This window comes from Podarcis muralis, chromosome 1 (assembly GCF_964188315.1).
Source record: "Podarcis muralis chromosome 1, rPodMur119.hap1.1, whole genome shotgun sequence".
Classification (NCBI taxonomy): Eukaryota; Metazoa; Chordata; class Lepidosauria; order Squamata; family Lacertidae; genus Podarcis; species Podarcis muralis.
In genome coordinates this window covers 126,476,036-126,540,219 of record NC_135655.1, presented here as the reverse complement: position 1 = coordinate 126,540,219, position 64,184 = coordinate 126,476,036, and the positions used below count along the sequence as shown (strand labels likewise).

Sequence of the window (64,184 nt, the reverse complement as noted above, 5' to 3'; positions counted from 1 at the left end):
GCAAACCTGAGGCCTGCTTAACTGAACTAGACTGTGTGCACACATGCATTGAAGTTTCATATGGGTGTCCTTTTTTAATATATAATTGGGCTACCTGCACTTTTAAGATTCAGTTTTGTACAGTCAAAATCTCAAGGACGTGGTAGGCCTGATAAACAGCACCTGAAGAACTTTGGAACCTTTTTAGGACTGTCATGGCAACCTTTCTTCTTTCTATGTATGAAAGTATATTTGTTTTGGCAACAGTACTTTCCCCCTGAAGTTGTATTAGTTCCCACCCTGTGTTTCTCCATAGGAAAGTGAACTCAACAAGATAGAAGACTCTGCTCCCTGTTAGCAACCACATAAATCACATCCTCCAACATTTCGCTGATGACAACAGGGATGTCAGATTGTCATTACTTTATTTACTATTTATCCCCCACCCATCTGACTGGGGGCTTTCAACATATATAAAAACATAATAAAACATCAAGCATTTTTTTTAAAAAACCTTCCCCGTACAAGGCTGCCTTCAGATGTCTTTTAAAGGCTAGTTACTTTTCTCCTTGGCTCAGTGGTCGCATAACTCCATACCCTCCAACATTTCTCTGATGAAAATAGGGATGTCCTAAGGCAGGGGTGCCCAATTTTTTTCCAAAGAGGGCCAGATTTGATGAAGTGAAGATGCATGAGGGCGACCGAGGTTGTTGAGCTTTTATTGGATTGAAGTTGCTGAGCTTTTTTTAGGATTTTACCCCTGGACATATACTGCCACAGGGGCCGAACTACCGTATTTTTCGCGCTATAAGACGCACCGGACCATAAGACTAGTTTTAGAGGAGGAGAACAAGGAAAAAAATATTCTCTCCCTCTTTGCGCAGTGCCTCTCCAGCAAAGCAGGAGGAGAAACAGAAGGGGCTCCATTTCTCCTCCCACTTTGCTGCAGGGGCGCTGTGCAGAGAGGGAAAGCTGTGCAGCGCCTCTCCAGCCAAAGTCAGAACAGCAAGAGGGATCGCTGCGCAGCGAAAGCAGCGATCCCTCTTGCTGTTCTGGCTTCTGGGATAGCCATGCCAAGCCTCTTCAGGGGAGGTGAAACATTCCTCCCATTGCCCTGAAGAGCAATGAAGAGCAATGAAGAGTACACTGATCCCTCTTGCTCTCCTGGCTTCAGTGATAGCTGCGCAGCCTGCATTCGCTCCATAAGACACACACACATTTCCCCTTTTTAGGAGGGGAAAAGTGCATCTTATAGAGCGAAAAATACGGTAAATGTTGGGGGCTCCCCCATCACGGGGGCGGACCGGATTAGACCCCTGAAACGGACTTTGGACATGCCTGTCCTAAGGAAAAGTGGGACATTCTGGGATCAAATCAGGAACCAGGATGGCTTCTGTAAATCTGCCACTGTCCCTGGAAAATAGGGATACTTGGAGGATCTGCATATATATAAGATTAGCAGTCCCATACTGGAATGCACATATATGATCTGGGTTTGGAAAGCAGACTTTTCATCTTTCTGGAATCCCCCAAACAGGATGCTGGGTGACCTTGAGCATGCGAGACAGATCTAGATGCTGGCAGAGTGCCTTCTTCCCCAGACTGGGTTGTGTCAGTTGGATTACTTAGACACACAACTGTGACGTGGAGTGGAGCTGAGGATCTAAGCTCTGCTGCAGCATCTTTCCTGGGAGGAGGTGAGGAGTCAGATTAGAAAGGTGAGAAAAGCACAGAGGAGTCATTTAAGCTGGGTGGAGGCAGCGCACATGCATGAACCACAGGCTCTCTTACGCAGAAGGGCGCACATGCGTTCCACTTCTCCGTGATACAGGAGTGCGAGAGGATAAGCTTGGGTGAGTTTTATGCATGCTGGTTTTAGGGCTCAACTTTGGAACTGCTATGCCTAGTCCTCTGAAGTTCTGCATGCCAAGGAAATTTGAGTTCTGAGTCCTAAAACTGCATTCCTCTTTATGTAATTAGTATCTTTCATTGTTTAGTTGATTGCTGATTTCTCCCCAAGCCATAAAGAACTCTTACCAAAGGCTATGAATTTTCAAGGGATGTTCTCTGGAATCACTATATTGGATGAGCAGCATTAAAAATGTGTAAGCAGATTATATTATATACAGATGGCTAGGTGTTTGAAATGCATTGAACATTATTTTACCGTTGAAAACAAAACAAGAAACCCCCTGTTTGGTTTGTCAAATACTGAATGATCTAAACCTAGTTCTTTTCTGCATGGTTCCATTTCTACCTGTCATAGGAGCCAACTCCTAGGGGCCGAGGTCCCTCTGTCCCCCCAATAAAATATTTTAAGGGACTGCCCCCCCATATTTATGGGCATTACCATTCAAATTGTGTGTGTGTGCCAGGTCTTGTGATTGATTATGTGGAGCAGGGCTTATCTGCCCCCTCCTATATTTTATTCAAGTTGTCACCTCTGTTACCTGTATAGCTATGGAAAGTATAGTATTCGTTTGTTTCTATCCCTGCCTAATCAAATGATAACCCAGCACAGACCAGTTAGTTTTGTCAGGCAGGATAGAAATTCAGAAATTAGGTATAGCTCTGGAGTGTCCGTAATCTAAAAATTAGACAACCCAAGGTTGAGAAAGGCTGCATTTATTAAAAACAACAAGGGCTTTCCTCCTATTCCGAATGATTTATTCATTGCAATTTTTATCCAGCTTTCTTGACTCTGGATGTCCCATATGCTTTGTTATTTTTAGGGAATGGATGGTTCTGATCTGATTTATGTAACTCCTTTGTTTGAATGCTGGCGATAAATAGGAAGATTACTTCTGCTTAGCAAATAGAGTTGTCAAAGGAGTGTATGTGGATTTACCCCGTATTGACATACCAGCAACTGAAGCTACTGTAGGAGGAAATCAGGAAATAGATGGGAGACCTAAATGAATAGCTACTGTTGAAGGTGTTTTAGTGCAGGTTTGTGGGAAGAAAACCTGGAAGGAAATACTAATCAGAGGCAGGCATAACTGTATTCGTTTACAAAAGTGCAAATAATATATAGCTGTTAAAGGCAATGGCTTCAGCGGCATAGACACCATACATTCAATGCATGTGATGCCCTTCCCAATAATTCTGAAAACTGGTTTGTTAAGGGTGCTGGGAATTTCAGACCCTCCAAGTGTCCTTATTTTCCAGCGACATCCCTGATTTAGAGAAGCCGTCCCGGTTTCTGATTTGATCCTGGAATGTCCCGCTTTCCCCTATTTTCATTGGAGAAATGTTGGAGGTATGGAGTTATTCAACTCCCGAACAGTCTGAAGGCAATCTTGTTTAGGGAAGGGTTTTTTTTTAATGTTTAATGTTTTGTTATGTTTTTATATCTGTTGGAAGCTGTCCAGAGTAGCTGCTGCAATCCAGTAAGATGTGTGGGGGGTATAAATCGTAAAATTATCATTATGGAACGGGACGTCCCTATTTTCATTTGAGAAATGTTGGAGGGTATAGCTCTGGAGTGTGCAGCCTTTACTTTTAAAGAAATCTTGCAGTTTTAGTTTTTTTTAGTAAAAAAAACCACAGCCAGGAACCTACTAAAACTCACACTCTCGCCATCTTAGAGAGAAATTTCACAACCAACATTTGCTATTTAGAGGGGTGGGATTATTTTCATTGTTGTAGTTATTATTAGCAGTCCTTTTTTTCCTGGGGGGATGCAGGGGGGCACATACCCCTAAACATTTTGTGAATTTTTGTACTTTTGTCCATTTACTGTATTTAATTTTCCCGATTTGAACTATAAAATGGTGGTCAGAATGAGAGTACAGTGGTACCTCGGGTTAAGTACTTAATTCGTTCCGGAGGTCCGTTCTTAACCTGAAACTGTTCTTAACCTGAAGCACAACTTTAGCTAATGGGTCCTCCCGCTGCCGCCGCACGATTTCTGTTCTCATCCTGAAGCAAAGTTCTTAACCTGAAGCACTGTTTCTAGGTTAGCGGAGTATGTAACCTGAAGCGTATGTAACCTGAAGTGTATGTAACCTAAGGTACCACTGTACCCCCAAACATTTCTTTTAGAAAAAAAAGCAGTCATCGTTGCTGCTGCTGCTGCTTTTAAAAGATAATGTGGAACCAAAGCAACAGTTCCGTTCCATCACTTCCGGCTCACCCCAAGAAATCAAGAACCAGCCACAAAGTACAAAATTCCACACTGCTTGCTGTCTCCCCCACCTCTTCTCCAGCCTCTGGCACATGTTTGCATTATCAAGCCATTCCTCTTTCCCCTCCCTCTCCCCCCTCTCACACTCCCTCCCCTTTCTATCCTTATCTCCTATCTGCAGCGATTTGCCATCTTATGGTATTAACTTTTCAGACACTGGGATACATGCACTCAGCTTTCCACGCGCTCCCAACTGCGCCTGCCTCTCGCATCTTCCTCCCATCTCTCTCTGTTCTCCTTAGCTATCTTTTAATGACGGTGGAGTCCCCAGAACGGCAGAAGAAAGGAAGCGAGTTCTAAATATAGGTCCTAAGAAGGGCAGTAAAAGTGACAGTAATTCCTTTGCCTCCGATAAGAAGATTGGGGTAATACATCGGCAGAACAAAGCCACGTAAAATGGCTGCTGTCTTGTGTGGATAAACCCGAAGATAAGAAATTATACAGCATATTCTCTTCCAGGTTGGTATAACGTTACATTTCTTGCACCCCCCCCTTTTTTTTTAGGGGAGCTAGGAGAGTGTTTGTTGTGGCACAACTGGCTGTATATATATATTTCTACTGCTGCTTTATACAGTGATGGTGTTGTCTGAGTGAGTGGGAAGAATTCTACCTCAAGCAATTCAGCTGGTCAATGACAGCTTTTAACTAGGAGCTGAGCAATTCCTTGCAAGCTCAGATAGTGAGAAGTTTCACTAAAGGACAAGGAGTCTTGCTGCACTTTCCTCCACCTGGATCATAGCTGTCAAGCGTCCCTTATTTGGCGGGACAGTCCCTTATCCCAGCGCCATGTCCCGCTGCTGTCCCTTATTGATGATGTCCCTTAAATAAGCTACTGAAGGTAATGGGGCCCTTTCTATGTCCAGCTGTGCTTTGTCAACAACAAATTGTTGCTGTTTTTTGTGTTGAATATATGCTATATGGTAATTTATGGACCTAATAGGTATCTAAAGCCATTTGCACGCAACAAAATATGTATTTTATCAAAGTAATTGTTGATCCCTTATTTTGGCTGCTGATCCCTTATTTTCGAGGCTGCTGGTCCCTTATTTTCAAATCTGTAAGTTGACAGCTATGACCTGGATAATTACTATTTTTTTGAAGACTTTATATGGTACTTTTAGAACAACAAGCTGTCCAAAGTCATCTGTGCTGGGAAAGGTTGAGAGGATGCCAACCTCAGTTTATTACCCCCCCCCCCCTTAAATGGCTACTTATTTTATCTGTTTGTTTACCCCTTCCAGAAACCACTTATGACACCAGTGACCCTCTAGCAGCATTTTCACAGCAAATTAGGGACTGATTTCTCTATATTAGAGAAATATATTCTCTCCTTCTTTTACCCATTCCTTGAAATAGATTGAGTTTGCATGCATAGCTCTCTTGACACTTGCCTTTTTGAAATAGTGAGCAATGTAGCCTCCTCTTTTCTGTAGTTGCTGTTTTCACATATGTTCTGTTCTGAAACGTAAGCTTTTTACGTATAGGTTTTTGAGTTAATGTTAGCCACGCATTCTCTAACATGGTCATGGTGAGCTTTCCTTTAGTTGCTGTTGCTTTTAACATGGCAAAGGCACATTAGTCACATTGTGGGGGTTCTAGAAAACCCACAATGTAAGGCTGTGTTTCTGGGATATTGTGCTTCTTCGGAATCTTGAAACATCAATATTTGTTTTCTGCACAGTGTAGTTGCTTGTATTCCAACTAGTACATGCATTGCAATTTTTGTTTGACCTGGTACCTTTTGAAGAGTGAAAATGGACACTGCTTGCCCTTCTCTGCGTCTGGGTCTTTTTCTGTCTTAGTACAAAGACAGTGGCGCTGTGGTCTAAACCTAGGGCTTGCCAATTGGAAGGTCGGCGGTTCGAATCCCCGCGACGGAGTGAGCTCCCGTTCCTCAGTCCCAGTTCCTGCCAACCTAGCAGTGCAACTACAATAGTACCTCCGGTTAAGAACTTAATTAGTTCTGGAGGTCCGTTCTTAACCTGAAACTGTTCTTAACCTGAAGCACCACTTCAGCTAATGGGGCCTCCTGCTGCCGCCGTGCCGCTGCTGCGCGATTTCTGTTCTCATCCTGAAGCAAAGTTCTTAACCCGAGGTACTATTTCTGGGTTAGCAGAGTCTGTAACCTGAAGTGTCTGTAACCTGAGGTACCACTGTAAATAAATAGGTACCACTCCGGCGGGAAGGTAAACAGGGTTTCCGTGCGCTGCTCTGGTTTCACCAGAAGCGGCTTAATCATGCTGGCCACATGACCCGGAAAAACTCTGCGGACAAACGTCGTCTCCCTCGGCCAGTAAAGCAAGATGAGCGCCGCAACCCCAGAGTCATTCATGACTGGACTTAACTGTCAGGGGTCCTTTACCTCTTTACAAACAAGGCAAACTTTTTAAAAATCTCAGAAGTGTGTAAATCTCGTGAAACTAGTTGCAAGTACTGTATAGCACTAAATAAATATTGGGTTTTTAATTGGTATGAGCCACATGTCAAGATGAAAACAATCTGATATTCCTTAAATATAACATAGCCAGTATAACGGTACAACCAGTGCTTTTTTTTCTGGGGGGACGCAGGGGTATGCATACCCTTAAACATTTTGCGAATCTTTGTACTTTTGTCCATTTACTGTATTTATTTTCCCTGATTTGAACTATAAAATGGTGGTTTTCTTGAGTCAAAATGAGAGTACCCCCTAAACATTTCTATAGGAAAAAAGCACTGGCTACAACAGCAAACTTTTATTATTTGCTTCATTAATGACGTTTGGAAATACTTTTGTCGTAAATGCATCCCAGTCTGTACTGAGACCTGTGGTATTTTCTTCGTGTTGTTATTCCAGACAGAGGGTTCCAAAATTTTACACATCTAACAGTTAAAATTCAAAGAAGGTATTCTGCATCCACCTCAATTCCCCCGCAGTCTTCATTCTGAAGTGTTATTAAAAACTCAAATTTAACTATATAAACTATTTCTTTTGCTTTGTTTTCCAGTTCGGCTTCTGATTTTATACAGCTCAGATGATCCACTCAGAGAAACGTGCAGAAACTCCAAGGATGAGGGAGAAGATGGAGAAAGCTGCCCTGTTGCGTAGCCATGAAAATGGTGCGACCCATTGGTTTATTCTCTTTTTTAAATAAAAAAAATAGATGAATGTAATAGTAGATATGTATTCCTCTTCTTTTCACTTAAATCTGCGCAACTGCAGACCACCATACCAGAGCTGTCCAGTTGTACAAACTAGAAAGCCTGTTGTCTGTTTGAAAATATATACCGTATTTTTCGCTCTACAAGACGCACCTAGTTTTTGGAGGAGGAAAACAATGGGAAAAAAATTCTGCATCTCAGAAGGCAGAAGAGCAAGAGGGATCGCTGCACAGCGAAAGCAGCAACCCCTCTTGCTGTTCTGGCTTCTGGGATAGCTGCGCAGCCTGCATTCGCTCCATAAGACGCACACACATTTCCCCTTACTTTTTAGGAGGGAAAAAGTGAGTCTTATAGAGCAAAAAATACGGTACAGTGGTACCCCGCAAGACGAATGCCTCGCAAGACGGAAAACCCGCAAGACGAAAGGGTTTTCTGTTTTGGAGGCGCTTCGCAAGACGAATTTCCCTATGGGCTTGCATCGCAAGACGAAAGCCCATAGGGAAATGCTGGCGGTCGGGAGCAAAGACTTTCGCCCACAGCCGGCCTTCAGAAGAGGACCTCTTCTGAAGGCCGGCGGGGGGCAAAAGTCTTTGCTCCCCCCCGCTTGCCTTCCCCCCGCCTGCCGGGGGCGATCTTAAAATGCTGGCGGGCGGGAGCGAAGCGTTCGCTGCCGACCCCCAGCATTTTAAAATCTCCAAGGGACAGCAGAGAAGTCTCTGTCCCGGGGAGGTTTTAAAATGCTGGGGGTCGGGAGCGAAGCGCTGCCGACCCCCTGCATTTTAAAATCTCCCCATGTCCCGGGAAGGTTTTAAAATGCTGGGGGTCGGCAGCCCGACCCCCAGCATTTTAAAATCTTCCCGGGACACGGGGAGATTTTAAAATGCTGGGGGTCGGCAGCGCTTCGCTCCCGACCCCCAGCATTTTAAAACGCTGTTCCGAAGGGGGGGGTGGGGACACCTGCCCCAGCCGCCCCACTTCGGAAAGCTGTTCCGAAGCGGGGAGGGAGGGCGGGGACATCTGCCCCAGCCGCCCCACTTCGGAAAGCTGTTCCGAAGCGGGGAGGGGGGGCGGGGACACCTGCCCCAGCCGCCCCACTTCGGAAAGCTGTTCCGAAGCGGGGAGGGGGGGCGGGGACACCTGCCCCAGCCGCCCCACTTCGGAAAGCTGTTCCGAAGCGGGGAGGGGGGGCGGGGACATCTGCCCCAGCCGCCCCACTTCGGAAAGCTGTTCCGAAGCGGGGAGGGGGGGCGGGGACACCTGCCCCAGCCGCCCCACTTCGGAAAGCTGTTCCGAAGCGGGGAGGGGGGGCGGGGACACCTGCCCCAGCCGCCCCACTTCGGAAAGCTGTTCCGAAGCGGGGAGGGGGGGCGGGGACATCTGCCCCAGCCGCCCCACTTCGGAAAGCTGTTCCGAAGCGGGGAGGGGGGGCGGGGACATCTGCCCCAGCCGCCCCACTTCGGAAAGCTGTTCCGAAGCGGGGAGGGGGGGCGGGGACATCTGCCCCAGCCGCCCCACTTCGGAAAGCTGTTCCGAAGCGGGGAGGGGGGGCGGGGACATCTGCCCCAGCCGCCCCGCTTCGGAAAGCTGTTCCGAAGCGGGGAGGGGGGGCGGGGACACCTGCCCCAGCCGCCCCACTTCGGAAAGCTGTTCCGAAGCGGGGAGGGGGGGCGGGGACACCTGCCCCAGCCGCCCCACTTCGGAAAGCTGTTCCGAAGCGGGGAGGGGGGACGGGGACATCTGCCCCAGCCGCCCCACTTCGGAAAGCTGTTCCGAAGCGGGGAGGGGGGGCGGGGACATCTGCCCCAGCCGCCCCACTTCGGAAAGCTGTTCCGAAGCGGGGAGGGGGGGCGGGGACATCTGCCCCAGCCGCCCCACTTCGGAAAGCTGTTCCGAAGCGGGGAGGGGGGGCGGGGACATCTGCCCCAGCCGCCCCACTTCGGAAAGCTGTTCCGAAGCGGGGAGGGGGGGCGGGGACATCTGCCCCAGCCGCCCCACTTTGGAAAGCTGTTCCGAAGTGGGGAGGGGGGGCGGGGACACCTGCCCCAGCCGCCCCACTTCGGAAAGCTGTTCCGAAGCGGGGCGGGGGCGGGAACACCTTCTGAAGGCGGGCGGGGGGCGAAAGTCTTTGTCCCCCCTGCCTGCCTTCCCAGGGGCTTTTAAATCGCCTCGGAGAGCGGAGAAGTCCTCCGCTGTCCCGGGGTTTTTTAAAATGCTGGGGGTGGGAAGAAAAGCCCTTGTTCCCCCCCCCCCCCAGCCTTCAGAAGAGGTCCGGGGACAGACTGTCCCCGGACCTGGTCTGAAGGCGGTTTCCCTAGGAACGCATTAATTGATTTTCAATGCATTCCTATGGGAAACCGTGCATCGCAAGACGAAAAAACCGCAAGACGAAGAGACTTGCGGAACGAATTAATTTCGTCTTGCGAGGCACCACTGTATATACCTATTTTAATTGAAATGCTTACATCTGTTTCAAAAGGCCTAATGGCTAGACTTGAGACTGAGCTCAAAACCCAAAGGGGAGTTCCTAGGCAGTCTCCCATTCGGCCACTGGTCTGATCAAATCGGCTTAGCGTCAATAAAATAAATTCATCATATGCCTTTGGACCATTCTATAAGACTGATATCCCAATGGGAATAATGCAGTTTCTTTTACACTGGTATTTCAGCCAATTTACTTTGTGTATTTCTACTGCTGCACCATTGCATTTTAATCTGATGTAGTGGTTTTATGGCTGTTGCTTATTTTAGTTTTATTCTATGAAGCTGTTCTTCTAGGTATAAAATATCTAAATATTTAAAGATAAATTATGTTGATGATAACAGCTGAGAAATGAGAAGAGAATAAATTCTGCTTTGTTTAGATTTAGGCATAGAGAGACAAAGTCCCTAACTGCTTATGTGTTTCATCATCTTTCCCTTTTTTTAAAAGTTAACAACTAATAAAGATGCCTTCAGAAATTAAATGCACTGTGACAAATCCACTACTAAAATGTTTATAAAATTGAAATGCTAACTTATTAACAAATCATGAAAACCTGAATCTAGGGTGCCCCTGCCAAGTCCAAAGAACACCCTTTTATATTACACAGTCTTGGGTTTCAAGGCAGACAGCATTAGCAAAGCAGTCTAATGATGACATTCTTCTCCCCTTTTGGTCACTGGCTCTGCCCCACCAGTGAAGAGCTACAGAACGAGAATCTTTTGGCTCTTGCCTTTAGGCAAAGCTCTAAGCTTTTATTACCTAGGAAGACAAGAAATACGCAACCAATAAGTTCAATTCAGCCAATTTGGAGAAACCACTTGAAGCATCCACTGTGTTGAGCTATTTCTTTAGATAGATAGATAGATAGATAGATAGATAGATAGATAGATAGATAGATTTTAACATATAAATTATAAAATGTACCACAAAACGTATCACTTATACAATCTTTTTAGACTTCCATCAGCACCTCTAATTATCCATCGTTTTAACCACTTCTTATGCATTTCTTAACTTTATATTGCCTTTACATCTCTTAACAAATCATCCTCCCCCTTGTCCATTTTTGCAATACTTCCAATAATACTCCTCACAAAACTTCTTGCAAACCTTCAAACGTTGTCTGATCTTCACAAATACTTTTAAAGTAGTCTGTAAATTTACTCCAGTCTTCCGTGAATTTCTGGTCCCACCGGTTTCGAATCCTTCCTGTTAGTTTATCTAGTTCTGCATAGTCCATTAACTTCCTGTGTTGAGCTATTGCTTTTGTTTGATTTGATCATTGCAAGCAGCCGAAAGTCTGTAAATTTTGATAATAAACCTGATTTGCAATGGGGTTTCGATTGAAGCTGTAATTTGGGTAAAGAAATGATGCCATAAATATTCATGCTTGTTTTCTGTGGGCTAGGTTTATCTCATGTTCTCTCTCTGGTCCTGCATGAACTGAGTCTGTTCTATAAGAGAGATGTCAACGGTGTTGGTGTCTTGTATGACCTGCTGAGATCTCCGTGGCTGCAGGCTCTCTTGAAGGTAAGATCTCTTCCAGTGCAAGCAAAGTCATTTGGCAGCTGTTAGTATATAGAAATTGACTATATCTTCAGAGCTACTCATTTCTTGCCAATGTGGGGGCTGGGGTGATTACCGTACTTTTCGCTCTATAAGACGCACCAGAACACAAGACGCACCTAGTTTTTGCAGGAGGAAAACCAGAAAAAAAATATTCTGAATCTCAGAAGCCAGAACACCAAGAGGGATCGCTACGCAGTGAAAGCAGCAATCCCTCTTGCTGTTCTGGCTTCTGGGATAGCTGCGCAGCCTGCATTCGCTCCATAAGACGCACACACATTTCCCCTTACTTTTTAGGAGAGAAAAAGTGAGTCTTATAGAGCAAAAAATATGGTAAATCAATGGATAGAGAGATAATGCAGCCCCCCCGCCAATGATCAATAATCATTGCAGATCCATTCTGTAGATGCAAGTATAAATTACCGTACTTTTCTGTGTATAAGAGTAGGGTTTTTTACTTAAAAATTACAGTGGTACCTCGGGTTAAGTACTTAATTTGTTCTGGAGGTCCGTACTTAACCTGAAACTGTTCTTAACCTGAAGCACCACTTTCGCTAATGGGGTCTCCTGCTGCTGCCGCGCCGCCAGAGCACGATTTCTGTTCTCATCCTGAAGCAAAGTTCTTAACCTGAGGTAATATTTCTGAGTTAGCGGAGTCTGTAACCTGAAGCATATGTAACCTGAAGCGTATGTAACTCAAGGTACCACTGTATGTGAAAAACTGTGAGTCGCCTTATACACGGGGCACTCTCCCCCCTATTTTATTAAATTGGAGTCCCTAAAAATACATGGAGGCGTCCTATACACGGAAAAATATGGCAATTTTTTCCTGATATAAAATACAGAAGGATCCTTAAGCCTTATCAAAACGATCGAACCAGTTCAGGCAATCAACCTTCCAGCTTCCTGTCTGCAAACATTTCCCAAACTCAGATGTTTCCCATTTAAACATGAGAGTATTAAGATATAATTATAATTATAATTAAATAAATAAAGAAAGAAAGAATTAATTTATTACTTATACCCCACCCACCTGGATGGGTTTACCCAGCCACTCTAACCCACATCCTATTTGATAGTTTCAGGAAATTTCATAATAATATTGGGACTGTAAGCAGTATATGAGTATACAGGTAAGTGTTGAAGACAGAGTTCTAAAAGAGGACACAAGCCTCTGGAAAAATCTATGGACAATTTGGCTACAACCCAGACCTAACCAAGATGCACCCTTTGGTGACAGAGGAAAATCAGGGGCATGTGAGCAATGTTAGGAGATGTGTTTCATATTACTATGTTGTGGCAATGGTATCTTTCACCTTGAGCACTTCTACTCCTAGGTTTATGAATGTCTTCATCTGTATATCAAGAGAAGACCAGTTCCACTCACACCACAGGCACGACCGCTGACCCACGAGGTGAGATTGCGAGATCAGATGCAGACTCAATGTTATGTACTGAAGTTCTCACCCTGGGCCAGCAGGGGGGTACTGTAGAAAGTTTTCACTCAGGTCTACATATGCAAATAAGGGATTGAAAGTGACGTTCAGTGATTGGATAGTTACAGAAAGTGTTACAGTTGCGTTGTAGTGGAGCTCTATATAAGCAGGCTGGCTGAAACCTTCAGTTCAGTTCTGTTCTGGCCTGTGAATAAACAAGAGCTGTTTGAAGAATTGATGTGTCGTCTGATATGTTCACCCACAACTTAACACTCAAGTCACTGGAACAGAAAATAACCCAACAGCTTGATGGGCCTGGGCTTTCCGTTCAAAGTTAATGATCTCCAGAGGAGTAGCATGTTATTTGGTTTTTCTCCATATCAGTGATCAAATATGTGCCTCATCATTCAGCTGCTAACAAAAAGATGGTGCTCTATAGATTTCCAAGATGAAATTAGTCTTCTTTGTGTCACCTTGAGGTGGTGGAGCTGTTGCGGGGAGTCCAACAGTCTCCGGAGGTTAAAGAGCTACGGCGACTTCTCCGAGGACCACACTTCAAGGCGAGTACCAGCCATGAAATTACTCAGCATTAAAGGAGAAAGTTTAGGAGTAGAGGGATGTGGGTGGCACTGTGGGTTAAACCACAAAGCCTATGGCTTGCCGATCAGAAGGTTGGTGGTTCGAATCCCCGCAATGGGGTGAGCTCTCGTTGCTCGGTCCCTTCTCCTGCCAACCTAGCAGTTCGAAAGCACGTCAAGTGCAAGTAGATAAATAGGTACCCCTCCAGCGGGAAGATAAACGGCATTTCTGTGTGCTGCCCTGGTTTGCCAGAAGCGGCTTAGTCATGGTGGCCACATGACCCAGAAGCTCCCTCGGCCAATAAAGCGAGATGAGCACCGCAACCCCAAAGTCGGCCACGACTGGACCTAACGGTCAGGGGTCCCTCTACCTTTAGGAGTAGAACGTGGTTGGGTTGTTAATGTGCAGCATACTCAGTGAATATGGAAACTCCATCACCCTTCTCCAACAACCCAAAAAAGACCATATCTGATATTTGGCAAGCAGATAGCATGCTAAAACTGGGAGGCCTCATTTCAGATCCCTGCACAAATAGTCCATTGATTCATTATGTGTTAGTTCTCCTTTTGTAAAATAATGACAGCTGGGAGGAATGTTGTATGTAGACAAGATTCATATACAGTGGTACCTCGGGTTAAGTACTTAATTCGTTCCGGAGGTCCGTTCTTAACCTGAAACTGTTCTTAACCTGAAGCACCACTTTAGCTAATGGGGCCTCCTGCTGCCACCGCGCCGCCGGAGCACGATTTCTGTTCTCATCCTGAAGCAAAGTTCTTAACCCGAGGTACTATTTCTGGGTGAGCAGAGTCTGTAACCTGAAGCGTATGTAACCTGAGGTACCACAGTACCAGGTGAGGATCACCTCTTGCTCATCAGATTTTGGGCAGAATGGAAAGAAACAAATGACAGTATCTGGATGCAAAGATGATGCTAAACATTGCTTGCCCCTTTCTTCTTCTTTTTCTTCTTCTCCTCCTCCTCCTCCTCCTCACAGGCCTTTCTGTCTGCTCATGATACGGTGGCCCAGAAGGACTATGAACCAATCCTCCCACCTCTGCCAGATAACATCCCTGAAAATGAGGAGGCGATGAGAATAGTCTGCCTGGTGAAAAACAAGCAGCCCCTTGTAAGATGGACATTTGATTCTAAACTTGTGCCATCAGCTTAAGCAGCTTATTTTTTCATATTAAAAGGACGGCTTCACAAATGAAGAGTTTTAACATGAGCTTTAAAAATATGAGAAAGGAGTAGGATATGCCCATGAGGTGGTTTTCATGAAGAACAGATTTCACCGTGTAAGAGTCTTCCTTCCCCAACGTAGCGCTTGAGAGAGCATAGGCAGCGATCAGAGTAATGTGAATTATTTGCTTTGCTTTCAGATACAGAGAGGTGCGTATTTCCCCCTATTGCATGTCAAGACCTCGCAGCCACCCCCTCGTTGCAAATAACTCACACAAGGACACGGATATTAGGATTATGTTATTGGGCAAAATTTTGGCCACAACTTTATTGAAATTACAGAATGCGAGAGGTATTGGCTTAGGCATTGATTGGACCTGACTATATCTGACTCCTTCCCATTGTGCAGGAAGTCCCCAGTAAGGGTAAGCCACCGGTAGGGGGAGCCCTGTTGATGCGAACCAACTCAAGCTCCCCCTGGTGTTCCCGTCGGGGTCGTGTCAAGGCCTTAGCCCGCCAGCCGGGCTTCAGACTAGAACAACACCCCCGGATTCCTTTAACGGAATACCCTTAAGCATGGAGGGGCAGGTGATGGCCCCACCTCACCTCCCCCACACAAGGTCAAACAATGCCTAACCTCAACCCTAACAAAGTTGTGACGATTGCTACGAGGTAGGCAAAAACCAAGTGGCCAGTGCCAATTTGCCAAGTGGAAAAAAATCCTACCAGGCCCCTCAGACAACCAAGGTGACCAACCAAAGTCCATAGCAAGGTCATTGCCTAACCTGTAAGAAAGGGAGGGAGGGCGGGTGATTGAGGAAGCGAGCCAAAGAGGAAGTCCTCTGGTTCGCTCCTCCGTTTAAACGGCCCCTGCCACGCCCCCCCCCCGGCCAGCGGGTTGGCTGGCCAGGCTCTGACGTGGCCGGGATCCCCCAGGCAACAGGGGACAAAGTCCGTCGTCCCCAGTGGGGAGTGGGTGGCCACGTGGTCCACCGCAACTCCTCCCCACTGGGAAGTGGAGCGGATCTGTTAGGAAGTTGTTACATCTGCTGAGCTTTGAGGGCGGCCTTGTCGTGAAGCACTAGCCTGGTAGTCATAGGTGGGCAAGGAATTCCACGTGGAAGTCAAACAGGATACCTGAGGAGAGAATCCTTCTGCTCCTCACCCAGCTTAGAAATTTAATGGGCTGCTGCAGGAGAGACAGAGCCCCAGTAGGGGCTAGCAACCTGTGTAGGCTTATTAAAAGGCTGTTTCAGGGGTAAAGTAAGCTAGAGAAGAAAAGTGATATAGTTAGAAATGTTACAGAAGGTTATATGTAAGAGGTGGAGACATTGAGGAAATCCAACTGTGACTATTGCATGTTTTTCCCTTACAAAAAACCCTCTAGTGCAAATAAGCGTATTATTTTGCTTCTGTAATGTAAGGTAATTAAAATTGTTTCATGATATATAGGTAAAAAGAATGCCAGCCGTTAGCAACATCTGATATTTATAGAAGGAGTGTGTGTGCATGGAATGAGGGCTCCAGCCTTAATGTTTTTAACAATCTCTCACCATTTGCAATGATATTTAAATACTTGCTGAATTCTTTGTTTCTGTTTCATTCACTTGCTCAGTGATATTCTCTCTCTCTCTCTCTCTCTCTCTCTCTCTCTCTCTCTCTCTCTCTTTCTCTTTCTCTTTCTCTTTCTCTCTCTTCCACCCTAGGGTGCTACTATTAAACGCCATGAGCTAACAGGAGATATTACTGTAGCGAGAGTAATCCATGGTGGATTGGCAGACAGAAGTGGTAAGATGAATTCTAAAATACACAGCAAACAAGGAATGGTAGTTTGTGGGTGATTTTTTGTGAACATGTGTTAGGTTCTGTAGATTGACTTCTCTGCCAATATTGCCTCGCATATGATCATTGATTCCCCTTGTCTAGAATTCTGGCAAAGGATACAGGCATCCCTCAGAAGGGCAGAATATTTTTGTCCCTCCTATTTTCTGGCAGAACTCTCAATGCCCTCTTTTCTGTCATAGGGCTGTTATACGCTGGAGACAAACTGGTCGAGGTGAATGGAGTTCCGGTGGAAGGCTTGGAGCCAGAGCAAGTAATTCACATTCTGGTATGATATTTACATTTTTAATACCTCCCAATGAGAACATCAAAAGGTCTTAAGTTGGTCCATCCATCCCTGCATCTTTGGCACTCACCTGTAGACCCATCCTTCCCTCCTTTTCTTTTTTTAACTTTGCAAAAAGGGAGCATAGAAGATTTGCAGGGAAACGGTTTGCAATTTTTATACCATCTTCCCATAAAAACATGCAAATTTCATTGACATTTTCTCTAAAATATGCATTTGAGTGCATTTCTTTAAACATAACATACTTTTGCTGTTAATATTTTGGGGGATGGAACTGCATCAAAAAATCTAGAAAGGTACATCATCCGGCCAATACTTTCATTCTGATCTGCAAGCAGGTCCGGGAACATCAAATCAGACCAGTCCACAGGGAAAAGCAAACACCAGGTGTCTTGTGACACCTTAAAGGTTCATGCAAGTTATGCTGAATTTCAGGACATACTGTATTATATACACACGAACACACACACATGATGCGGGGGTGGGGATTGTCAGCAGGAAGACATAAGGGAAAGGAAATGCAGAAAAGTCCAGTCAATGATTGCGGTATTAGCAGTGGTCATTCACAAAAAAAATCCAGCTGTGTTGATACCACATAAATGCTGGCATTGGTAAGCCAATCAGCACATGCAGTGTGATTAAAAATCCACTGACACAATCCAGACACAACTGATTTTCACTCTGCTATGTGTGTTAAATTGGATTTCCGGTGCCAGGGTGTCGTTATCAACACAGTTGTTGTCAAGGACAGCACTTAACCTGAATACCTGGACATCTGGTTGAATTGCAATGGTGCTATTGCATTAAATTGTAATAATTAAAATGTAATAATTAAACCGAACACCCAAAAACCACAAGGACAGCTTTCTATGCAAACAAAATGTTTATTGGTCCCCATTGGCAAGCCCACACAAGTTAATTCAGGTGAACCTATTAAAAACTGAACTGTTCTCCACCACCAACATGCATAATGAATAGCATTCTTCCTGGGTTCTTTGGTGACGTGTTAATAAAATCTCCAGAAATGTCACCTAGCAAACAAATTGCATAAATGTCAGAGGCCTTGGGGATACTTTAAACATTTTATTTGGATCCTGCCTATCTGCTCAATATGGTTTGCAGTTTATAATACTGGCTTGCAATTCAATGGACATGCTACAAAACAGAAAGCTGGCCAGCATAAGCAAATTCAGGTATCGTCTTCCTCTTTCTTCTTCTTTCTTCTCTTCTTCTTTGGCGATCACTCATAGCCGAGTAAGATTGCCTTCCATAAACACGGTTTTAACAATGATTCTTTAAGTGACTGTGGAGGCCAATTCTGGATCCACACGTCTTTACTCTGTGGGAACACTGGTTTCCAGGCAGGAGTTGATCACGGTGAGGGTTTGCCAAGCGTGCCTTCCTCTTAGCCCGTTTCTCCCTTGCGTTCTGAGTTTGAGTGTCTTCAAAGCCCATGACACCTTTGGTAAAAGCTGTTCTCCAATTGGAGCACTCACAGGCCAGTGTTTCCCAGTTGTCAGTGTTTATACTACATGTTTTTAGATTTGCCTTGAGACAGTATTTAAACCTCTTTTGTTGACCACCAGCATTATGCTTTCCATTTTTAAGTTCGGAATAGAGTAGTTGCTTTGGAAGACGATCATCAGGAGTCAGGTGGCAGCTGCCTCAGTTCTCCTTTGTGTTATGTACTGAAGTTCTCACCCTGGGCCAGCAGGGGGATACTGTAGATAGTTATGCAAATGAAGGATCGAAAGTGACGTTCAGTGATTGGATAGTTTTAGAAAGTTGCAACAGTTACGCTGTTCTGGAGCTCTATATAAGCAGGCTGATTGAGCTCTTCAGTTCAGTTCTGTTCTGGCCTCGGAATAAACAAGAGCTTTTTGAAGAATCGCTGTGTTGTCTGATATGTTCGCCCACAACTTAACACTTTGCATGCACCCAGGGGGAATCTCTGCTGATCAAAGCCTTATTAGCCCCGATAACCAACAATTACACACTTAAAATGGTGTCGCTGTGAACTTTATTAATCCTGCCTTCACAGGAGTGTTTTTTTAAAAATCTAGAACTGCTAATCTGTTGGTTCGGGTGCTGAAATACTATGCATTTGGCGTTCTTGCAGGCACTGTCACAGGGAACTATTATGTTCAAGCTGATTCCAGTTTCTGATCGGCCAGTCAGCAATCAAACGACGGTAAGATGTGTTTATTTCTTCAGGTCTCTGTGGCTGCAGAGAGTTAATCAAAGTAAGTGTGGCTAATCCAGTTAATCCCAAAAGGAGAATTGGTACTGTCAATTCAACTCCCGTTCCTGAAAAGCCCACAAACAAGACCTGTGGGCAACCATGTTATCCTGTTCCCAGCAGCTAGTATTCAAAAGGATGATGTCATAATTTACTCCATCTAAACCAGGGGTCAGCAAACTTTTTCAGCAGGGGGCTGATCCACTGTCCCTCAGACTTTGTGGGGGCATGAACTATAGTTCATGAGGGGGGGATGAATGAATTCCTATGCCCCACAAATAACCCAGGGATGCATTTTAAAGAAAAGCACACATTCTACTCATGTAAAAACACCAGGCAGGCCCCACAAATAACCCAGAGATGCATTTTAAATAAAAGGAAACATTCTACTCATGTAAAAAGACTCTAACTCCCAGACTGTCCGTGGGCCGGATTTAGAAGGCGATTGGGCCGGATCCAGCCCCCGGGCCTTAGTTTGCCTACCCATTATCTAAGGGCTGTCAAATCTGTGCTGTTTATAGAGACATGTTACAGTGCATCCAGAAGTATATACAGTGGCACCTCAGGTTAAGTACTTAATTCGTTCCGGAGGTCCGTTCTTAACCTGAAACTGTTCTTAACCTGAAGCACCACTTTAGCTAATGGGGCCTCCTGCTGCTGCTGCGCCGCCAGCACCCGATTTCTGTTCTTATCCTGAAGCAAAGTTCTTAACCTGAAGCACTATTTCTGGGTTAGCGGAGTGTGTAACCTGAAGCATATGTAACCCGAGGTACCACTGTAAAATCTTGAAGGCCCACTGGCTTCTATATGAACCTGACAGTGTATGATATTCAGGAGCAAAGCTCTGGTGTGTCCTGCCAGTTTCTGAGTTACATTTGGTAGGCATGAGGGGGAAAAGGCCTTTTCTGTGGCTGTCGCATACTGCAGAATTCTGCCCCTGGAGAGGCTTGTCCATTGCCGATTTTCAGGTCTTCCTTTCATACAGGTCTTTGACCTGCAAGATTATTTATTTCATGCTCTCCCTACTGTCAAAGGTGGATTTAGGGCAGCATAGCCGGTTCTGCCGCACTGGGTACTGAATTTTGACCTCGCACAGGGCACTGCTGAAATTTGAAAGACCAGATTCCACCCTGATCCTGTTTACATTGTTAATGTTTTATCATATCATGTTTTAGCCATGCCTGTTGGCTTCTTCCCTTACACACAGCAGCCTTAAACCTAGCTCACAGACAGATGGGATGTAAATATTTACAATAAGCCTTCTCTTTATTGTATCAGCTCTATGTGCGAGCGATGGCAGATTACTGGCCCCTTCAGGACCCTGCCATTCCGTGTGCTGACGCAGGACTGCCCTTTAAAAAGGGAGACATTCTTCAGATTGTGGACCAGAACGATGCCCTGTGGTGGCAGGCGAGGAAAGTCTCTGACCTCAGTGCCTGTGCTGGACTCATCCCCTCGAACCACCTTCTGAAGAGGTAGGAGAAACCAATGGCAGCTGAAAAGAAGGTGGCTTTGTGGCTGAGTGGGGATTTGAACCAGAGTCTACCTAGCCCTAGGTAAAGGTAAAGGGACCCCTGACCATTAGGTCCAGTTGTGACCGACTCTGGGGTTGTGGCACTCATCTCGCTTTATTGGCCGAGGGAGCCGGCGTACAGCTTCCGGGTCATGTGGCTAGCATGACTAAGCCGCTTCTAGCGAACCAGAGCAGCACACTGAAACGCCGTTTCCCTTCCCGCCAGAGTGGTACCTATTTATCTACTTGCACTTTGACGTGCTTTCGAACTGCTAGGTTGGCAGGAGCAGGGACCGAGCAACGGGAGCTCACTCCATCACAGGGATTCGAACCGCCGACCTTTTGATCAGCAAGCCCTAGGCTCTGTGGTTTAATCCACAGCGCCACCTGCGTCCCTTTCTTTGCTATTTAGTGTTGGATCCTAGCATTCAGAACAGTATAAACAAGAAATGCGGTTGTATTCCAGCATATGAGGATGTGTAGGCAAAAAGCGTGTAGGTTCTTCATTTGGTTTCCTTTCCTGTTGCTTTGGGCTTCTTTGAAACATAGGGTGGAAGAGGCTAGTTTTCCATCTTATTATCATTCGGGAGCACAGGGAATAAAAATGCCCCGTCTGATCGGATCCATGGAAACGGCATTTATTCTCTTTTTAAGGAAGCAGCGAGAGTTCTGGTGGTCTCAGCCCTTGCAACCCCACACCTGCCTCAAATCAACCATACGTGAGTAGAAAGACCCTTGGTTGTGAATAGCGGGTGGGGAAGCTTCTCTAATACTTATTTCATTTGCTGTATGGCCTCCTACCATTGTTGTTGTTGTTTAGTCATTTAGTCATGTCCGACTCTTCTTGACCCCCTGGACCAGAGCACGCCAGGCACTTCTGTCTTCCACTGCCTCCCGCAGTTTGGTCAGAAGTGGATGTCTTTCTGGAACTCTCTAGCCTTCTCCATAATCCAGCGCATGTTTGCAATTTGGTCTCTGGTTCCTCTGCCCCTTCGAAATCCAGCTTGCACTTCTGGGAGTTCTCGGTCCACATACTGCTTGAGCCTTCCTTGTAGAATTTTAAGCATAACCTTGCTAGCGTGTGAAATGAGTGGAATTGAGCGGTAGTTGGAGCATTCTTTGGCACTGCCCTTCTTTGGGATTGGGATGTAGACTGATCTTCTCCAGTCCTCTGGCCACTGCTGAGTTTTCTCCCACCATTGACTAGAGCACAAATCAGACCCCACCATACACTGAGGGGCGGTGGCAAAACCCATAGGGTACATCTAGCTCAGTACAGTCGTACCTTGGTTGATGAATGCCTTGCGACTTGAACAGTTTGGCTCCCGAGCGCCGCAAACCCAGAAGTGACCATTCCAGTTTGCGAATGGAACCCAAACGTCTGACGGGGCTTCTGATAGGCTGCAGGAAACTCCAATCGGAAGCCGCACCTTGGTTTCCGAACATTTTGGAAGTCGAACTGGGTGCAGCTTTCTGGAGTTTCAGACAGGGAAATCCTAGCTGTGGAGGACTGAACCAGCGAACTTCTGCTTGCACAGCAGTTGCTGAGTTACGGTTCTTCCTGGTATATTTTCATCTGTTGGAAGCCATGTGTGTGTTTGTGTGTGTGTGTGTGTGTTTGTGTGTGTGTGTTTTTGTGTGTGTGTGTGTGTGTGTGTGTGTGTCTGTGTGTGTGTGTGTGTGTGTGTGTGTGTGTGGAGCAAAAGTTCTGGCAGTCTCCTTAACTCTACTGTTTACTTTCTTTTTAATTTCCTCCATGGATTTTCTGTGAGTAGTAAGTACTGTGGAAGAAGGTAAGCACAGGCGTCTGAATTTCATATATTTCCTTTTAGATATGCCAGGCAGTGGAGCAGTTAGGTAATTTTCATCTCTAGACCGAATGGTCTCACGGAGGAGAGATCGTTTAGATGGTAATGTACACAGACCCTCCAAGTGTCCCTATTTTCCAGGGACAGCCCCGGATTTACAGAAGCCGTCCCGGTTTCTGATTTGATCCCAGAAGGTCCCACTTTTCCTTAGGACGTCCCTATTTTCATCAGAGAAATGTTGAGTTATGCGACCCTGGAGCCAAGGAAATGTAACTATACAACCTTTAGAAGACATCTGAAGACAGCCCTGTTTTTAAATGTTTAATGTTTGATTATTTATATGTGTGTGTGTGTTGGAAGCTGCCCAGAGTGGCTGGGGCAACCCAGTCAGATGGGCGGGGTACAAATAATAAAATTATTATTATGGAATTGGATGTCCCTATTTTCACCGGAGAAAGGTTGGAGGGTATGGTACACATTTAATTTGAAATGTGTCAAGCCAGCCTTGTTTTATTTTGTGGCCCTCCTTCTCCTCCTCCTCACATTTAAAGCCAGATTAAATCTGCACTTTTGGAAGCAACCTGAGAACTGAATCACAGCCACCCTTCAGTATTTGCGCTTATCTGAATTTTGCAGAGTAGTTGTCCAACCAAACAATGCTTACAAAGCTTCATACATTAGGGGAACGTGTGCATAAAAAATGAATATATTAGTGAAAAATGACACACTAAAATGCATTCTGTTAGGAGAAATTGCTTGCAAAAATGAGCACATTTAGTAAAAGCGGCATACAAAAACGTGTTTGCTCGGAGAAATTTGCAGTGAAATGCTGGAAGGTTTTCATGCGGATTTTAAAAAAGGGCAAACTTCTGCAGAAAAACAGGGAACTGAATTTAAGATTCAGTTTAAATTACAATTTAAGGGGGAGCAACTGAGAAAACTGAAATGGACTGGTTTTTCCATCCCTAGTGAAATGTAGCCTCAGTCTAAAAGAAAATTAGACATACCTAGTATCTGAAGAAGTGTGCATGCACATGAAAGCTTATATCCAAAACAAACTTAGTTGGTCTCTAAGGTGCTACTGGACAATTTTTTAATTTATTTTGACTGCATCAGACCAACATGGCTACCTACCTGAATTTAGACATACCTGTTAATGTTCCCCACTCCTGCACTGCCCCATGGTACAATACTGAAACACCAGAGAAAATCGATAGAAATTGGATCCCTGGTTGGATTAGTGATTGTTTCTGTCATTGTGTGAGGTTAAAAGCAAACAAACTCATGGCCTGTTTTTGTTTCCGTTTGCCATTTTTTTCATACAACAAACAGAAGAAGACATGCAGATTGATGAGAAGTGTGTAGAAACAGGTAATTGACTTTGGGTTTGGGTGGGTGGTTGTTGTTGTTGTGCAAAAGGGACCACAAACCTGGGTATAAGTGACATGCTCTGTTAAATTATCTCTGATGGAACATGCAAAACAAAGTGTGTGTTTTAATGTTTTTTAACGTGTTATCATTCTGGTTTTATCAACGGATGCTCATAATAAAGATAACCAGCAGGAGAAGTATGAGTTTTGTAAGGAACACTTGATTACGCAGTTTAAGCCTCTCTTGTGACTGTTTCACAAGTTACCGTATTTTTCGCTCTATAATAATAATAATAATAATAATAATAATAATAATAATAATAATATCTTTATTGTCATTGCAGTGAAAGCAGCGATCCCTCTTGCTGTTCTGGCTTCTGGGATAGCTAATAATAATAATAATAATAATTTATTATTTATACCCCGCCCATCTGGCTGAGTTTCCCCAGCCACTCTGGGCGGCTCCCAATCAGTGTTAAAAACAGTACAGCATTCGCCCCATAAGACGCACACACATTTCCCCTTACTTTTTAGGAGCGGGAAAAGTGAGTCTTATAGAGCAAAAAATACAGTAAGTCTCACAAGCTAAAAAGCTTTCCTCCCTACCAAGCTGTTTTTTGAGCTTATGGATATTATTTGTACAGCAAGGAATTCAAATGGGCTGAAGGATTAGCGTTTCCCTGTTCCTCTGCAGATCTAAGGAGGCACAAGAGTAGTCATAGCTTCCATTTTTGTTATATAGGAGGCACATACCTTGCAGAAGCTCCAGCTAAAGGATGCCTTCTCCTGCCGTGCCTAAAACGTATAGAGGGTGGCAATTCTAAGAGTACAGTACCTGGATAAGCAGAATGTGGGTTTGTGTGACTTACATTACTGAATATGGAAAAATGCAGAAACGAAATAATAATAATAATAATAATAATAATAATAATAATAATAATAGTAATAATAATAATAATAATAATAATAATAATAATAATAATAATAATTTTTATTTATACCCCGCCCTCCCCAGCCAAGGCCAGGCTCAGGGCGGTTAACAAGCAATAATAAAAACAAGTTGAATGAATACAACTTAAAAACAAGATTAAAATACAACATTAAAACATTGAAACATTAAAATGCAGCCTCATCACATGAGGAGAAAGGAAAAAGGAAAAAGAAAGAGGGGGAGGGAATCAAATTGACTCCAAGCCAAAGGCCAGGCGGAACAACTCTGTCTTACAGGCCCTGTGGAATGAAATCAGATCCTGCAGGGCCCTGGTCTCATGAGGCAGAGCGTTCCACCAGGCTGGAGCCAGTGTTGAGAAGGCCCTCGCTCTGGTTGAAGCTAATCTAACTTCCTTAGGGCCCGGGACCACTAGGGTGTTGCTATTTATGGACCTTGAGGCTCTCCGTGGGGCATACCAGGAGAGGTGGTCCCGTAGCTACAAGGGTCCTAGGCCGTGAAGGGCTTTAAAGGTCAAAAGCAGCACCTTAAATCTGACCCTGTACTCCACCGGGAGCCAGTGCAGCTGGAAAAGCACTGGGTGAATATGATCCCATGGCAGAGACCCCGTGAGGAGCTTCGCTGCTGCATTCTGCACCCACTGGAGTTTCTGGGACAGCTTCAAGGGCAGCCCCGCATAGAGCGAATTACAGTAGTCCAGCCTGGAGGTGACCGTCGCATGGATCACTGTGGCCAGGTCGGGGCGGGAAAGGTAAGGGACCATAGTCTTTTGAGCGGGGGGACCTCATGCTAAATTGCATCTTCTGACCTGCTTGCTCATAAATGGAGAAGGGATAATATGGGCTGGATGCAGAGTTTCAGCAAGAGGAGTTCTGCTCCTGAGATGCTCTCTCTAGAAGAAAATTTCATCCGATTCCTCGTGCACCTTGAAAAGCTTCTCTACAGGGTTGGAAGATAAGGGAGACAGCATGAATGACTGCAGTGGAAAGGAGGATTTGATGAAAGTCACCTGCCTTTCTCATGAACTCCTGTCCCTTCTGTTTGTGAAAGGAACTCTGGGAACAATCCTTTGAGCTAAGGATGAGTTCAGGCAGACTCTCTGAAATTGGCCAAACTTGCATGAGCATGGACAGTGGGGACTGTACCTCTGATCCAATATGCTGAGTCTGTTATTCCTAATTCAGTGGGAAATGCTTCTAGTTCAGATTGTTGAATGAGTGTGAAATCAGAGCATTCCTTGTTAAGTTGTGGGTGAACATATCAGACGACACAGCGATTCTTCAAACAGCTCTTGCTTATTCATAGGCCAGGACAGAACTGAACTGAAGGGTTCAGTCAGCCTGCTTATATAGAGCTCCAGTACAACGTAACTGTAACAACTTTCTAAAACTATCCAATCACTGAACGTCACTTTCGATCCCTTATTTGCATAACTATCTACAGTATCCCCCTGCTGGCCCAGGGTGAGAACTTCAGTACATAACATTCCTCTTAATATCAAAGCCACCACCAATTTTACAAAGCCATTTCATATTCATTGTCTCTCTAGATATAAAACCTTGGAGGGCTTTGTATATTGCGATGAATGACGTTACCCAACGCTGAATCAAAATATTCTGGAACTCTTCTTTTCCCCCTCCTTTACTCGGGCTGTAACAGTTGCGTTGGGGATGCAGTTTGGATTGAAATAAGTGTGGGGCAAAAGGTTTAAGTGCCCTGTCTCCTCGGTCCCGCTGTTGCAATCCAATTTGGCGCCCATCCCCACAGCACAGTTGCTTTTAACTAAAAATAAGATCCAATTATGGCTCTGTCCTGTAATGTGCACTTTGGCCCCTAAGCACGGATCAGAGGAGGAAATGAGAAACTAAATGTGTCTTGTTGCTGTGGGGTTGGGAAGACCTTTCTGATGGGGTGAGTTTTAATTATCTTAGATGAGGATAATACTGAAATGTATTTGCTATTTTTGCTCCCTGGGTGACTTAAAAGACGAGGAGACTTTTGAGTCTGGTGAGTATACTTCTTTTGGCAATTTTGTGTTGCTGACTATACTTTCCCTAATGATAATAAGCATGTGGTGGAGGTGATCAGTTTCATTTTAAAAGTGTACTGTGGGATCCACGTGTGCGTTTGGAAAGCCGTTTGCCGTCTCAGGGTTTTCTGAGCCAGATCTGGAGATATTAATCACCAAAATGAAAACACATTTGAGATCAGCTGGGTTATCCTCGCCGTGTTCGTTCAGTTTTGAATGACTCCCATACATACAGTGAAAACTGCCAAACCACGAACGTGTTACGAGAGGACAGCTGGAAGATAATGAGATTACATTATATAAGTGTGATTGAAGAGCTAATCTACTTCATGGCCTCCTTATTACTCCTGATCATGGAGGAGGATCCCTTTTGACACTTGGATGCTAGGATGAATTTGCACATTATATACAAAAGTAGGGCAGGTTTATGTGAAGCTTATCTGTCTGTAAACTGAGCAGATCGGGCTTAAAGCAACGGAGAACACCCAGCAGTGAGATCATGCTTCCTTAACAAGCAAATCTTGAGCGGTGGTCCTGTTTTGTTTTTTTACATGGTTCAGATTGTTAGAAGAAATCAGAAGGTATGCTTGTAGTTTTCCAGCGCATCTGCAGTGACTTCAATACACTGCAATCCACAAAGCTGTGTGGAGACCATAACTGATAACGCTGGGAGACAGATTTTCATAAGTTTTAAGGGAACTTGCGGAAAGAACTCTGCACAGACAATACCTTTAAAGCACATTCTTTCCCTCAATTCTGGGCACTGTAGTTTGTTAAGGCTTACTGGAAATTGCAATTTTGTGAGGGGTAAACTACAGTACGGGACGCGGCTGGAGCTGTGGGTTAAACCACAGAGCCTAGGACTTGCCGATCAGAAGGTCGGAGGTTTGAATCCCCGCCACGGTGTGAGCTCCCGTTGTTCGGTCCCTGCTCCTGCCAACCTAGCAGTTCGAAAGCACGTCAAAGTGCAAGTAGATAAATAGGTACCGCTCCAGTGGGAAGGTAAACGGCGTTTCCATGCGCTGCTCTGATTCGCCAGAAGCGGCTTAGTCATGCTGGCCACATGACCCGGAAGCTGTACGCCGGCTCCCTCGGCCAATAAAGCGAGATGAGCACTGCAACCCCAGAGTCGGTCACGACTGGACCTAATGGTCAGGGGTCCCTTTACCCTTTACCTTTAAACTACATTACCCAGAATTCTTTGAGGGGGGAATCATGTTTCAAATATGTTTTAAAGCTTTGGCATGTCCATAGCCTAAGAGGTGAAGGACGCTTCCAGACAAACCTGTTCACTGAGCATTCATCCTGATTTATTTGTGGGGAGGTTAGATGATGTTACATCAAGCTTCTTTCTCACCATTCTCCATCACTTTCCTTACTGCAAAAAGTAAGGAAGTGAGTTTATTGTGCAAGACCTCTCGGCCAACTGCAATTGCACAACCTGAACTAGTATGGCATGGAATCCCACCTCAAAATAGCACCCAAATTTTAGAAGTCATAGGGATTTTTCAAAATGGTGAGATGTGATTTGAGACAGAGGACATCTGTTAAGAAGCATTGATAAGTGGCATATGAAGAGCTGGGGTGTGAAGTGTTCACACTGAGGGGGATCTGAAGCAGCTTGCAAAGTCTGCAGTCCCTGGAGAAAGATGGTGGATGTGTACGGTTGCTAGATATTTTGAATGTACAGTGGTACCTCGGGTTACATACGCTTCAGGTTACAGACTCCGTTAACTCAGAAATAGTGCTTCAGGTTAAGAACTTTGCTTCAGGATGAGAACATAAATCATGCTCCGGCGGCGCAGCAGCAGCAGGAGGCCCCATTAGCTAAAGTGGTGCTTCAGATTAAGAACAGTTTCAGGTTAGGAACGGACCTCCGGAACGAATTAAGTACTTAACCTGAGGTACCACTGTGCTAGTAAGAAATGCTTGCTTTCGTACAAAGTAGCTCTAGTCATACTTGAATTATCTATATGTTCCGCTATACTGCTTTGGATGTGAATTTCACAGACCTAATTTTTAATATGCCCTCCTGTTTTTATTTTTTTAATGCAACAATGGCAGAGGAGCTTAAGGAAGGTAACTTTGAATCCCCCCCCCCCTTTCCCTCCAGATCCCCCAAAGTAGGTTGTTGGTCATTTCTTTATGGCTTAGAGATGTCAGAGACTTATATATTGAATTGCCTCCTTCTAGTCATGTCAGGTATATATGCAGAGAAATTATGGGATGGACCCGAGCAGGGACATAGATGCACACTTAGCAAATGTATGTTTACCAAATGATAACACATTTGTATGAACTAAGCACTAACCAACCCTTATGTAAGTTAAGGTTCTACAGAACCTCTTTGGAAATATGAGGAAAGGTTTTGTGGTGTGTGTTTGTGTGTGTGTGTGTGTGTGTGTGTGTGTGCGCGCGCGCGCGTGCTTTGACTATTTGGTTAGCATGTTAGGATGGTGGACAAATATATTGGCTGCTTACTTTTGCACCTGAGTGCTTCCATGGCATATTTCATGTGTGGTCAGAAAATAAATACAGTGTTCAGCCAGTTTTTAACACGTAAAAAATGGTTCCATATTTCTTTCTTTCTTACTTACTTACTTGGAAGGATATTTCAGGGCAACTTACGCAGCCTGAGTCCTTAGAAAGAGAAGATGTCATTATTAATAGATAGTTTTATTATTGCTCAGCAGGGCAATATTCGCTGGCAGGTCCCAGGGCACTGACAACCATTTACAATATTAAATAGTAGTTTTAATTAACCGCTTTTACTAATAATTTTATTGCTTTGTTCTTTTTAAAAACTGCTTTGAGGGGTTTTGATTTTATGCAATAAAATATATAATTAAAGTTCAGAATGAAAAACAGCACAAACTGCGGTCAGGGGAATAGGGTGGGTATTGAAAACACACGCATCTCAGGTGTCATATTGAAGATGACTGATGCCTTCTGTTAAAAGAAAGAAAGAGGTTTGTTTAAAAATATATTTATTTTAGCTAGTTAGATATTGCTTTGGTATTGTGATTTCTAAGCAGTGAGCAAACAAAACAAAACAATAAAAATTGATCATAAAACTGAGCAATATCGATCAAGAGTAGGCAGTCTCAAAACAGAATCAGAAGCCACATGGCTTCTGTAGCCACATTCAGCTGCCATTATTTGGCCACTGGGCCCACACCTAGGCTGGGCAAGCCAATTTCATAACAATTCTCCACCCTTGTGTGCTTTCTTTTACTTAGGCCAACCTAACTGACAATTTGGAAAGCACTTTTTAAAATTTACCATCAACTAGCAAGCGAAGCGGGACGCGGGTGGCGCTGTGGGTTAAACCACGGAGCCTAGGACTTGCCGATCAGAAGGTCAGCGGTTCGAATCCCCGCGACGGGGTGAGCTCCCGTTGCTCGGTCCCTGCTCCTGCCAACCCAGCAGTTCGAAAGCACAAAGTGCAAGTAGATAAATAGGTACCGCTCCGGCGGGAAGGTGAACGGTGTTTCCGTGCGCTACTCTGGTTTGCCAGAAGCGGCTTAGTCATGCTGGCCACATGACCCGGAAGCTGTACGCCGGCTCCCTCAGCCAATAAAGCGAGATGAGCGCCGCAACCCCAGAGTCGGCCACGACTGGACCTAATGGTCAGGGGCCCCTTTACCTAGCAAGCGAAGCGGGACGCAGGTGGCACTGTGGGTTAAACCACAGAGCCTAGGACTTGCCGATCAGAAGATTGGTGGTTCGAATCCCCGCGACAGGGTGAGTTCCCGTTGCTTGGTCCCTGCTCCTGCCAACCTAGCAGTTCGAAAGCACGTCAAAGTGCAAGTAGATAAATAGGTACCACTCCGGCGGGAAGGTAAATGGCATTTCCGTGCGCTGCTCTGGTTTGCTAGAAGTGGCTTAGTCATGCTAGCCACATGACCCGGAAGCTGTAAAGTGAGATGAGCGCCGCAACCCCAGAGTCGGTCACGACTGGACCTAATGGTCAGGGGTCCCTTTACCTTTTACTAGCAAGCGAAGCACAAATTGAGAGAGGGCTATTTATTAAAACTGACGCGAGAGAGCAACTTAGGCATATAAGAAACAAGAGCTTAAAATGTGCTGTTGTGAAGGGCTGCCGCCGTTGCGTTGTCATTGTTTTTTAAGTATAGCTTTGTTGACGGTGTTTTCGGTTAGTAAATCTGGTCTCTTACATCTTTTTGGTGGCACCCCTAGGCATTAAAACGATACTAGCTGCATCTTTTGTATGAAAAAACAGGTAAAATTCTGCAGTTTGAGAATCAGTCTGGCTTTTCATTATTTGTCTGACTTTTTAAAAAATGTTGCTTTTTTCACATTGCAGAAGAGGAAGAATTCAGTGGATCTGGCAAGCGGGTCTTCATTAGTACGTAGTTGTATTGAGAGACTGGAGAATTGCTGTTTGCTGTTTCTGCCTGTGAAAGTAGTTCCTTGTCGTTGTGTTTGAGGTGCATTCGCCTTGTGCATTCTTCCTGAATGTTCCTTTACTTGGATTTGGATTTGATATCCCGCTTTATCACTACCCTAAGGAGTCTCAAAGCGGCTAACATTCTCCTTTCCCTTCCTCCCCCACAACAAACACTCTGTGAGGTGAGTGAGGCTGAGAGACTTCAGAGAAGTGTGACTAGCCCAAGGTCACCCAGCAGCTGCATGTGGAGGAGCGGAGACGCGAACCCGGTTCTCCAGATTACGAGTCTATCACTCTTAACCACTACACCACACTGGTTCCCTCTTTGCTGCGAGGGAGATGATCGTTTCAATTTTAGTGAAATCCCTAATATTATCCTGACCATTAAGCTTGAAGTAAGATCTGAAGTCAGTTAATCCAAGTCCACTGCTTCATTTTAAGCCTCTAACCAGCCACTCTTCTGTACAGTTCTGTTTTGTAGTTCTAGTAGTAGTCGTAGTTGTAATAATAATAATAATAATTTTATTATTTCTACCCCATCCATCTGGCTGGGCTTCCCCAGCCACTCTGGGCAGCTTCCAACAAAAGATTAAAAATACATTAAAACATCAGTCATTAAAAACTTCCCTAAACAGGGCTGCCTTCAGATGTCTTCTAAATGTCAGATAGTTGTTTATTTCCTTCACATCTGAAGGGAGGGCGTTCCACGGGGTGGGTGCCACTACCGAGAAGGCCCTCTGCCTGTTTCCCTGTAACCTCACTTCTCGCAGCGAGGGAACCGCCAGAAGGCCCTTGGCACTGGACCTCAGTGTCCGGGCAGAACAATGGAGGTGGAGACGCTCCTTCAGGTATACTGAAGGTATTCTTCCCTGCTAAGCCACCTCTCCAATAAGTTTGTAGTTCTCGTGGTTCCCTCTGCCTGATAAAAACAGACAAATTTCCACCAACTTCAGAGGCTTTTGACTCCAAATTGCTTAGCTTTTATTATGGGCTAATCAGAAAGACCCACTAATTACTGTGAATTCATTCTAATGTAAACCATCCTGAGAATTGCATTAAATGTTGACACAGCTGCAGTTCGAAGTGGTGCACAAGTTTTACAACCTCAGTGAGAACTAGACCCACGGATATTGGCCATCAGATCTAAGAAGAACCCGTGCCTTCTGTTAGAGGGGGATTTTCACTGGTGGCAGATGACAGAGACTGTGACACCATGAGACCGGTGTAAAACCAAATCACCGTATTTTTCGCTCTATAAGACGCACCAGACCACAAGACACACCTAGTTTTTGGAAGAGGAAAACAAGAAAAAAAATATTCTGAATCTCAGAAGCCAGAACAGCAAGAGGGATCGCTGTGCAGTGAAAGCAGGAATCCATCTTGCTGTTCTGGCTTCTGGGATAGCTGCGCAGCCTGCATTCGCTCCATAAGACGCACACACATTTGCCCTTACTTTTTAGGAGGGGAAAAGTGAGTCTTATAGAGCAAAAAATACGGTAAATAAGGACTTTATTACAAAACAACAAACAGCAAAGCTTCTGGGTGTTTTTCTCTACAGGCAGAGTTCAAACTGCAGCTTTTCTCCTTTTGTAGTCATGGCCAGCTGCACCCAATCAGCCCAGAGCTTACAGAAACTGTTCTTAAAGGTACAAACATGTTTCTGTGCAGAATGATTCTTTCCCAACACCTTCAGGGAGAGCATAGCTCTGAATATCAGATGTTGCAGGTCAGAGATGAAAAATTTGTAGCCCTCCCGATGTGGTTGGGGCTCCTGCTCTTCCCCACCCCAGCCAGCATGGCCAAATGGTCAGGAATGATGAGAGCCCAACAACATCTCCTCACCCCTTCTGTAGACAAAATAGGGACTAAACATCACTTCTATGGCCAGCTCGACAACTGTTCAGAGGCCTTTGGCTAGCTGCTGTTGGGATCGAGTAGCCATTGAGATGGACCACAGTCTATTCCAGCAAATGTTATTTTCACAGAAAATGCCATCAGCTTCCAAGGCTCGCCAAATGGCATGCAGGGAATTTAAATTCAAATATTTAAATTTTAAAGTATTTCTATACAGTGGTATCTCTAGTTACGGACTCGATCTGTTCCGGGGTGCCGTTCACACCCTGGAAAGTCCGTAACTAGAGCGCCGCTTCTGCGCACGGCATGATAGAGCACTTCTGCACATGTGCGAAGCGCGCAGAACGCTTCTGCGCATGCGCACTCGGTGAAACCTGGAAGTGTACACTTCCAGGTTTGCCGCGTTCGCAAGCCGAAAAGACGCAAGATGAACCTCATGCAACAAAAGGTATGACTGTATTTAAGTACAGTCACACCTCAGGTTGAAGTAGCTTCAGGATGAGTATTTTTGGGTTGCGCTCCGCGGCGACCCGGAAGTAACGGAGCGTGTTACTTCCGGGTTTCGCCGCTCACGCATGTGCAGACTGTCAAAATGACGTCACGCGCATGTGCGGCAGCGGCGAATCGCGACCCCCGCATGTGGGTTGCGTTCGCTTCAGGATGTGAACAGGGCTCTGAAACGGATCCCGTTCGCATCTAGAGGTACCACTGTATTTAAATAGGGAGCTTGTCACAAGCGATCTTCAAATATCTAAACATTGAAGATGGAGCAAGCTAGCTTTCTTCTGCTCTGGAGGATAGGACTCGAACCAGTGGATGCTTTAGCCAAGATCCCCGCATTGCAGGGGGAGGGACGAGATTACTCTTGCGGGGGGGGGGGTCTCTTCCGACTTTACAATTCTATGAGTTGTAGAAATGTAGGGGGAGAACAGCTCTGTCTTGGACTTGAGAGGCCAAACACAATAATGGTCTATCAGTCTGCTAGGAAGGGGAGTTTCAGGTTATGATGTGATGGGGTGGGGGGCCATCTGAGGCGCCAAAAATATTGCAGGCTGGCGCTGCCAACCGATCAACTGTGCCCATCACATTCCTTCCGTGACCAGTGCTCCATTCTCCATTCTCAGCCGGTTTCCGGAGAAGTATGCGCCTGTGCCGCAGGAAATGCCGTAACAGCCACCTGCCATGCTACACCCGGTGCCCGAGCGGCTGTTACAGTGCTGCAGCAGCACCTTATGAAGAAGTGGTGAGGTACCAGAGGCACCCTGGCGACCGAAACAGATTAATTGTGCTAGTAGGTGAGTTGCAACAAGTTGCCTACAACTTATCTAGTTACTGTTAGCATCGTCCTACTCTCGTGTAGGACCCTGGTAGAGACACATGCCCGACTGGCATGTTCTCTCCCACCTGGTCGGTCGTTTGGGAGCTTCAAAATCTTTCTTCTGCCCGAACATCACAGCGACTGGTACCAAAAGGCATTAGCATGCTTAGGGATCCACAGAGTATTCACGGTTTGCATAACAGAACTCAGTAGCACAGCATTTTGGCTAATCGACGTTTATTTACATATAATACGCTCGGAGCATTCTGACTTGGCTCCTTTCTCTTTCTCATCAGACAGCAAAGACAGAAAGAAACAAAGAACAATAGTCCCACTTCATGGAACACAGTAATACCAAACATCCTGTCTCCGTCACTTCCCACACTGTGGAATGAAAACATACACCGTCATGTGATAGACAACAGTCTCATGACTGCAGACACAGGGAATGAATCTCCAACATCCTCCCCCGATTCATGAACTTGTAGTCATCAGTGTAACTGCAACAACCATACAGATGTCATACACACAGTATGCCCCTGTATCACCCGTTCCACTCTTGGAACTACCTGCAACTGGATTGGCCTTGGGCCTTTACCATCTTGCACTTCTGACTAGTCTTGGCGTCATAGCTCTCCTGACTATCAAGAAGTTTCACACCTGGCTTTGTTGGGACTCGAACCCTAGCCTCGTTCTTCTCTGAGGAATCAGTGTTGACACACACACAGCCTTTGGACGTGGTTCAGCTTCCTTCTCCAAGGAAGCAGCGTCTACCCTTACAGCCTTTGGGTGTGGTTTCCCGTCCTTCGAGGACAAACCCGGTACCCCTTTCAAGACTTTGGGTTCCAAGATCTGTGTCGAGCCACTAATAGGTAAAGGGTAAAGGGACCCCTGACCATTAGGTCCAGTCGTGACCGACTCTGGGGTTGTGGCGCTCATCTCGCTTTATTGGCCGAGGGAGCCGGTGTACAGCTTCCGGGTCATGTGGCCAGCATGACTAAGCTGCTTCTGGCAAAGCAGAGCAGCACACGGAAACGCCGTTTACCTTCCCGCCAGAGCGGTACCTATTTATCTACTTGCACTTTGATGTGCTTTCGAACTGCTAGGTTGGCAGGAGCAGGGACCAAGCAATGGGAGCTCACCCCATCGTGGAGATTTGAACCGCCGACCTTCTGATCGGCAAGTCCTAGGCTCTGTAGTTTAACCCACAGCGCCACCTGCGTCCCACTGTCGAGCCACTAGCCACAGCTAAATCTGCAACAGCTGTGTTAGCAAACTCCTGAGCATACCTAGTGGTAGCTGCCTCAGATCTGCACATCAGGCACACGCCCTTCACTATATCAGTGGGACTCACCTCACCTCATAACTTCCCTTGAATTTTTACAGAGAAAGTACAGGCATACCTTGCAGATACCGCGAGTTCAATTCCAGACCACTGCAATAAAACAAATATTGCAATAAAGCAAGTCACTTTTTTTTTGGTTTCCCAGTGCATGTAAAATTTATGTTTACACTATACTGTAGTCTTAAGGGACGCAGGTGGCGAAAAGCACGTCAAAGTGCAAGTAGATAAATAGGTACCACTCTGGTGGGAAGGTAAACTGTGTTTCAGTGCGCTGCTCTGATTCGCCTGAAGCAGCTTAGTCATGCTGACCACATGACCCAGAAGCTGTACGCCGGCTCCCTCGGCCAATAAAGCGAGATGAGCGCCGCAACCCCAGAGTCGGTCACGACTGGACCTAACGGTCAGGGGTCCCTTTACATTTACCTTTATACTGTAGTCTTATTAAGCCAGTCCCCCCTGGCTGTGGGGTGGGGGTGGGGAGCCAGCTCTAGCCCTAGTCCTATGGCCAGAAGAGGAGCATTGGAGCTTCCTTCTCCTGGGAGCAGCCAGGCTGCCTGCAACTGAACCCATGTCGTTGTACGGAGCAATGGATATATGAAGCGCAATCGTGCAAAGTGCAAAAAATTAGGTACACCTGTAATTCTTGGATTGGCATCTCTTCAGAAAAGCAGGTGCTCACTACCACCTCTGCAAGTAAATTGTTTTTCTACTCTTTATCTAACTTTGAGGAATTGTGATGAGCATTACTGGTCATGTGAAACTACTCTTCTTCTGTTACAAATAGGGCGCATTGTATCGGGGACATGATGCATTCATTTGGCACTTACCTGTTTCCTTTCTTGAAACAGGTCCTTCAGGTGTGGGAGTGAATGAGCTACGGCGGCGGCTTATTGGTATAAACCCCCATCACTTTCAAAGTGCCGTGCCACGTACGTGACAATTTTCATGTATCCTTAATTCTAGCAGGAGGAGGAGAGGGGAAGCTTTGCCAAAAGGTTTCATCCAAGTACAGTGGTACCTTGGTTCTCAAACTTAACCGTTCCGGAAGCCTGTTCCAAAACCAAAGCGTTCCAAAACCAAGGCTCGCTTTCCCATAGAAGGTCATGCAAAACGGATTAATCCGTTCCAGACTTTTAAAAACAACCCCTAAAACAGCAATTTGACATGAATTTTAATATATAATGAGACCACTGATCCATAAAATGAAAGCAGTTCTCAATTTACTGTACTATAAAATAAATAAAACAGTATTGTAGATGATAAAAATAAAAATTTAAGAAATTTCTTACCCACACTGATGATAGTCATTGTTTGGATGGGGGACTTTTATCCATTTCCGCAGTCACACAAACCGTCAATCAATCAATCAGTAGCTGAACTGGGATCCACACAGTCACAAAAACAAATTAACCTGAAAAAGCCTCAAAACAAAAAACGCAAAATAAATAGCAAAAAACAAAAGTACCAAATATAAGCTCCAAATATCACCTCAGAACACTGCAATCGGAAACGGAAGGCTTGGATTACAATGGGGAGGGGGTGCAAATTAGCAGTGCAACAGGAAAAACGGGGACTCAAAACAGAGCACGTTCAGCTTCCGAAAATAAAGTTCAAAAACCGGAACACCTACTTCCGGTTTTGCAGCGTTTGGGTTCCAAGTTGTTCGTGAACTAAGCTGTTCGAAAACCGAGGTACCACTGTAATTATTTACCGGGGAATTAACAGGTTTATAACAGCGCTGCCATTTTTTTTTCCTTTTTAAACAGACACAACTCGTGCTCAAAAGAGCTATGAAGAGAATGGCCGAGAGTACCATTATGTGTTGAAGGAAACCTTTGAAAATATGGTGTACGGTCACAGGTAATCCTTAGATTTACATTTCTTTGGGGCGGACGCATAGCTTCATTTCCAGTCCGTGCATTTCCAATAGCTTCCTGCTGATATCCTCTGACTTTTTATAGCACGAATGTTCCAGAGGGATGGGTGGGGGGGAGTTGTCCCGCTATTGTCGTGCTACAGTGCAAAAGTTCCCCTCCAGGCAGCCGCAGTGCAGCAATACTAGAGAAGCGATGCAGAACAACTAATTAATAATCATAATAATTTTTATTTATACCCCGCCCTCCCCAGCCAAGGCCAGGCTCAGGGCGGCTAACAAGCAATAATAAAAACAAGTTGAATGAATACCACTTAAAAACAAGATTAAAATACAACATTAAAATATTGAAACATTAAAATATTAAAATGCAGCCTCATCACAGGAGAAGAAAGGAAAAAGAAAGGGGGAGCGAATCAAATTGGCTCCAAGCCAAAGGCCAGGTGGAACAACTCTGTCTTACAGGCCCTGCGGAAAGAAATCAGATCCTGCAGGGCCCTCATGAGGCAGAGCGTTCCACCAGGCTGGAGCCAGTGTTGAAAAGGCCCTGGCTCTGGTTGAGGCTAATCTTAACTTCCTTAGGGCCCAGGACCACTAGGGTGTTGCTATTTATGGACCTTGAGGCTCTCCGTGGGGGCATACCGGGAGAGGCGGTCCCGTAGGTACGAGGGTCCTAGGCTGTGAAGGGCTTTAAAGGTCAAAACCAGCACCTTAAATCTGACCCTGTACTCCACCGGGAGCCAGTGCAGCTGGAAAAGCACTGGGTGAATATGCTTCCATGGCAGAGACCCCGTGAGGAGCCTCGCTGCAGCATTCTGCACCCGCTGGAGTTTCTGGGACAGAATGATGTGAGAATGTGCCGCCGCCAGTGCACTATTGCGGCATGGGTGACATGTTTCAGAATACAGCCGCAAAAAGCAAAACACAAGTTCTGGTGGGACCCCGGAAGGAAATGTTTTTGCTACGCTCCCCAACACATTTTGTTCACCTGAAGCACAGGGTGTGAAGGTTTTAAATACCTTTTGCTTGAAGCAGGCCCCTCTCACCTTGCCCGTCTCCTCCTCCCTTGTTGATCACCTTTGCAGAATGATGGAGTATGGAGAGTACAAGGGGAATCTCTACGGCACGAGCATTGATGCCGTACGCACAGTGCTTGATGAAGGGAAGATCTGTATAGTGGACTTAGAGCCTCAGGTGAGTCACGAAGAAAATAATGTTACTGTCTACAGGTCATGTGCAAAGCTCCTTGGTTCTGTATTTGGAGGCCAGGGAGAATCTAGAGCACAAATAAGGTGGTCTAGAGCACAAATAAAATACAAATATGACAAGGCTAGGGATGAATAATATCCATGTATGTAATATATATAATATATATAATATTAGGGCCGCAGGTGGCGCTGTGGGTTAAACCACAGAGCCTAGGACTTGCCGATCAGGAGGTCGGCGGTTCGAATCCCCGCAATGGGGTGAGCTCCTGTTGCTCGGTCCCTGCTCCTGCCCACCTAGCAGTTCAAAAGCACGTCATGTGCAAGTAGATAAATAGGTACCGCTCTGGCGGGAAGGTAAACGGCGTTTCCGTGTAATGCTCTGGTTCGACAGAAGCGGCTTTGTCATGCTTGCCACATGACCCGGAAGCTGTACGCTGGCTCCCTCGGCCAATAAAGTGAGATGAGCGCCGCAACCCCAGAGTCGGCCACGACTGGACCTAATGGTCAGGGGTCCCTTTACCTTATATAATATAAGTCGGTACCCGGAAAAACTGTCTGCAGACAAAAGTCTGCTCCCTCGGCCAGTAAAGCGAGATGAGCGCCGCAACCTGGACCTAACGGTCAGGGGTCCCTTTACCTTTTTTCAAATCATGATTTAATTCGGTTTGAAAATTATTATGGCATTGTTACCGAAGGATGCCTGGACTATGAATGGTCAGTAATACTAATTTTTTTTTGTCGCAAGCATTCTTTAATGACTTTAAACTGCAGAGAGGATAGATCCAGTCCTGTTGGAGTCAGTGCATACGCATATTTGAATTGTAGCCTCTGTCTTTTAAATATACAGTTATTTTTAATCAGAATAAAACCTGAAAAAGATAAATGTGTTTATCTTGTCTGAATGCAACACATCAAGTTGAAATGGCCGTGGAGTTTTTTGTACTGTATTTTTCTCTTGCAGAGTATTCCACTGGCTCGTACTCATGAACTGAAGCCCTACATTATATTTATTAAGCCATCAAGCTTGAGCTGTATGAAGCAGTCCCGGAAAAATGCTCGGATGATCACGGACTACTATGTGAATATGAAATTTAAGGTGAGAGGAGGGGAGGAGAGAGGTGGGGATGGATTGATGTGATATGGTGTGAAACCCAACCACCTCCTTGATATGCCCTTGTATGCAAAATATCTTCAAATCCATGCTGCGAGGAAGACAATCATTTCAGTTTTATAGATGATATTTGGGGGGGACAGGACTCTGAAATAGTAAATTCCTAAAATTACCCTGACAATTAAGCTTGAAGTAAGATCTGAAGTCAATTAATCCAAGTCCACTGTTACATGCACTAGTACTCTTTAACTTTTTTAAAGCCTCATATTTATCGCATCACACGTTTTTAAAAAACCTCTTTGGGTCAACATTGTGGGAGTAAAAGAATTCTGACATTTAGATGTTTATGTTTTATTGTGTTTTAAATATTTAGTTGGGAGCCACCCAGAGTGGCTGAGGAAACCCAGTCAGATGGGTGGATGATGATGATGATGATGATGATGATGATGATGATGATGATGATGATAATAATAATAATAATAATAATTTAATAAATAGTTTTATTTGGCCTCTTTAAATATGGTTATGCCTCCCTCTTTATAGTCTACCCAGCATGACAACCTTGATTTCTGTGTCTCCCTTCTTCAATATTGAGCTCTTCCTCCCCCCCCCCCCCTTGAGTCCAGTTCAAATACAACAGCAGGGAGAGTGTTTAGGATAGAGTCTAAACCACAGAGCCTAGGACTTTCTGATCAGAAGGTCGGCGGTTCGAATCCCCGTGATGATGTGAGCTCCCATTGCTTGGTCCCTGCTCCTGCCAACCTTTCAGTTCGAAAGCATGTCAAAGTCAAGTAGATAAATAGGTACCGCTCCGGCGGGAAGGTAAACGGTGTTTCCGTGCGCTGCTCTGGTTCACCAGAAGTGGCTTAGTTATGTTGGCCACATGACCCAGAAGCTGTACGCCGGCTCCCTCGGCCAATAAAGCGAGATGAGCGCCGCAATCCTAGAGTCGGTCACGACTGGACCTAACGGTCAGGGGTCCCTTTGCCTTTACCAATGGCTTACAACCTAGCAGCACCTGTATGGAGGTGCCATCTGTGAAAGCCAGATCCACAATTTCATTCAGCAATTGTGGTTTGTGTGATTAGCAGGTCTTAAGACTGGGTTTCCACAACCACACTAATCACGGCAGCCAAGTAGACAGCCCCACGTGGAGGTGCTATAAACTGCGTATTAGCACAAATGCTTGTTCTGTATTACTAGACTCAAGAAGAACACAACTATCAAAATGGGCATTAGATTAACACTCTATTCAGCCGATATTGAAAAGCAGAATGGAAGTTGTAGTTCATGAACGATTTTGAAGTACAACTGGACTCTTATCTATTTATGGATATATGTTGAAGGTTTATGGATTTTATTTACACCAAGTTACAATTTTTACACAGGTATAGTATACAGTGGTACCTTGGGTTAAGTACTTAATTCATTCCGGAGGTCCGTTCTTAACCTGAAACTGTTCTTAACCTGTAGCACCACTTTAGCTAATGGGGCCTCCCGCTGCTGCCGCGCCACTGGAGCACAATTTCTGTTCTCATGTTGAAGCAAAGTTCTTAACCCAAGGTACTATTTCTGGGTTAGCAGAGTCTGTAACCTGAAGTGTATGTAACCTGAAGCATACATAAGTAAACCCGAGGTACCACTGTACACTGATCTGCCCTATAAAAAAAAATACCGTGCAGTTTTCTAACTGACTTCTTACCTTGAGAAATGTTAAGTGTAGTCACCCCATTGGTCTTGAAATAAGCCATTATTCGCCACGCCTCTAAGTTCTGCCTTGAGCTTTTTGTTGCTTTGCTCTCTATAGGAAGAAGATCTGCAGGAGATGGAAGAGTCGGCTAAGAAAATGGAAGCTCAGTTTGGTCAGTTCTTCGATCACGTGATTGTGAACGACAATTTGCAGGAGGCTTGTATGCAGCTACTGTCAGCTGTGCGCCGAGCGCAAGATGAGCCCCAGTGGGTCCCGGCGACGTGGATATGCTCAGAAAACCAGCCATAATTATCAGAGCTATACAGTTCCACAAAAACGATAGTTCATGTCTCACAGCATTCATAACCATAATGCTGGGATTGCCAGAGAGAATATCTCATTCTTCGCAGGGAATTTTGGAAAGGATTAGGCAAAAAGCTAAATTAATGTTTGGTGTGGCATTCTTAAGCATTGTATGTTCAGTAACATTAATTTTGTACCAAAAAAAATTATATTGCTTTGTTGTAGTGTAAAAATATAATGGTTAAGAATAATAAAAGAATATATTTTGTTGCATTTGTTTGTGTGAGCCAGCTGCATTAATTTAATCATAATGTCTTTTATTTGTGGCATTTTGATTGCTTCCTCTCTTGCTCTCGCTCTCTCGCATAGTCAAAAAATTCAAGGATCCATCCAACAATTAATTTTCCAGTGATTTTGAGTTGGGGGCAGTCTTTGTTATTGATTTAGGGCAGGGCTGTCTGGCAAGAATTGCAGTCTCTGCTAACGTGACAGTGGAGAACTATCAGCAGAGTTCTGGCCTCAGTCGGGCATGCCTGAGCTTTTGTGACACCATTTGAATTTTACTTGAGCAGCTTACCAGTGTGAGAGCCAGTGTGGTGTAGTGGTTAAGAGCAGTAGATTCGTAATCTGGTGAACCGGGTTCGCTTCCTCGCTCCTCCACCTGCAGCTGCTGGGTGACCTTGGGCCAGTCACACTTCTTTGAAGTCTCTCAGCCCCACTCACCTCACAGAGTGTTTGTTGTGGGGGAGGAAGGGAAAGGAGAATGTTAGCCGCTTTGAGACTCCTTAGGGTAGTGATAAAGCGGGATATCAAATTCAAACTCTTCTTCTTCTTCTTACCGTATATTTCGCTCTACAGGACGCACCCGACCATAGGACGCACCTTGTTTTAGAGGGGGAGAATAAGGGGAAAAAAATTATCCCCCTCTCTGCTCAGCGCCCCTTCAGCGAAGCGGCAGGAGAAACGGAGCCCCTTCCATTTCTCCTCCCGCTTGGCTGAAGGGGCGCTGCACACCTCTCCCTCTCTGCTGAAGCCAGGAGAGTCTTGCTCTCCCGGCTTCAGCAAAAGGAACCCGAAGCCTTCAGAGCCCAGCGCGAGTTCCTGCTGCGCTCCAAAGGCTTCAGGCGGCTATCCCTGAAATCCGACTGTTAGGGCCGCCTCAGGTCCCAGCTCACAAGAGACCAACGCCAAGTCCACTTTATTTACAAAAGTCTTTATTGAAGTACATTGTTTGTTCCACAGCCGAGGCGCGCAGCCCCACGTCTGTTACGCTTAGACCGCTGAAGTCCCCTCTGAATCAGTCCCGCCTCTACACCAGTTTAAGAGGCTTGTGCTAGTCCACCTCTTCCTGTCCTTCCTTTTCCGCAGGGTCTTTTTGCCCCCCTGGGTTCCTTCCCTCCTGCTTTCCCCTGACGCTGAATCCCCAGACGCCTGCTCCCCCCTCCTCCGTGCTTTGGGACCAGGCTCCTCCTCCGGGCTCTCCGCATTTCCGCGCGCCTCCACATTTGAACTTGGCGCGCGTTTGCTACCCCTGACCTTCCTCTTGACAGTTACACTACTCTCTGTACTGCTCTCCGCCCCTTCCGGCAGGACGTCTTGCCCCGATCTCCTTCCCCTCTCTGCTTCCTGCTCTGCTCCGTGTGTCACACTGGGAACTCCACCCTCTTCACTCCGTTCCGGCTGGGAAGCCGGCCCCGATCTCCAACTCCCACTCGGGGTTTCCCTGATGCTCCCCTGCTCCTGACGAGTCCCCCCTGTGGCTCCCCTTGGCCTGACCAGGGGCGCCCCCTTTTGGGAATCCTCCGATTCACTTGAAAGACTCATGGAAACCCTCAAGTCATTGTCCTCCTCCTCCTCCTCGTTCCTGGATTCTTCCCCCTCGCTCTCAGTCTCCTCCCTCATCTGTGCCTCTCTCCCTGAAACCCTGACACCGACGTTCTGCAATTTACTCAAAAATGGAGCCAAACCCTTCCGAATGCTCCCCTGAGTGGTTTTGGGGTGGAAACAGAAGGCTTTTTATCATCGGAATAATAATTAGCCCTTGACATCTGAACTTTCGGAAAAACCTGTGAAAAAAAATTTTCTAAGCCCCGGGGTCACAATTTCAGCAAAAATCTGAAATTCTCCAATTCTCTCAAAAATGGTGCCAAACTGTTGCAAATTCTCCCCTGAAAGGTTTGGCGGTGGAAACAGAAGCCTTTTTATCATAGGAAATGAAATCAGCCCTCGAAGACAAAACTTGTGAAAAAACATTTTTCTAAACCCCGGGGTCACAATTCCAGCAAAAATCTGAAATTCTCCAATTCTCTCAAAAATGGTGCCAAACTGTTGCAAATTCTCCCCTGAAACGTTTGGCGGTGGAAACAGAAGCCTTTTTGTCATAGGAAATGAAATCAGCCCTCAACAACTTAACCTGTGGGGGAAAAAAATTTCTAAGCCCCGGGGTCACAATTTCAGCAAAAATCTGAAATTCTCCAATTCTCTCAAAAATGATGCCAAACTGTTGCAAATTCTCCTCTGGAAGATTTGGCGGTGGAAACAGAAGCCTTTTTCTCATAGGAAATGAAATCAGCCCTCGAAGACAAAACCTGTTGTCAGGGGCTCAGGGGCAGAGCCACAACTTCTCTGGACTTCCTCTCATCTTCCGCTCCCATTTTCATCATAAGAAAAAAAAAAAATTCAGCAAAAATTATCCTCTTATTTACATTATACACCCTCAAACTTACTTTATAATCTGATAGTTCCTAAAAAGTTCACATTTTCTTAATCTCACTTGTCTTCCTAATTCTATCTAGTTTAGTGGTGCCCAATTCTTTATGATTTAGCAACCTGCTTAACATTCAATCAGATTACAATGTTTTTGTAAATAAATTTTAAATTTCTTCCAGTCTTCTTCCATCCTCTCTTCTCCCAGGTCTCGGATTCTGCCTGTCATCTCGGCCAGTTCCATGTAGTCTATCAGTTGCATCTGCCAGTCTTCCAATGTGGGGAAATCTTGAGTTTTCCAATGCTTCGCTAGGAGTATCCTTGCTGCTGTTGTTGCATACATAAAAAATGTTCGGTCCTTCTTTACCACCCCTTGGCCGACAATGCCCAGGAGGAAGGCCTCTGGTTTCTTAGTGAAGGTATACTTAAATACCTTTTTCAATTCATTGTATATCATTTCCCAGAAGGCCTTCACTTTAGGGCATGTCCACCAGAGGTGGAAGAATGTTCCTTCACTTTCTTTACACTTCCAACATTTATTATCAGACAGGTGGTATATTTTTGCCAGTTTGACTGGGGTCATGTACCATCTGTAAATCATTTTCATTATATTTTCTTTCAAAGCATTACATGCAGTAAAGTTCAACCCAGTAGTCCATAGCCTTTCCCAGTCCTCAAACATGATGTTATACCCAATATCCTGCGCCCACCTTATCATAGCAGATTTAACCATTTCATCTTGAGTGTTCCATTTTAGCAGCAAGTTATACATTCTAGAAAGTACCTTAGTCTTTGGTTCTAACAGTTCTGTTTCTAATTTCGATTTCTCCACCTGGAACCCTAGCTTCTTGTCATTTTTAAAAATTTCCTTGATCTGAGCGTAATGTAACCAGTCTCGCACTTTATCCTTCAATTTCTCCTGACTCTGCAATTTCCAACTGTCTCCATCTTTTTCTAGTATCTCCCAATATTTTGGCCAATTGGCCTCCATATTGGGTGTTTTTCGGGCCTTAGCTTCCATAGGTGAGAGCCACCTTGGAGTTTTGTTTTCCAATAAGTCTTTGTATCTTGTCCAGACATTAAACACTGCTTTTCTGACAATATGGTTCTTAAAGGCCTTATTGATCTTAACCTTGTCATACCATAAATATGCATGCCATCCAAAAGCATTGTTAAACCCTTCCAAATCCAACACGTCAGTGTCTTCGAGAAGTAGCCAGTCTTTTAGCCAGCAGAAAGCTGCGGCCTCATAATATAACTTTAAGTCCGGCAGGGCAAAGCCCCCTCTTTCTTTCGCATCAGTTAATATCTTAAACTTAATTCTGGGCTTTTTGCCCTGCCAGACAAACTTAGAGATATCTCTCTGCCACTTCCGGAAGCACTCGGGCTTGTCCACAATCTGAAGTGTTTGGAACAAGAACAACATCCTTGGCAATACACTCATCTTGATAGCAGCAATTCGGCCGAACAAAGAAAGTTTCAATTTGGTCCAACTTTCTAAGTCTCTCTTAATTTCTGACCAACATTTTTCATAGTTATCTTTAAATAGACTCAAATTTTTTGCTGTTATGTTTACCCCTAGGTACTTTACCTTTTTAACCACATTTAGTTCTGTCTCTCTCTGAAACCGTTCTGACTCTGTATCTGTCAAGTTCTTTTCCAATACTTTAGTTTTCTGTTTGTTTAGTTTAAATCCCGCCACCCGGCCAAAGTCTTGAATCAGTTGTAATACTCTTTTCGTACTAGATTCTGGCTCCTGCAGGGTCAAAACTAGGTCATCTGCGAAGGCTTTAAGTTTATATTGTTTCGCTCCGACCCAGAAGCCTTTTTATCATAGGAAATGAAATCAGCCCTCGAAGACAAAACTTGTGAAAAAACATTTTTCTAAACCCCGGGGTCACAATTCCAGCAAAAATCTGAAATTCTCCAATTCTCTCAAAAATGGTGCCAAACTGTTGCAAATTCTCCCCTGGAAGATTTGGCGGTGGAAACAGAAGCCTTTTTCTCATAGGAAATGAAATCAGCCCTCGAAGACAAAACCTGTTGTCAGGGGCTCAGGGGCAGAGCCACAGGGGAAAGAGGAATTGGAGAGCGAAGGGGAAGGATCTGAGGGGAGCTTAGGAGGGTATGACAGCGACCCGGGAGATTCCATGAGTCTCTCCAGCGAATCAGAAGATTCCCAGAAAGAGGCGCCCAGGGGCAGGGCAAGGGGGGCCAGCGGTGAGTCCCCAAGCGGCAGCTGGAGATCAGGGCCAGCTTCCCCGCCAGAGCGTAGCGGGGGGGAAGAAGCCCACAGATCAGAATCAGCGTCCTCTCCAGCAGGGAGAGAGAGTGAGTCAGAACTGACCACGCCTCCGTCGGAGAGTGGAGGGGCGGAGCGGAGGTCAGTTCCAGCCAGCCCCCCCGAAGGGGGAAGCAGTGACAGGAGCAGTGTAGCCGTTAGGAGGAAAGTGGCCGGCTGGGCGCGCGCGCCAAGTTCCAATGTGCAGTCAGCAGAAAATCCGGATTGGGAGCCAGGTCCCAAAGCCCGCCGGAGACAGGGGGAGGAGTCAGAGGAATCCGCCTCCGAGGAGTCCAGGAAGGGTGGGACCCCAGAGGGCAGGAGGACCCAGAGAAGAAAAGAGCAGAGGGAGAAGAGGAAGAGGTGGAGCAAAGCTCGGATGTTAAACTGGTGTAGGGGAGGGGAAGAGTCAGACGGAGCTTCAACGGTCTAGAGCTACAGACGTAGGGTTGCGTGCCACGGATGTAAAACCAACAATCAACTTCAATAAAGACTTTTGTATATAAAGAGACACTGGCGTTGGTCCTTTGTGAGCTGGGACCTGAGGCACCCCTGACACCTGTGAAAAAAAAATTTCTAAGCCCCGGGGTCACAATTTCAGCAAAAATCTGAAATTCTCCAATTCTCTCAAAAATGGTGCCAAACTGTTGCAAATTCTCCCGTGAAAGGTTTGGCGGTGGAAAAAGAAGGCTTTTTATCATACGAAATGAAATCAGCCCTCGAAGACAAAACCTGTGGGAAAAACTTTTTTTCCCCCTGAAAGGAACTTCCTGACAGTAAGAGCTGTTCGACAGTGGAATTTGCTGCCAAGGAGTGTGGTGGAGTCTCCTTCTTTGGAGGTCTTTAAGCAGAGGCTTGACAACCATATGTCAGGAGTGCTCTGATGGTGTTTCCTGCTTGGCAGGGGGTTGGACTCGATGGCCCTTGTGATCTCTTCCAACTCTATGATTCTATGATTCTATGAAATTCTCCCCTGAAAGGTTTGGCGGTGGAAACAGAAGCCTTTTTATCATAGGAAATTAAATCAGCCCTCGAAGACAAAACTTGTGAAAAAACATTTTTCTAAACCCCGGGGTCACAATTTCAGCAAAAATCTGAAATTCTCCAATTCTCTCAAGAATGGTGCCAAACTGTTGCAAATTCTGCCCTGAAAGGTTTGGCGGTGGAAACAGAAGCCTTTTTGTCATAGGAAATGAAATCAGCCCTCGAAGACAAAACCTGTGGGGGAAAAAATTTCTAAGCCCCGGGGTCACAATTTCAGCAAAAATCTGAGATTCTCCAATTCTCTCAAAAATGGTGCCAAACTGTTGCAAATTCTCCCCTGAAAGGTTTTGCGGTGGAAACAGAAGGCTTTTTATTATAGGAAATGAAATCAGCCCTCGACAACTTAACATGTGAAAAAAAAAATTCTAACCCCGGGGTCACAATTTCAGCAAAAATCTGAAATTCTCCAATTTTCTCAAAAATGGTGCCAAACTGTTGCAAATTCTGCCCTGAAAGGTTTGGCGGTGGAAACAGAAGCCTTTTTATCATAGGCCAAGAAATCAGCCCTCGACAACTTAACCTGTGAAAAAAAAAAAATTCTAAGCCCCGGGGTCACAATTTCAGCAAAAATCTGAAATTCTCCAAATCTCTCAAAAATGGTGCGAAACTGTTGCAAATTCTCCCCTGAAAGGTTTGGCGGTGGAAACAGAAGCCTTTTTATCATAGGAAATGAAATCAGCCCTCGAAGACAAAACCTGTGGGAAAAAAATTTTTTAAGCCCCGGGGTCACAATTTCAGCAAAAATCTGAAATTCTCCAATTCTCTCAAAAATGCTGCCAAACTGTTGCAAATTCTCCCCTAAAAGGTTTGGCGGTGGAAAAAGAAGACTTTTTATCATAGGAAATGAAATCAGCCCTCGACAACTTAACCTGTGAAAAAAAAAAAATTCTAAGCCCCGGGGTCACAATTTCAGCAAAAATCTGAAATTCTCCAATTCTCTCAAGAATGGTGCCAAACTGTTGCAAATTCAGCCCTGAAAGGTTTGGCGGTGGAAACAGAAGCCTTTTTGTCATAGGAAATGAAATCAGCCCTCGAAGACAAAACCTGTGGGGGGGGGGGAAATTCTAAGCCCCGGGGTCACAATTTCAGCAAAAATCTGAAATTCTCCAATTCTCCCCAAAATGCTGCCAAACTGTTGCAAATCCTCCCCTGAAAGGTTTGGCGGTGGAAAAAGAAGGCTTTTTATCATAGGAAATGAAATCAGCCCTCGACAACTTAACCTGTGGAAAAAAAAAAATTTCTAAGCCCCGGGGTCACAATTTCAGCAAAAATCTGAAATTCTCCAATTCTCTCAAGAATGGTGCCAAACTGTTGCAAATTCTGCCCTGAAAGGTTTGGCGGTGGAAACAGAAGCCTTTTTGTCATAGGAAATGAAATCAGCCCTCGAAGACAAAACCTGTGGGGAAAAAATTTTCTAAGCCCCGGGGTCACGATTTCAGCAAAAATCTGAAATTCTCCAATTCTCTCAAAAATGGTGCCAAACTGTTGCAAATTCTCCCCTGAAATGTTTGGCGGTGGAAACAGAAGCCTTTTTGTCATAGGAAATGAAATCAGCCCTCAAAGACAAAACCTGTGGGGGAAAATTTTTCTAAGCCCCGGGGTCACAATTTCAGCAAAAATCTGAAATTCTCCAATTCTCTCAAAAATGGTGCCAAACTGTTGCAAATTCTCCACGGAAAGGTTTGGCGGTGGAAACAGAAGGCTTTTTGTCATAGGAAATGAAATCAGCCCTCGAAGACAAAACCTGTGGGGGAAAAATTTTCTAAGCCCCGGGGTCACAATTTCAGCAAAAATCTGAAATTCTCCAATTCTCTCAAAAATGGTGCCAAACTGTTGCAAATTTTCCACGGAAAGGTTTGGCGGTGGAAACAGAAGGCTTTTGGTCATAGGAAATGAAATCAGCCCTCGAAGACAAAACCTGTGGGGAAAAAATTTTCTAAGCCCCGGGGTCACAATTTCAGCAAAAATCTGAAATTCTCCAATTCTCTCAAAAATGGTGCCAAACTGTTGCAAATTCTCCACGGAAAGGTTTGGCGGTGGAAACAGAAGGCTTTTGGTCATAGGAAATGAAATCAGCCCTCGAAGACAAAACCTGTGGGGAAAAAATTTTCTAAGCCCCGGGGTCACAATTTCAGCAAAAATCTGAAATTCTCCAATTCTCTCAAAAACGGTGCCAAACTGTTGTAAATTCTCCCCTGAAAGGTTTGGCGGTGGAAACAGAAGCCTTTTTGTCATAGGAAATGAAATCAGCCCTCGAAGACAAAACCTGTGGGGAAAAAATTTTCTAAGCCCCGGGGTCACAATTTCAGCAAAAATCTGAAATTCTCCAATTCTCTCAAAAATGGTGCCAAACTGTTGCAAATTCTCCCCTGAAAGGTTTGGCGGTGGAAACAGAAGCCTTTTTGTCATAGGCCAAGAAATCAGCCCTCGACAACTTTACCTGTGAAAAAAAAAATTTCTAAGCCCCGGGGTCACAATTTCAGCAAAAATCTGAAATTCTCCAATTCTCTCAAAAATGGTGCCAAACTGTTGCAAATTCTCCCCTGAAAGGTTTGGCGGTGGAAACAGAAGCCTTTTTGTCATAGGAAATGAAATCAGCCCTCCAAGACAAAATCTGTGGGAAAAAAAATTTCTAAGCCCCGGGGTTACAATTTCAGCAAAAATCTGAAATTCTCCAATTCTCTCAAAAAGGTAGCAAACTGTTGCAAATTCTCCCCTGAAAGGTTTGGCGGTGGAAACAGAAGCCTTTTTGTCATAGGAAATGAAATCAGCCCTCAAAGACAAAACCTGTGGAAAAAAAGTTTTCTAAGCCCCGGGGTCACAATTTCAGCAAAAATCTGAAATTCTCCAATTCTCTCAAAAACGGTGCCAAACTGTTGCAAATTCTCTCCTGAAAGGTTTGGTGGAGGAAACAGAAGCCTTTTTGTCATAGGAAATGAAATCAGCCCTCCAAGACAAAACCTGTGGGAAAAAAAATTTCTAAGCCCCGGGGTTACAATTTCAGCAAAAATCTGAAATTCTCCAATTGTCTCAAAAAGGTAGCAAACTGTTGCAAATTCTCCCCTGAAAGGTTTGGCGGTGGAAACAGAAGCCTTTTTGTCATAGGAAATGAAATCAGCCCTCAAAGACAAAACCTGTGGAAAAAAAGTTTTCTAAGCCCCGGGGTCACAATTTCAGCAAAAATCTGAAATTCTCCAATTCTCTCAAAAATGGTGCCAAATTTTTGCAAATTCTCCCCTGAAAGGTTTGGCGGTGGAAACAGAAGCCTTTTTGTCATAGGAAATGAAATCAGCCCTCGACAACTTTACCTGTGGAAAAAAAATTTTCTAAGCCCCGGGGTCACAATTTCAGCAAAAAACTGAAATTCTCCAATTCTCTCAAAAATGGTGCCAAACTTTTGCAAATTCTCCACTGAAAGGTTTGGCGGTGGAAACAGAAGCCTTTTTGTCATAGGAAATGAAATCAGCCCTCGACAACTTTACCTGTGGAAAAATTTTTTTCTAAGCCTCGGGGTCACAATTTCAGCAAAAATCTGAAATTCTCCAATTCTTTCAAAAACGGTGCCAAACTGTTGCAAATTCTCCCCTGAAAGGTTTGGCGGTGGAAACAGAAGCCTTTTTGTCATAGGAAATGAAATCAGCCCTCGAAGACAAAACCTGTGGGAAAAAAATTTTCTAAGCCCCGGGGTCACAATTTCAGCAAAAATCTGAAATTCTCCAGTTCTCTCAAAAATGGTGCCAAACTGTTGCAAATTCTCCCCTGAAAGGTTTGGCGGTGGAAACAGAAGGCTTTTTGTCATAGGAAATGAAATCAGCCCTCAAAGACAAAACCTGTGGGGAAAAAATTTTCTAAGCATCGGGGTCACAATTTCAGCAAAAATCTGAAATTCTCCAATTCTCTCAAAAATGGTGCCAAACTGTTGCAAATTCTCCCCTGAAAGGTTTGGCGCTGGAAACAGAAGGCTTTTTATCATAGGCCAAGAAATCAGCCCTCGACAACTTAACCTGTGAAAAAAAAATTTTCTAAGCCTCGGGGTCACAATTTCAGCAAAAATCTGAAATTCTCCAATTCTCTCAAAAATGGTGCCAAACTGTTGCAAATTCTCCCCTGAAAGGTTTGGCGGTGAAAACAGAAGCCTTTTTGTCATAGGAAATGAAATCAGCCCTCGAAGACAAAACCTGTGGGGGAAAAATTTTCTAAGCCCCGGGGTCACAATTTCAGCAAAAATCTGAAATTCTTCAATTCTCTCAAAAATGGTGCCAAACTGTTGCAAATTCTCCACGGAAAGGTTTGGCGGTGGAAACAGAAGGCTTTTTGTCATAGGAAATGAAATCCGCCCTCAAAGACAAAACCTGTGGGAAAAATTTTTTCTAAGCCTCGGGGTCACAATTTCAGCAAAAATCTGAAATTCTCCAATTCTCTCAAAAATGGTGCCAAACTGTTGCAAATTCTCCCCTGAAAGGTTTGGCGCTGGAAACAGAAGGCTTTTTATCATAGGCCAAGAAATCAGCCCTCGACAACTTAACCTGTGAAAAAAAAAAGTTCTAAGCCCCGGGGTCACAATTTCAGCAAAAATCTGAAATTCTCCATTTCTCTCAAAAAATGGTGCCAAACTGTTGCAAATTCTCTCCTGAAAGGTTTGGTGGAGGAAACAGAAGCCTTTTTGTCATAGGAAATGAAATCAGCCCTCCAAGACAAAACCTGTGGGAAAAAAAATTTCTAAGCCCCGGGGTTACAATTTCAGCAAAAATCTGAAATTTTCCAATTCTCTCAAAAAGGTAGCAAACTGTTGCAAATTCTCCCCTGAAAGGTTTGGCGGTGGAAACAGAAGCCTTTTTGTCATAGGAAATGAAATCAGCCCTCAAAGACAAAACCTGTGGAAAAAAAGTTTTCTAAGCCCCGGGGTTACAATTTCAGCAAAAATCTGAAATTTTCCAATTCTCTCAAAAAGGTAGCAAACTGTTGCAAATTCTCCCCTGAAAGGTTTGGCAGTGGAAACAGAAGCCTTTTTGTCATAGGAAATGAAATCAGCCCTCAAAGACAAAACCTGTGGAAAAAAAGTTTTCTAAGCCCCGGGGTCACAATTTCAGCAAAAATCTGAAATTCTCCAATTCTCTCAAAAATGGTGCCAAATTTTTGCAAATTCTCCCCTGAAAGGTTTGGCGGTGGAAACAGAAGCCTTTTTGTCATAGGAAATGAAATCAGCCCTCGACAACTTTACCTGTGGAAAAAAAAATTTCTAAGCCCCGGGGTCACAATTTCAGCAAAAAACTGAAATTCTCCAATTCTCTCAAAAATGGTGCCAAACTTTTGCAAATTCTCCACTGAAAGGTTTGGCGGTGGAAACAGAAGCCTTTTTGTCATAGGAAATGAAATCAGCCCTCGAAGACAAAAGCTGTGGAAAAAAAAAATTCTAAGCCCCGGGGTCACAATTTCAGCAAAAATCTGAAATTCTCCAATTCTCTCAAAAATGGTGCCAAACTGTTGCAAATTCTCCCCTGAAAGGTTTGGCGGTGGAAACAGAAGCCTTTTTGTCATAGGAAATGAAATCAGCCCTCGACAACTTTACCTGTGAAAAAAAAAATTTCTAAGCCCCGGGGTCCCAATTTCAGCAAAAATCTGAAATTCTCCAATTCTCTCAAAAATGGTGCCAAACTTTTGCAAATTCTCCCCTGAAAGGTTTGGCGGTGGAAACAGAAGCCTTTTAGTCATAGGAAATGAAATCAGCCTTCGAAAAATTTACCTGTGAAAAAAAAAATTTCTAAGCCCCGGGGTCACAATTTCAGTAAAAAATCTGAAATTCTCTAGTTCACTCAAAAATGGTGCCAAACTGTTGCAAATTCTCCCCTGAAAGGTTTGGCGGTGGAAACAGAAGCCTTTTTGTCATAGGAAATGAAATCAGCCCTCGCCAACTTTACCTGTGAAAAAAAAATTTTCTAAGCCCCGGGGTCACAATTTCAGCAAAAATCTGAAATTCTCCAATTCTCTCAAAAACGGTGCCAAACTGTTTCAAATTCTCCCCTGAAAGGTTTGGCGGAGGAAACAGAAGCCTTTTTGTCATAGGAAATGAAATCAGCCCTCGACAACTTTACCTGTGAAAAAAAAAAATTTCTAAGCCCAGGGGTCACAATTTCAGCAAAAATCTGAAATTCTCCAATTCTCTCAAAAATGGTGCCAAACTGTTGCAAATTCTCCCCTGAAAGGTTTGGCGGAGGAAACAGAAGCCTTTTTGTCATAGGAAATGAAATCAGCCCTCGAAGACAAAACCTGTGGGAAAAAAATTTTCTAAGCCCCGGGGTCACAATTTCAGCAAAAATCTGAAATTCTCCAATTCTCTCAAAAATGGTGCCAAACTTTTGCAAATTCTCCCCTGAAAGGTTTGGCGGTGGAAACAGAAGCCTTTTTGTCATAGGAAATGAAATCAGCCTTCGACAACTTTACCTGTGAAAAAAAAAATTTCTAAGCCCCGGGGTCACAATTTCAGTAAAAAATCTGAAATTCTCCAGTTCACTCAAAAATGGTGCCAAACTGTTGCAAATTCTCCCCTGAAAGGTTTGGCGGTGGAAACAGAAGCCTTTTTGTCATAGGAAATGAAATCAGCCCTCGAAGACAAAACCTGTGGAAAAATTTTTTTCTAAGCCCCGGGGTCACAATTTCAGCAAAAATCTGAAATTCTCCAGTTCTCTCAAAAATGGTGCCAAACTGTTGCAAATTCTCCCCTGAAAGGTTTGGCGGTGGAAACAGAAGCCTTTTTGTCATAGGAAATGAAATCAGCCCTCGAAGACAAAACCTGTGGAAAAAATTTTTTCTAAGCCGCGGGGTCGCAATTTCAGCAAAAATCTGAAATTCTCCAATTCTCTCAAAAATGGTGCCAAACTTTTGCAAATTCTCCCCTGAAAGGTTTGGCGGTGGAAACAGAAGCCTTTTTGTCATAGGAAATGAAATCAGCCTTCGACAACTTTACCTGTGAAAAAAAAAATTTCTAAGCCCCGGGGTCACAATTTCAGTAAAAAATCTGAAATTCTCCAGTTCACTCTAAAATGGTGCCAAACTGTTGCAAATTCTCCCCTGAAAGGTTTGGCGGTGGAAACAGAAGCCTTTTTGTCATAGGAAATGAAATCAGCCCTCGAAGAAAAAACCTGTGGAAAAATTTTTTTCTAAGCCGCGGGGTCACAATTTCAGCAAAAATCTGAAATTCTCCAGTTCTCTCAAAAATGGTGCCAAACTGTTGCAAATTCTCCCCTGAAAGGTTTGGCGGTGGAAACAGAAGCCTTTTTGTCATAGGAAATGAAATCAGCCCTCGCCAACTTTACCTGTGAAAAAAAAATTTCTAAGCTCCGGGGTCACAATTTCAGCAAAAATCTGAAATTCTCCAATTCTCTCAAAAACGGTGCCAAATTGTTGCAAATTCTCCCCTGAAAGGTTTGGCGGTGGAAACAGAAGCCTTTTTGTCATAGGAAATGAAATCAGCCCTCGAAGACACAACCTGTGGGAAAAAATTTTTCTAAGCCCCGGGGTCACAATTTCAGCAAAAATCTGAAATTCTCCAATTCTCTCAAAAATGGTGCCAAACTTTTGCAAATTCTCCCCTGAAAGGTTTGGCGGTGGAAACAGAAGCCTTTTAGTCATAGGAAATGAAATCAGCCTTCGACAACTTTACCTGTGAAAAAAAAAATTTCTAAGCCCCGGGGTCACAATTTCAGTAAAAAATCTGAAATTCTCCAGTTCACTCAAAAATGGTGCCAAACTGTTGCAAATTTTCCCCTGAAAGGTTTGGCGGTGGAAACAGAAGCCTTTTTGTCATAGGAAATGAAATCAGCCCTCGCCAACTTTACCTGTGAAAAAAAAAATTTCTAAGCCCCGGGGTCACAATTTCAGCAAAAATCTGAAATTCTCCAATTCTCTCAAAAATGGTGCCAAACTGTTGCAAATTCTCCCCTGAAAGGTTTGGCGGTGGAAACAGAAGCCTTTTTGTCATAGGAAATGAAATCAGCCCTCAAAGACAAAACCTGTGGAAAAAAAGTTTTCTAAGCCCCGGGGTCACAATTTCAGCAAAAATCTGAAATTCTCCAATTCTCTCAAAAATGGTGCCAAATTTTTGCAAATTCTCCCCTGAAAGGTTTGGCGGTGGAAACAGAAGCCTTTTTGTCATAGGAAATGAAATCAGCCCTCGACAACTTTACCTGTGGGAAAAAAAATTTCTAAGCCCCGGGGTCACAATTTCAGCAAAAAACTGAAATTCTCCAATTCTCTCAAAAATGGTGCCAAACTTTTGCAAATTCTCCACTGAAAGGTTTGGCGGTGGAAACAGAAGCCTTTTTGTCATAGGAAATGAAATCAGCCCTCGAAGACAAAAGCTGTGGAAAAAAAAAATTCTAAGCCCCGGGGTCACAATTTCAGCAAAAATCTGAAATTCTCCAATTCTCTCAAAAATGGTGCCAAACTTTTGCAAATTCTCCCCTGAAAGGTTTGGCGGTGGAAACAGAAGCCTTTTAGTCATAGGAAATGAAATCAGCCTTCGAAAAATTTACCTGTGAAAAAAAAAATTTCTAAGCCCCTGGGTCACAATTTCAGTAAAAAATCTGAAATTCTCTAGTTCACTCAAAAATGGTGCCAAACTGTTGCAAATTCTCCCCTGAAAGGTTTGGCGGTGGAAACAGAAGCCTTTTTGTCATAGGAAATGAAATCAGCCCTCGCCAACTTTACCTGTGAAAAAAAAATTTTCTAAGCCCCGGGGTCACAATTTCAGCAAAAATCTGAAATTCTCCAATTCTCTCAAAAACGGTGCCAAACTGTTTCAAATTCTCCCATGAAAGGTTTGGCGGAGGAAACAGAAGCCTTTTTGTCATAGGAAATGAAATCAGCCCTCGACAACTTTACCTGTGAAAAAAAAAATTTCTAAGCCCAGGGGTCACAATTTCAGCAAAAATCTGAAATTCTCCAATTCTCTCAAAAATGGTGCCAAACTGTTGCAAATTCTCCCCTGAAAGGTTTGGCGGTGGAAACAGAAGCCTTTTTGTCATAGGAAATGAAATCAGCCCTCGCCAACTTTACCTGTGAAAAAAAAAATTTCTAAGCCCCGGGGTCACAATTTCAGCAAAAATCTGAAATTCTCCAATTCTCTCAAAAATGGTGCCAAACTGTTGCAAATTTTCCACGGAAAGGTTTGGCGGTGGAAACAGAAGGCTTTTGGTCATAGGAAATGAAATCAGCCCTCGAAGACAAAACCTGTGGGGAAAAAATTTTCTAAGCCCCGGGGTCACAATTTCAGCAAAAATCTGAAATTCTCCAATTCTCTCAAAAACGGTGCCAAACTGTTGTAAATTCTCCCCTGAAAGGTTTGGCGGTGGAAACAGAAGCCTTTTTGTCATAGGAAATGAAATCAGCCCTCGAAGACAAAACCTGTGGGGAAAAAATTTTCTAAGCCCCGGGGTCACAATTTCAGCAAAAATCTGAAATTCTCCAATTCTCTCAAAAATGGTGCCAAACTGTTGCAAATTCTCCCCTGAAAGGTTTGGCGGTGGAAACAGAAGCCTTTTTGTCATAGGCCAAGAAATCAGCCCTCGACAACTTTACCTGTGAAAAAAAAAATTTCTAAGCCCCGGGGTCACAATTTCAGCAAAAATCTGAAATTCTCCAATTCTCTCAAAAATGGTGCCAAACTGTTGCAAATTCTCCCCTGAAAGGTTTGGCGGTGGAAACAGAAGCCTTTTTGTCATAGGAAATGAAATCAGCCCTCCAAGACAAAATCTGTGGGAAAAAAAATTTCTAAGCCCCGGGGTTACAATTTCAGCAAAAATCTGAAATTCTCCAATTCTCTCAAAAAGGTAGCAAACTGTTGCAAATTCTCCCCTGAAAGGTTTGGCGGTGGAAACAGAAGCCTTTTTGTCATAGGAAATGAAATCAGCCCTCAAAGACAAAACCTGTGGAAAAAAAGTTTTCTAAGCCCCGGGGTCACAATTTCAGCAAAAATCTGAAATTCTCCAATTCTCTCAAAAACGGTGCCAAACTGTTGCAAATTCTCTCCTGAAAGGTTTGGTGGAGGAAACAGAAGCCTTTTTGTCATAGGAAATGAAATCAGCCCTCCAAGACAAAACCTGTGGGAAAAAAAATTTCTAAGCCCCGGGGTTACAATTTCAGCAAAAATCTGAAATTCTCCAATTGTCTCAAAAAGGTAGCAAACTGTTGCAAATTCTCCCCTGAAAGGTTTGGCGGTGGAAACAGAAGCCTTTTTGTCATAGGAAATGAAATCAGCCCTCAAAGACAAAACCTGTGGAAAAAAAGTTTTCTAAGCCCCGGGGTCACAATTTCAGCAAAAATCTGAAATTCTCCAATTCTCTCAAAAATGGTGCCAAATTTTTGCAAATTCTCCCCTGAAAGGTTTGGCGGTGGAAACAGAAGCCTTTTTGTCATAGGAAATGAAATCAGCCCTCGACAACTTTACCTGTGGAAAAAAAATTTTCTAAGCCCCGGGGTCACAATTTCAGCAAAAAACTGAAATTCTCCAATTCTCTCAAAAATGGTGCCAAACTTTTGCAAATTCTCCACTGAAAGGTTTGGCGGTGGAAACAGAAGCCTTTTTGTCATAGGAAATGAAATCAGCCCTCGACAACTTTACCTGTGGAAAAATTTTTTTCTAAGCCTCGGGGTCACAATTTCAGCAAAAATCTGAAATTCTCCAATTCTTTCAAAAACGGTGCCAAACTGTTGCAAATTCTCCCCTGAAAGGTTTGGCGGTGGAAACAGAAGCCTTTTTGTCATAGGAAATGAAATCAGCCCTCGAAGACAAAACCTGTGGGAAAAAAATTTTCTAAGCCCCGGGGTCACAATTTCAGCAAAAATCTGAAATTCTCCAGTTCTCTCAAAAATGGTGCCAAACTGTTGCAAATTCTCCCCTGAAAGGTTTGGCGGTGGAAACAGAAGGCTTTTTGTCATAGGAAATGAAATCAGCCCTCAAAGACAAAACCTGTGGGGAAAAAATTTTCTAAGCATCGGGGTCACAATTTCAGCAAAAATCTGAAATTCTCCAATTCTCTCAAAAATGGTGCCAAACTGTTGCAAATTCTCCCCTGAAAGGTTTGGCGCTGGAAACAGAAGGCTTTTTATCATAGGCCAAGAAATCAGCCCTCGACAACTTAACCTGTGAAAAAAAAATTTTCTAAGCCTCGGGGTCACAATTTCAGCAAAAATCTGAAATTCTCCAATTCTCTCAAAAATGGTGCCAAACTGTTGCAAATTCTCCCCTGAAAGGTTTGGCGGTGAAAACAGAAGCCTTTTTGTCATAGGAAATGAAATCAGCCCTCGAAGACAAAACCTGTGGGGGAAAAATTTTCTAAGCCCCGGGGTCACAATTTCAGCAAAAATCTGAAATTCTTCAATTCTCTCAAAAATGGTGCCAAACTGTTGCAAATTCTCCACGGAAAGGTTTGGCGGTGGAAACAGAAGGCTTTTTGTCATAGGAAATGAAATCCGCCCTCAAAGACAAAACCTGTGGGAAAAATTTTTTCTAAGCCTCGGGGTCACAATTTCAGCAAAAATCTGAAATTCTCCAATTCTCTCAAAAATGGTGCCAAACTGTTGCAAATTCTCCCCTGAAAGGTTTGGCGCTGGAAACAGAAGGCTTTTTATCATAGGCCAAGAAATCAGCCCTCGACAACTTAACCTGTGAAAAAAAAAAGTTCTAAGCCCCGGGGTCACAATTTCAGCAAAAATCTGAAATTCTCCATTTCTCTCAAAAAATGGTGCCAAACTGTTGCAAATTCTCTCCTGAAAGGTTTGGTGGAGGAAACAGAAGCCTTTTTGTCATAGGAAATGAAATCAGCCCTCCAAGACAAAACCTGTGGGAAAAAAAATTTCTAAGCCCCGGGGTTACAATTTCAGCAAAAATCTGAAATTTTCCAATTCTCTCAAAAAGGTAGCAAACTGTTGCAAATTCTCCCCTGAAAGGTTTGGCGGTGGAAACAGAAGCCTTTTTGTCATAGGAAATGAAATCAGCCCTCAAAGACAAAACCTGTGGAAAAAAAGTTTTCTAAGCCCCGGGGTTACAATTTCAGCAAAAATCTGAAATTTTCCAATTCTCTCAAAAAGGTAGCAAACTGTTGCAAATTCTCCCCTGAAAGGTTTGGCAGTGGAAACAGAAGCCTTTTTGTCATAGGAAATGAAATCAGCCCTCAAAGACAAAACCTGTGGAAAAAAAGTTTTCTAAGCCCCGGGGTCACAATTTCAGCAAAAATCTGAAATTCTCCAATTCTCTCAAAAATGGTGCCAAATTTTTGCAAATTCTCCCCTGAAAGGTTTGGCGGTGGAAACAGAAGCCTTTTTGTCATAGGAAATGAAATCAGCCCTCGACAACTTTACCTGTGGAAAAAAAAATTTCTAAGCCCCGGGGTCACAATTTCAGCAAAAAACTGAAATTCTCCAATTCTCTCAAAAATGGTGCCAAACTTTTGCAAATTCTCCACTGAAAGGTTTGGCGGTGGAAACAGAAGCCTTTTTGTCATAGGAAATGAAATCAGCCCTCGAAGACAAAAGCTGTGGAAAAAAAAAATTCTAAGCCCCGGGGTCACAATTTCAGCAAAAATCTGAAATTCTCCAATTCTCTCAAAAATGGTGCCAAACTGTTGCAAATTCTCCCCTGAAAGGTTTGGCGGTGGAAACAGAAGCCTTTTTGTCATAGGAAATGAAATCAGCCCTCGACAACTTTACCTGTGAAAAAAAAAATTTCTAAGCCCCGGGGTCCCAATTTCAGCAAAAATCTGAAATTCTCCAATTCTCTCAAAAATGGTGCCAAACTTTTGCAAATTCTCCCCTGAAAGGTTTGGCGGTGGAAACAGAAGCCTTTTAGTCATAGGAAATGAAATCAGCCTTCGAAAAATTTACCTGTGAAAAAAAAAATTTCTAAGCCCCGGGGTCACAATTTCAGTAAAAAATCTGAAATTCTCTAGTTCACTCAAAAATGGTGCCAAACTGTTGCAAATTCTCCCCTGAAAGGTTTGGCGGTGGAAACAGAAGCCTTTTTGTCATAGGAAATGAAATCAGCCCTCGCCAACTTTACCTGTGAAAAAAAAATTTTCTAAGCCCCGGGGTCACAATTTCAGCAAAAATCTGAAATTCTCCAATTCTCTCAAAAACGGTGCCAAACTGTTTCAAATTCTCCCCTGAAAGGTTTGGCGGAGGAAACAGAAGCCTTTTTGTCATAGGAAATGAAATCAGCCCTCGACAACTTTACCTGTGAAAAAAAAAAATTTCTAAGCCCAGGGGTCACAATTTCAGCAAAAATCTGAAATTCTCCAATTCTCTCAAAAATGGTGCCAAACTGTTGCAAATTCTCCCCTGAAAGGTTTGGCGGAGGAAACAGAAGCCTTTTTGTCATAGGAAATGAAATCAGCCCTCGAAGACAAAACCTGTGGGAAAAAAATTTTCTAAGCCCCGGGGTCACAATTTCAGCAAAAATCTGAAATTCTCCAATTCTCTCAAAAATGGTGCCAAACTTTTGCAAATTCTCCCCTGAAAGGTTTGGCGGTGGAAACAGAAGCCTTTTTGTCATAGGAAATGAAATCAGCCTTCGACAACTTTACCTGTGAAAAAAAAAATTTCTAAGCCCCGGGGTCACAATTTCAGTAAAAAATCTGAAATTCTCCAGTTCACTCAAAAATGGTGCCAAACTGTTGCAAATTCTCCCCTGAAAGGTTTGGCGGTGGAAACAGAAGCCTTTTTGTCATAGGAAATGAAATCAGCCCTCGAAGACAAAACCTGTGGAAAAATTTTTTTCTAAGCCCCGGGGTCACAATTTCAGCAAAAATCTGAAATTCTCCAGTTCTCTCAAAAATGGTGCCAAACTGTTGCAAATTCTCCCCTGAAAGGTTTGGCGGTGGAAACAGAAGCCTTTTTGTCATAGGAAATGAAATCAGCCCTCGAAGACAAAACCTGTGGAAAAAATTTTTTCTAAGCCGCGGGGTCGCAATTTCAGCAAAAATCTGAAATTCTCCAATTCTCTCAAAAATGGTGCCAAACTTTTGCAAATTCTCCCCTGAAAGGTTTGGCGGTGGAAACAGAAGCCTTTTTGTCATAGGAAATGAAATCAGCCTTCGACAACTTTACCTGTGAAAAAAAAAATTTCTAAGCCCCGGGGTCACAATTTCAGTAAAAAATCTGAAATTCTCCAGTTCACTCTAAAATGGTGCCAAACTGTTGCAAATTCTCCCCTGAAAGGTTTGGCGGTGGAAACAGAAGCCTTTTTGTCATAGGAAATGAAATCAGCCCTCGAAGAAAAAACCTGTGGAAAAATTTTTTTCTAAGCCGCGGGGTCACAATTTCAGCAAAAATCTGAAATTCTCCAGTTCTCTCAAAAATGGTGCCAAACTGTTGCAAATTCTCCCCTGAAAGGTTTGGCGGTGGAAACAGAAGCCTTTTTGTCATAGGAAATGAAATCAGCCCTCGCCAACTTTACCTGTGAAAAAAAAATTTCTAAGCTCCGGGGTCACAATTTCAGCAAAAATCTGAAATTCTCCAATTCTCTCAAAAACGGTGCCAAATTGTTGCAAATTCTCCCCTGAAAGGTTTGGCGGTGGAAACAGAAGCCTTTTTGTCATAGGAAATGAAATCAGCCCTCGAAGACACAACCTGTGGGAAAAAATTTTTCTAAGCCCCGGGGTCACAATTTCAGCAAAAATCTGAAATTCTCCAATTCTCTCAAAAATGGTGCCAAACTTTTGCAAATTCTCCCCTGAAAGGTTTGGCGGTGGAAACAGAAGCCTTTTAGTCATAGGAAATGAAATCAGCCTTCGACAACTTTACCTGTGAAAAAAAAAATTTCTAAGCCCCGGGGTCACAATTTCAGTAAAAAATCTGAAATTCTCCAGTTCACTCAAAAATGGTGCCAAACTGTTGCAAATTTTCCCCTGAAAGGTTTGGCGGTGGAAACAGAAGCCTTTTTGTCATAGGAAATGAAATCAGCCCTCGCCAACTTTACCTGTGAAAAAAAAAATTTCTAAGCCCCGGGGTCACAATTTCAGCAAAAATCTGAAATTCTCCAATTCTCTCAAAAATGGTGCCAAACTGTTGCAAATTCTCCCCTGAAAGGTTTGGCGGTGGAAACAGAAGCCTTTTTGTCATAGGAAATGAAATCAGCCCTCAAAGACAAAACCTGTGGAAAAAAAGTTTTCTAAGCCCCGGGGTCACAATTTCAGCAAAAATCTGAAATTCTCCAATTCTCTCAAAAATGGTGCCAAATTTTTGCAAATTCTCCCCTGAAAGGTTTGGCGGTGGAAACAGAAGCCTTTTTGTCATAGGAAATGAAATCAGCCCTCGACAACTTTACCTGTGGGAAAAAAAATTTCTAAGCCCCGGGGTCACAATTTCAGCAAAAAACTGAAATTCTCCAATTCTCTCAAAAATGGTGCCAAACTTTTGCAAATTCTCCACTGAAAGGTTTGGCGGTGGAAACAGAAGCCTTTTTGTCATAGGAAATGAAATCAGCCCTCGAAGACAAAAGCTGTGGAAAAAAAAAATTCTAAGCCCCGGGGTCACAATTTCAGCAAAAATCTGAAATTCTCCAATTCTCTCAAAAATGGTGCCAAACTTTTGCAAATTCTCCCCTGAAAGGTTTGGCGGTGGAAACAGAAGCCTTTTAGTCATAGGAAATGAAATCAGCCTTCGAAAAATTTACCTGTGAAAAAAAAAATTTCTAAGCCCCTGGGTCACAATTTCAGTAAAAAATCTGAAATTCTCTAGTTCACTCAAAAATGGTGCCAAACTGTTGCAAATTCTCCCCTGAAAGGTTTGGCGGTGGAAACAGAAGCCTTTTTGTCATAGGAAATGAAATCAGCCCTCGCCAACTTTACCTGTGAAAAAAAAATTTTCTAAGCCCCGGGGTCACAATTTCAGCAAAAATCTGAAATTCTCCAATTCTCTCAAAAACGGTGCCAAACTGTTTCAAATTCTCCCATGAAAGGTTTGGCGGAGGAAACAGAAGCCTTTTTGTCATAGGAAATGAAATCAGCCCTCGACAACTTTACCTGTGAAAAAAAAAATTTCTAAGCCCAGGGGTCACAATTTCAGCAAAAATCTGAAATTCTCCAATTCTCTCAAAAATGGTGCCAAACTGTTGCAAATTCTCCCCTGAAAGGTTTGGCGGTGGAAACAGAAGCCTTTTTGTCATAGGAAATGAAATCAGCCCTCGCCAACTTTACCTGTGAAAAAAAAAATTTCTAAGCCCCGGGGTCACAATTTCAGCAAAAATCTGAAATTCTCCAATTCTCTCAAAAATGGTGCCAAACTGTTGCAAATTCTCCCCTGAAAGGTTTGGCGGTGGAAACAGAAGCCTTTTTGTCATAGGAAATGAAATCAGCCCTCAAAGACAAAACCTGTGGAAAAAAAGTTTTCTAAGCCCCGGGGTCACAATTTCAGCAAAAATCTGAAATTCTCCAATTCTCTCAAAAATGGTGCCAAATTTTTG

At 44.1% G+C, this 64,184-nt stretch overlaps 1 protein-coding gene across 6 annotated transcripts; it reads left to right on the top strand.

Moving 5' to 3' along the window:
* Nucleotides 1-4,057: 4,057 nt before the first annotated feature.
* MPP4 (MAGUK p55 scaffold protein 4) lies at nucleotides 4,058-41,970 on the top strand. Of its 6 annotated transcripts, XM_028752008.2 has the most exons (22): nucleotides 4,058-4,624; nucleotides 7,153-7,264; nucleotides 11,197-11,318; nucleotides 12,692-12,769; nucleotides 13,270-13,350; nucleotides 14,364-14,495; nucleotides 16,255-16,336; nucleotides 16,573-16,658; nucleotides 18,796-18,867; nucleotides 20,194-20,390; nucleotides 21,083-21,147; nucleotides 22,204-22,221; nucleotides 23,569-23,607; nucleotides 26,542-26,562; nucleotides 28,649-28,663; nucleotides 30,912-30,953; nucleotides 33,974-34,144; nucleotides 36,361-36,441; nucleotides 37,279-37,372; nucleotides 38,471-38,579; nucleotides 39,555-39,689; nucleotides 41,512-41,970. In XM_028752008.2, the coding sequence occupies exons 2-22, from the start codon at nucleotides 7,180-7,182 to the stop codon at nucleotides 41,701-41,703; spliced, it is 1,917 nt and encodes a 638-aa protein (XP_028607841.2). In that variant the 5' UTR covers nucleotides 4,058-4,624; nucleotides 7,153-7,179; the 3' UTR covers nucleotides 41,704-41,970. The 6 variants fall into 6 exon arrangements, with proteins under 6 accessions (XP_028607841.2, XP_028607857.2, XP_028607848.2 ...); XM_028752024.2 differs by lacking the exon at nucleotides 22,204-22,221; XM_028752015.2 differs by lacking the exon at nucleotides 28,649-28,663.
* Nucleotides 41,971-64,184: the final 22,214 nt, after the last annotated feature.

Excerpts from the sequence above, each read along its gene's own strand:
- MPP4 (XM_028752008.2), top strand. The coding sequence starts at position 7,180 with ATGATCCACTCAGAGAAACGTGCAGAAACTCCAAGGATGAGGGAGAAG. Across the intron at positions 13,351-14,363 it reads TCCGAGGACCACACTTCAAG|GCCTTTCTGTCTGCTCATGA; the intron begins GCGAGTACCAGC and ends TCCTCCTCACAG. Across the intron at positions 20,391-21,082 it reads TCGAACCACCTTCTGAAGAG|GAAGCAGCGAGAGTTCTGGT; the intron begins GTAGGAGAAACC and ends TCTCTTTTTAAG.